Source organism: Bactrocera dorsalis, chromosome 3 (genome assembly GCF_023373825.1).
Source record: "Bactrocera dorsalis isolate Fly_Bdor chromosome 3, ASM2337382v1, whole genome shotgun sequence".
Classification (NCBI taxonomy): domain Eukaryota; kingdom Metazoa; phylum Arthropoda; class Insecta; order Diptera; family Tephritidae; genus Bactrocera; species Bactrocera dorsalis.
The window spans coordinates 44,336,755-44,408,843 of record NC_064305.1 but is presented as its reverse complement, the minus strand read 5'-3'; the positions used below and the strand labels follow the sequence as shown (position 1 = coordinate 44,408,843).

General features: G+C 39.3%; 3 protein-coding genes and 1 long non-coding RNA gene across 5 annotated transcripts; 2 read left to right on the top strand and 2 right to left on the bottom strand.

Annotated features, from left to right (window-relative positions):
- Positions 1-24,821: 24,821 nt before the first annotated feature.
- On the bottom strand, positions 24,822-66,229 carry LOC125777197 (uncharacterized). Its single transcript, XM_049451481.1, has 2 exons — positions 66,011-66,229; positions 24,822-25,586 (listed from the first exon to the last, which is right to left on the bottom strand). Exons 1-2 carry the CDS (start codon positions 66,125-66,127, stop codon positions 25,473-25,475), a joined length of 231 nt encoding a protein of 76 aa, XP_049307438.1. The 5' UTR covers positions 66,128-66,229; the 3' UTR covers positions 24,822-25,472.
- Positions 26,857-35,421, top strand: LOC125777166 (uncharacterized). Of its 2 annotated transcripts, none has more exons than XM_049451432.1 (2): positions 26,857-27,935; positions 34,777-35,421. In XM_049451432.1, exons 1-2 carry the CDS (start codon positions 27,894-27,896, stop codon positions 35,419-35,421), a joined length of 687 nt encoding a protein of 228 aa, XP_049307389.1. In that variant the 5' UTR covers positions 26,857-27,893. The 2 variants fall into 2 exon arrangements, with proteins under 2 accessions (XP_049307389.1, XP_049307390.1); XM_049451433.1 differs by having other exon boundaries at positions 26,866-26,997.
- LOC125777201 (uncharacterized) lies at positions 52,994-53,982 on the top strand. The gene is made up of 3 exons (XR_007422154.1): positions 52,994-53,299; positions 53,359-53,733; positions 53,792-53,982. It is a non-coding gene; the product is annotated as an uncharacterized LOC125777201 (long non-coding RNA).
- Positions 66,230-68,105: 1,876 nt separating the features above from the next.
- On the bottom strand, positions 68,106-71,080 carry LOC115065907 (piggyBac transposable element-derived protein 4-like). The gene is made up of 4 exons (XM_049452680.1): positions 71,063-71,080; positions 70,266-70,991; positions 68,230-68,351; positions 68,106-68,157 (listed from the first exon to the last, which is right to left on the bottom strand). Exons 1-4 carry the CDS (start codon positions 71,078-71,080, stop codon positions 68,106-68,108), a joined length of 918 nt encoding a protein of 305 aa, XP_049308637.1.
- Between the last annotated feature and the right edge of the window lie 1,009 nt (positions 71,081-72,089).

The following is a 72,089-nucleotide window of genomic DNA, read 5'->3' as shown; positions in this document are numbered from 1 at the left end:
AACAACAACAAAAACTAACAACGATTCATCCTCCACCAACAATCCATTGCATCATATAGAACTTTCAGAAACCTCAAAGAACTCCCCTCTTCTATACCCTCCATCCTTGGATTCTTCCCCCTCCCCATCTTTCTCTCCACTTTCCCACATCTCATCGCCCTCCTCACACTCCTTATCTCCCCTGGCATCTTTTGCCATCTCCCCTCTTGATCATAACACCCATCCAACTTCCTCCTCCCCTTCATCTCCGTCACCCTCGTTGATGGAACAATAAATTCCCATAACCTCACATTATTATTTTTTCTTTATTTTTCTATCCATGTTATCCATCCTTCAGTGGTATATGAACGGAAACTTAATAAATACATCGAACTCTAACTTTTATAAACTCATCATTATTTGTGCCTATTCCCCTCCTAATTAATCTTTCACTTTAAGTTATTTCAATAGTTCACTAGTTTAACCTCCTTTTTCGATTTCTCTCCTCAATTCTCCTCGTGGCAATCTACTATATCCGCAAGATATAGCCTTAGAATCTGCTCTTCAAAATCAGTACAATTTTATCCCTAATATCAGTCACCAAAACTATGCTGTTGATTTAGTATTATTTTCTAATTCCTCCGATTTGTCCGTTTATGTCTTCCTTTTCTAAAATCTTTTCCCTCTTATTCCTTTGGTTCGGTTCTTCGGGCACGTCAATTTCTTCCTCTAAATCTAAGTTATTACATATTTGTAAGAAACATCAATGTAATACACCCACACTTACCGTTAATAATATAAATTTAATCTGTACAGATAGTTTTAAGTTCCTAGGCTTAAAATTAGACTCTAAGTATTCATTTAAGCAACATTGTCAATATGTAACAAAAAGAATATTTGTTACCAACATCTCCGATAAAAACATATTGCCTTAATCTGGACTGCCTTTTAAAAAAAGACAATATGGAAGACAGCTTATATAATCTCTATCAACAATGATGATCCTGCTCAACTTTTAATGAACCCAACTATTATCCCACCAGTCAGCCGAAAGCCTATGATGCTAGTGCTGCGTACAATAGTTAATATAATAATTTATTTGTTATGTTAGCTTTAATAAAATAAAATAAAAAATAAAATAACTTTAAGAACTTTATTGAAATTATATATTGCGTCATCAGCAAACTGATATGGTAAATAAAAAGGGTATTTTCCTTAAAGTAAACAAGCTGTGAAGTAGAGTTGCCATTTGGATGATATCCAACACTGCAGAAAATCATGTAAAAATTAAAAATTTATTTTGGTACCTGAGTTGATAGAGCTTTTTAATCGATTGGCTCCATATGTACAAAAATGTTCAGTTTTTGGACTAGTTAAGACCTAAAAAAAATATTTATTATCGTTTTGTCCTTTTGATTGTCATCTGAAAGGCAATTTTACCTGGAAACTGAATACGTTTGAACTGAAATGGCAAATCGTTGGAACTCAAAGGAATTCGTAAAATAAAACATTCTGCCTCCTTGTATTCGATAGCTGCGTCACAATCAGTCGGGTTCCATTACACAGTTTCGGCGCATGAAGATTGCGAAACATAATAATGACAGATCCAACTTTGAGACTTAAAAGATGCGGCGGCATACCAAATCTCTCCAAAGAATTTAGAAATCAAGATCTTCATTGTCAAGAAATCGATGGATTTGTATGAGCGCAAACCTACCGTAATTTGATTTTGAATCATTCAGATTGAGTCATTACATCGGTATTTTCGGCAGCTAAAATTGCGCGCTCAAGCAGTCGTAGTTGCGATAATTTCGGATAAACATTCGTGGTAAGTTCATTTTTCGTTGAAGTGAATTGACAAAAGACAAGACCGCGATCCATAATTCCACGCGTATATCATCGCATCCTGGGAGTACTCGGTCATGTGCCTTGGGCTGCCAATGTATGTTGATTCCAAAACGAACGCCGACCGATATTAGCGCGACCACTCCTTGGTAACAAATTTCAATCTGTAATAGATGACTTTGTGTGAAACACACAAAAAGTTTTCACTGAATAATTTTCAATAATTCTTTTTTTGAATAGCCGGAATAAAAAAGTAAGCGACAAATCAAATAATTTACAAATCAAAATCTTGAAAAGCACAACAAAAAAAAATTAAAAAAAAAATGTGTATGCAAAAAATTATTTTTTGGAATTGTCCAATTTTCCTCAAGAACATTTTTTATTTCTAAACCTTCCCCGATCCACAACGAACAACCTCTGAAAATTTCATCAAGATTGGTGCAACCGTTCTCGAGCCGTAACGCCAAGACACACAAGCATTCAATAAAAGAGCTGTTTTTAGGGGTTTCCCAGCAATTATTCGAGTTTTTCTTGTCTCTGAACTTCAACGAACATTTAAGAAAAAGAATTGGCCAAATTGGAACAGGCGTTTTTGAGTCATGCGCTTAGCAAGGTTATGTAAGTCATTTGTTTAACTAAAATTTGATTAACTGACTAATCGTGCCAAATACACTTAACAATTTTATTATTATGAATAAAATAGTAATAATTAATATAACAATTTTATTATTATGAATAAAATAGTAATAATTAATAGCTAATGCGAAAGTTGCACTGAGATAACCATATGACAATTGTAAACTTATCGAAGTACAGTTAAAAACACTATAATTAATCAGTTATCGAGCGGGATGAAAAATGATTAAATCACTAAAATGGCTATAAAAAATGGGTTTTGGTGATAAAAAAGTAAAACTTTAGGGTTGTATGTATTTTTAATGCCACATTATAAAAAAATAAAAAAAAAAATTCGTCCAAAAATTAAAAAAAAATTTAAAGGTGATCTACCCTTATCGCTTAGGGGTATGGAAAATAGATAGTAGCATATAAACTTTGGTAACAGCGGGATATTATTGTTATACGTGAAGAATGTGGATTGGATGGGGAAAAAACTTAACCACAAATTATATTTAGCTGCTTTTCCAATTTCTTAATTATTGGAAAATGTTTTTGCGCATCATCGCCAAATCGTTGTCAAATATCTCCCTTCCACCTTTTTGTGTTTTGAATTTTGCGGCTATGTACTATATAAAGCGCTACAGAGCTCGTGTCTGGCAATACTATAGATTTTTGAAAGGTCTTGACATAACCTACATAACGACGCTAAACATGGAGTTCACTAATGCCGAAATTCGCGCTATTTGAAAGTTTTTCTTCGTTAAAGGCGAATCCGCTAGAGAAACGTTCCGTGACATTAATGGTGTTTTGGAGCAATCTACTCTGTCACTTCGAACTCCGGAGGAATGGTTTCGACGATTCAGAGCGGGTGAAAACGACACCATGGATAAGCCAATCGGCGGAAAACTTGTGACGACGAATACCGATCAAATCATGGAAAACATTGAGTTAGACCGGCATGTGGCATCTCGCCCAGAAAATGGGATTTAGTCACCATAGCATTTTAAACCATCTGCGGAAAGCTGGATACACAAAAAAGCTTGATGTTGGGGTGCCGCATGATTTAACGCAGAAAGCCGAATCAACACCTGCGATATGCTGCTGAAACGAACGAACTCGACCCATTTTTGAAGCGGATGTTGACTGGCGACGAAAAATGGATCACATACGACAATATGAAGCGAAAACGGCCTGGTCGAAAGCCGGTGAATCGTCCCAAACAGTGGCCAAGCCGGGATTGACAACCGGGAAGGTTTTGCCGTAGGTTTGGTGGGATTAAAAGGAAATCATCCATATAGCGCCAAGTGATTACCACCTGTTCCTGTCCATGGCGCGCGCCCTTGTTGGTGTAAAGTTGAACTCAAAAGGGCTTGTGAAAAGTGGCTGTCCGAAATAAGGAGGGGGGCTTCTACGAAACGGCGCATATTTGAACTAAATCCGATCACTGTAAAACTTTTTTTAAAGCATTGAATAAAGAACAAAAAAGCGATATTTGACAACCTAATATGTAAGTGTAAATACTGTGCTATGTATTAGAAAAAACTTTTTTTAATGAAAATTTCTTTGCGACATCTCAAGGGGAATTATTTGTGACCTCGATTTCATACAAACCGAAGCACTGTGCGCTACTGGCCAAAGTAAAAGCCGTTATCAATTTTCTAGCACCTTTGAACCAGGACTCCAACGACGGCGAAACGTTAACTCCACAACACTTACTCGTAGGATGCTCTGCCAACACACAAGTATCAACGACCTCGAGCGATGGCAGCTTGTTTGATGTCTCTAGAAAAAGTTTTGGCGACTGTGGTCCATTACGAGACTTTAGGGGCTACATGGGTTTTCTCGGGCAAAAAACAGCCTTTTTTTTAAATATTTTTTTTACATATAAAAAATGAAATATTTTAATGACATTTTTTTTATTTAAGTAGAAGACTCATATTTAATAAACATTTTGTAAAATTTTCAAAAAAAAATATCAAAATGGCAGTCATTACGACACCATTTCCGGCAATTCCTCGGAAAAGGTGCAGAACTTCTTTCAGGATCATCTGAAATAAAAATAAAAAGTACGTGTTTAGTAAAGACATTAAACTAGGTATTGGACGAAGGAAAAAAATTAAAATTGGATTTTTGACAGACGTTTTTAATTAAAAAAAAAATCCTTCGTTCAAGACCTTGTAAATGATATATCGAAGACCTGTGTAAAATTTCATCAAGATCGATTGAGTAGTTCGCGAGAAATCTTGACAACCGACTTTGAAAACATAGTATTGAGAAAAACGCGTTTAAAGACGGCACGGTTAGCGTAGCTAGCTGCAAGCGCACAAGTTCTCAAAGGCTGTATCTCCGAAACTACTATTCGGATCAAATTGAAAATTTAGGACAATATTCTAGAGATGTTATAGAATAAAAAAAAAACAAAAAACTCGATTTTTTGAAACTGTGAAACCCAAGTAACCCCTTTAAGAGCGCAACAAAATACCTGCACCCGGAACACAATATTCAGCTCGCTGCAATGGGTACAAGGATGAGAATGGCAGACATTGCCACGTGCAGAATTAGTGATCCATTCAGAAAATCGCCCTGATGCTTATTAAGTTGAAAGATCATGAATTAAATTATAGACGCTATTCTATGTAAAATACTTAATTAAGTATGTATACTATAAAATTCTCACATTATCTGTTATATTATAATACAATTTAATCCATTACAGTAAATTAACGAATTTATTGAAGAAAGATAAATTTAATTATCCCTTTTTTAAATATATAAGTACTTACATGTACCACTAGTTTAAGCAGTTAGGTTAATGTATAAATCCTCCTCTCTTTCAGGGTGCGACCGGATAGCCCCGTTGCAGGCTGCTTCCGTTGCATGGGATTCGATCACAGGGTGGCTGAGTGTAGGGCTAAAGTAGATGTCTGCCGGAGGTGCGGTCAAGAAGGCCACACAGCTGCCAGTTGCGTCAATGCACCACATTGCCGCAACTGTGAGTTCAAGGGTAAGCCAGCTGGGGATCTAATGATGTCAGCTGTCTGCCCTATATATTGTGGCATTGTTGAGCGCGCCCTCGCCAGGCACTGATGGGTGGGATCATCCAGCTTAACTGGTAGGGCTGTGATGGGTGAGTTGGGGGGTTGCATGGTTGAGGGTGGGTGCGGTATTGCTCTACTCCAGGAGCCCTACGCCACCAATGGTGTGGTTCGGGGTCTTCCTGGGGGTTTTAAGGTCTTCACTGATCTTAGAGCTAATAGTTGTGCATAATCCACGCTACGATTGCGTAGTTGTGGTTTCTTCTTCGCGCCCGATAGTCCAATTCTGATAGGCTGTCCCAGCTTAGGGACATTTAGTTGTGCGGATAGGGAGTATAAGGAGATGTTAATGAAAATTAAAGGGGAAGATTGGAGGAGTTTTGTCAAAGTGAATAGGAACGATCCCTGGGGTCAGGTCTACAGGATCTGCCGGGGTCGTAGGAGGGAGGATGTCAGTGCTTCTGGAGGGGATACTTTCTACGCGAGTGGAAAAGTGCTAAGGTTGTTCCTCTCCTGAACTCCCCTTATAAGGTCAGGAGCGATCCTTGATCTTATCGGGGCATCAGTCCCCTTCCAGTACTTGGAAAAGTGTTGGAAAGAGTCATGGTGGAACGGATTCAGGAGCTAACGCGGGGTATGTCGTCGGATAGGCAGTTTGGATTCAGGAAAGGACGCAGTATGGAGGATGCGAGGTTTTATGTTCAGAAGGTCGTTACGGAGAATGTCAACAAGTATGTCCTTGGCATATTTGTTGACTTCAAGGGGGCGTTATTACCTAAGTTGGGATCGAGTGGTGCAACGGCTGGAGAAACTTGGCTGTCCGGAAATTACTCTTTGGCGGAGTTTTTTTCCGGTCAGAAAGGCCTCTCTTGTCGGCATGAATGGGAGAGTGGAGATTGGAGTGGTTCGTGGCTGCCCGCAGGGTTCCATCAGTGGGCCATATATTTGGAACCTTATGGATTGTGGGTATGCGGACGACCTTTTTCTTATGGTCGAAGGTCGCTCGCGATTTGAGCTAGAGCGGGCGGGAGGAGATCTCTTAGAGATCGTAAAAACGTGGGATGTAGGTGTGGGGGTGGACATATCGAGGGAAAAAACGGTGAAAATGCTGCTTAAGGGCAGCGGTCCGTATGAATGGGGTCAGCATCAATTATGTGATATGTAAGTCAAATATCTGGGGTTGACCATGAGTGAAAGGATGTGTTTTACTCCACACTTGGCGAATGTGAAGAAGCGACTGCAGGCAACCGTAGGCAAAATACGACGCATTTTGAGGAGCGATTGAAGTCTCGGACATCGTGCTGTCCGTACCATATATTGTGGCTTGTTTGTGGCCTGTGCCACATATGGAGCCTCTGTATGGTGGGAGGCAGCCACCTGTCTTGATGTCTCAAAAACTCCTCTCAATTCAGCGTTGTATGATGCTTGCTTGTTTGCCTGTATGTCGCACCGTCTCAACGGATGCGATGCAGGTTTTGTTAGGTGCACCCCTCTTGACCTGATTGTCATACAGCGTGCTGTTGCATTCAGGTTAAGAAGTGGTTTGAGTGTGTCATTGCTGCGGAACGATTGGATTTCCGACGATGATGTGAGAGGGAGGGATATCTATGGAGCAAGAGGCTTCTAGATGATAGGGTTAGGTGTAGGTGACAAGAACGTTGGGACAATAGTCCTAACGTTCGAGTGACGTACGAGTACATTCGGGGCGTTGGGTTCGTTGAGAATAACCTACACTACAGATTTTGTCAGAGTCTGGGTTTTTTGCTTACGGGGCATGGGCCTCTGAATGCATTTTTGCATAGGCGCCTATCGGATACGTCGCGGTATTTTTGTGTGGCGAGGGTGGAAAATTGGTCGCATTTAATTGCAGAGGGCCTATTCTGTAACTCGATTCGAAAAAAAATTTACTCGAATTCGGATTTGGTATATTCTGTAACTCGATTTTCGGATTTTCAAGCCAATTTTCGGATAAAATATTCGATAGCTTTTGAGTTGTAGAAAGCAAAAACGAAAAATGTACGTATTTATTCTGGCACAGGGTGGTACAACTTTCGCATAATTATAAATTAGATCCGAATTTCGAACAGAATACATTTTCGAATCGAATTACAGAATATGGCCCCAGAATGCCGATGTACTCGGACATTAGGGATCTGGGTGGTATGGGGATTCGCTGGACTGATGGACGATTAGATGTTAGTGGAGCGATCTCCACTAGTCGGCATACCGAACAGTTAGGGTCGTTTGCGCGTGAATTATTTAAGCGGCGAAAGCGATTAGCTGGAAATTAGGGTTAGTTTTTGTATGATCGGTGTATGTACGTGATGTATGTATGGTGTCCAACCCCTGGCCACCAGTCCAGACGGCTACGAGGTCTGACCGGAGACTTAATTCTGGTACCACGGGGAGCAGTAGCCCTCCAGCATGCTCATGCGGACTGGTCCCTCGGGGAGTATAGTGGTGATTGTGGTTAAAACCCAAATGCGGGAGAACTGACTTTGTCAGTTGAATGTGGAGTTGCATTTCAACCGGGTACCGGACCCAAAGCACGGCAGAGGTTTAGATGGGCCTCGTACCCGACCAAGGTGGTTAGTGTGTCCATTCCACACTGCCAATTGGTACTGAAAATGCTTAGCATTCTCATGTCATTGATTTGATTCGCTGTGCTTTTGAGCGCCGTGGAGTAAGGCTGTCGTCAGCAGGTACCCACGTTAAAAACAACTGACGTTCTCACGGTAGATTGTTGATGCGAGATCGAATGTCTTTGTACACAGCGCCATTCATCATCATACCAGGTATTTCTACGAAGGGGGTGGGGTAGTAACCCACCACATCAAGCATTCTTCTTTGGGGAAAAAATACTGGTGAATTTGGTCTGTGCACCAGTAAAATCAACCAAGTCTCATCGAAAGTCAACCTAGTGAACTGCATATTACAAAACGGTCCTCAAGCCTGGAAAGGCAAAAAAATCGGCTGGCAATGTTATGGCATCAGTCTTTTGGAACGCACGTCGTATATTACTCATCGAATGACTACTGAGCCAGTTTTAATCCATATAAGTGATAGGTTCGTCCTAAAAAAAAAAACTACCTGATACCCATATAACCCATATACTAAGCACGTTTGGATATGAAATTTTTTACTTATTTCTTTCTATTTTCGAATTACTAAAATTTTCAAATGATTCTTACATAAATTTTGAACAAATGCTTATGATGATGATCCGTCTTCGGAGGTTGGTTTTCCCGATTTCTTGAAAAGCAAATGGTTATTTACCACTGTTTTACATTGTTCTAGTGGTATGTTCCATTTCTCTCAAAAGAACTGGCAACAATTTTTTGGAAGTGCTTTGAGCGCGAACCACTTTTGTTCTCTTCATCTGGAAACACCCATACGTATAAATCCACGATTCGTCCTCACATTGTTAAAAACATGTTTCGAAGAACCGCTATCTCTTTTTTTACTTTTGTCTCGACCAATAGACATGAAGCGATTGACAAATTGTGTGGGATCCAACGTGAACAAATTTTTTTTATCCCACGATAGTTGGCGCAAGTTGTGGGGTCTCTCTTCATGTGGATTGAGCAGAGCACTCTTAAATTCCATTCCTTGGGCATGCTTTCGTCCGACCATATCCTACAAAGAAGCTGAAGCATGCTCCTTATCTATTCTTCGCCGCCGTGTTTGAATAGCTTGGCTGGTAATACATCGCTCCCGCCGCTTTGTTGTTCTTCAGGCGATTAATTGCCATGCTCCATGGTCATCGCTTGGGAAATCGGGTTTGTCTTTTCCTGACGTTATACTTTCACTGTCATTCAGCAGGCTGGAGAAGTGTTCCCTCTATAATTTTAGTATGCTCTGGGCAGCAGTCACTAGATCACCTTTGGGAATTCTATAAGAGTTTGCTCCGGTCTTGAAACCTTCTGTTAGTTGCCGCATCTTTTCGTAGAATTGGTGAGCATTACCCTGCCGGCCATCTTGTCAAGCTCTTCATACTCAGCCATTTCGGCCTCTCTCTTTTTTTGTCTGCAAATGCGTTTCGCTTCCATTTCAACTCTCAACATCTATCCCATCCCATTGATATGGTCAATTGTAACGTTGCGAGGTAGGCAGTCTGTTTGTTCTCCGCTGCGACACGATATTTTTCATCGTACCAGCTGCTCGTTTGCCTTTTTTGAAAATCAATAGAACGTACTCATGTCAAAAATATTGGAGATTGTTCTTCTGTCTATCACAACACTGACTTTTCGATCCGGAGACAGCCAGGTAACTTTATGAATTTTTCTGTGCTGGAATATAGCACTATAGTCAACCCATTTGGAATCATAATGGAGGCTGAAATTACCGACTGTTATGCCAAAGATACCTTCTTCGCCCTATCGTTAAGTTGCAAAGCACGATTTTAGCATCGTCCTTTGGCTACCCAGAGGATACATGGTCTAGAACTGGAAGTCGTGAGCTACCATATGTGAAAGAATCGCTTCTGGCCACTGTCAAGTGAATGCCGCTCAGAGAACTGACCTCACTTGCGTGAACTTCTAAACATGACTCCATCTTTCAAGCCCCTAGGTACCGTATCGTAAATATCGGTCAATTTGTTAAATATACAATTGAAATGCAGATAGAATCCTGTCCTGATAATAGTACTTCTCTGTATCAAAAATTGGGTTGAATCGAGTCCATACTTCCCTGAGCCCCCATATAGCTGATTTAAAGTTTTTTGAACTTCCAGTAGTATATATCGGTCAATATTATCCGGTTGACTTTGCTCCATATGATTGGTGATCGTATGTGAGGTACCTTAATGAAACCCGACTACACTTTTTGAGTGTATAGCATGATAATAGTTAATAGCTAAAATCGGATCGATACTATTCCAACTCCCATAGACTACGTATAATGACTTTCGAATTTCTAACAAATCCTATGAAGAACTTGTCGGTAATTGTATGAATTATATCTTCTTCTTCTTTACTGGCGTAGACACCGCTTACGCGATTATAGCCGAGTCAACAACAGCGCGCCAATCGTTTCTTCTCTTCGCTACGTGGCGCCAATTGGATATTCCAAGCGAGGCCAGGTCCTTCTCCACTTGGTCCTTCCACCGGAGTGGAGGTCTTCCTCTTCCTCTGCTTCCCGCGGCGGGTACTGCGTCGAATACTTTCAGAGCTGGAGTGTTTTCATCCATCCGGACAACATGACCTAGCCAGCGTAGCCGCTGTCTTTTAATTCGCTGAACTATGTCGATGTCGTCGTATATCTCGTACAGCTCATCGTTCCATCGGATGCGGTATTCGCCGTGGCCAACGCGCAAAGGACCATAAATCTTCCGCAGAACTTTTCTCTCGAAAACTCGCAACGTCGACTCATCGGTTGTTGTCATCGTCCAAGCCTCTGCACCATATAGCAGGACGGGAATTATGAGCGACTTATAGAGTTTGGTTTTTGTTCGTCGAGAGAGGACTTTACTTTTCAATTGCCTACTCAGTCCGAAGTAGCACCTGTTGACAAGAGTAATCCTGCGTTGGATTTCTAGGCTGACATTGTTGGTGGTGTTAATGCTGGTTCCTAAATAGACGAAATTATCTACAACTTCAAAGTTATGACTGTCAACAGTGACGTGAGTGCCAAGTCGCGAGTGCGACGACTGTTTGTTTGATGACAGGAGATATTTCGTCTTGCCCTCGTTCACTGCCAGACCCATTTGCGTTGCTTCCTTGTTCAGTCTGGAGAAAGCAGAACTAACGGCGCGGGCGCGGGATGATATCAATATCATCGGCATACGCCAGCAGCTGTACACTCTTATAAAAGATTGTACCTGCTCGGTTCAGTTCTGCAGCTCTAATAATTTTCTCCAGCAGCAGATTGAAAAAGTCGCACGATAGGGAGTCGCCTTGTCTGAAACCTCGTTTGGTATCGAACGGCTCGGAGAGGTCCTTCCCGATCCTGACGGAGCTTTTGGTCCCGCTCAACGTCAGTTTACACAGCCGTATTAGTTTTGCGGGGATACCAAATTCAGACATTGCGGCATAAAGGCAGCTCCTTTTCGTGCTATCGAAAGCAGCTTTGAAATCGACGAATAGGTGGTGAGTGTCGATTCTCCTTTCACGGGTCTTTTCCAAGATTTGGCGCATGGTGAATATCTGGTCGGTTGTTGATTTTCCAGGTCTGAAGCCACACTGATAAGGTCCAATCAGTTTGTTGACGGTGGGCTTTAATCTTTCACACAATACGCTCGATAGAACCTTGTACGCGATGTTGAGGAGGCTAATCCCACGGTAGTTGGCGCAGATTGTGGGGTCTCCTTTTTTATGGATTGGGCATAGCACACTTAAATTCCAATCGTTGGGCATGCTCTCATCCGACCATATTTTGCAAAGAAGCTGATGCATGCTCCTTATCAGTTCTTCGCCGCCGTGTTTGAATAGCTCGGCCGGCAATCCGTCTGCCCCTGCCGCTTTGTTGTTCTTCAGGCGGGCAACTGCTATTCGAACTTCGTCATGGTCGGGCAATGGAACGTCTGCTCCATCGTCATCGATTGGGGTATCGGGTTCGCCTTCTCCTGGTGCTATGTGTTCACTGCCATTCAGCAGGCTGGAGAAGTGTTCCCTCCATAATCTAAGTATGCTCTGGGCATCGGTGGCTAGATCACCTTTGGGGGTTCTACAGGAGTATGCTCCGGTCTTGAAACCTTCTGTAAGTCGCCGCATTTTTTCATAGAATTTTCGAGCATTACCCCTGTCGGCCAGCTTATCAAGCTGTTCGTACTCACGCATTTCGGCCTCTTTCTTCTTCTGTCTGCAAATGCGTCTCGCTTCCCTCTTCAACTCTCGGTATCTATCCCATCCCGCACGTGTTGTGGTCGATCGTAACGTTGCGAGGTAGGCATCCTGTTTTCTCTCCGCTGCGACACGGCACTCCTCATCGTACCAGCTGTTCTTTTGCACTTTCCGAAAACCAATGGTTTCGGTTGCAGCTGTACGTAAGGAGTTTGAAATGCCGTCCCACAGTTCCCTTATACCGAGTTGTTGACGAGTGCTCTCAGAGAGCAGGAGTGCAAGCCGAGTAGAAAATCGTTCGGCTGTCTGTTGTGATTGCAGCTTCTCGACGTCGAACCTTCCTTGTGTTTGTTGGCGTGCGTTTTTTGCTGCACAGAGGCGGGTGCGAATCTTGGCTGCAACAAGATAGTGGCCGAGTCGATGTTAGGACCTCGGAGCGCACGCACATCTAAAAACATTGGAGACGTGTCTTCCGTCTATCACAACATGATCGATCTGGTTGGTGGTTTTTCGATCCGGAGACAGCCAGGTAGCTTGATGTATCTTCTTATGCTGGAATCTAGTACTACAGATAACCATATTTCGGGCCCCGGCGAAGTCGATCAGCCTCAACCCATTTGGGGATGTTTCCTCGTGGAGGCTGAATTTACCGACCGTAGTGCCAAAGATACCTTCTTTGCCCATCCTGGCGTTGAAGTCGCCAAGCACGATTTTGACATCGTGGCGGGGGCATCTCTCATAAGTGCGCTCCAAGCACTCATAAAAAGCATCTTTGGTCACATCGTCCTTCTCTTCCGTCGGGGCGTGGGCGCAAATCAGCGATATGTTGAAGAACCTCGCTTTGATGCGGATTGTGGCTAGACGTTCATTCTCCGGAGTGAATGATAGTACTCGGCGACGGAGTCTCTCTCCCACCACGAATCCAACACCAAACTTGCGCTCCTTTATATGGCCACTGTAGTAAATGTCACAAGGACCTACTCGTCTCTGTCCTTGTCCCGTCCATCGCATTTCTTGGACGGCGGTGATGTCAGCCTTTATCTTTACTAGGACATCTACCGGCACCTTCCCAATAAAGGGACCGGACATTCCAGGTGCATGCCCTCAAATCATAGTCCTTATTTCGTTTGCCATGGTCGTCATCAAAAGGGGGGTCTCTCATCCGAGGCTGTGTTTGCTTTTTCATTGGGGGTGTTTTTTTACGTGGCGGGTCCCAAACCCAGCGCACAACCCTATGCAGGGGATGTTTCGCCTTCTCACGTTAGCTCGCCTTCAAACGGATGTTCTTAGGCTACCCAGAGGATACTTGGTCAAAGACCGGAAGTCGTGAGCTGCTTGAGTCATATGTAAAAGAATCGTTTCTGGCCACTCCCAAGTGAATGGCGATCAGAGAACTTTCCTCACTTGCGTGAACTTCTACACATGACTCCATCCTCCGAGAACTTTCCTCACTTGCGTGAACTTCTACACATGACTCCATCCTCCTGAATGAATTATATAGAGTATATAAATTATTTTTAGGCACTTGTGTGCTTTATTCAGGCTCGATCAGAACTGACTTTAAAAACATTCTTATTCTTAATTCTAAGCCTAAGCCGTCCTCACTGCCGCTGCCGTCGTCGCTGTCGTTGCTATGTTTCGTCAAATGCAGTGTCAGCGAATCCCACGATTACGCCGACTTGCGTGTAGTGTGAGTCGTTGTTTGTTTGCGCTATATTTGTGCTGCGCCAGCGGATCCCACGGCTACGGTAGGTTGTGAGTATCGCATGTTGTTGCTTGTCGTAGGATCATAACTCGGGCCGTTGGTCATGGATTGGTGTAGTGTTAATGTTCAGCATTGCCTGAAACGGATGTTAGGCAGACAATGCTGACTTGGTATTTTTGTGGTTTGCGTTTCGAGTTAACTCCTCCCTTCCTAAGTGGGAATCGTCCACGATTCTCTCGGTGACCTCTCTTACTAAGACATTCATTGCCTTTTTCGCGGTGTGTTTTTTATATTTGCTTAGAGCAAGTCGCAAGATTACTAGGATAAAGACTGATGCTATCGTTACTATAAAAAGCAATGTTGTTGAGTTGACTTCTCCTCGAAGAGCGCCAATATGGTTAATATTTTCCGCATTCATTTCATGAAGATAGTTCAAACTCAGTGTCTCTATATGTCCTAAAAGATTGACTCTTTGAGCCGTTGGAGTGCCAGGAGTACGAGTAGGAGTATGATTTCGATTGTGATACTCGGTCCCATTTACCTTTACCGACTGATCGAAAGTCAAAAGGTAAGTACCGCTGACGGTTCTGCTATCTCCTTTTTCAATCTCTATCGTTGCTGTGGCATTGTTGATAATGACAATGCCGTCATCGATTTCTTTGATGCCCTTATCATGATTGGTAGTAGTTGAACAATTTGCTACAGCACCTGTGAATAGCTGCTGACAACAAGTAGGGGTTGTTTGCTTCTTGCAAAAAGTTGCAAAAGTTGATTTTTCACATTTAACAGCATATGCTTCGTTTCCGCACTCAGCGACGGTATTAGTATCCCCAAAGTGTAGGACTCGTCCTTCGTGAGGCACGGCGAATAAACTATATTTTTTACAAACAATTTGAGGAATTGGATACTTAACTACAAAGTACAAATTATTCTTATTTTGTAAAGCCTTAATGCTAGACATTCCTATTATTTCAATTATGGTTATGTTAGTCGAGTGCTCATTGATAATATTATTGATATCACTATTATCTAATATTATTGGGTTCACTAGGTTCAACTTAGCTAGGGCTATTGAGATTGTGATTGATTGCAGTTCGAGGATTATTACTCTATTTCTTGCAAGTATTGTTTCGTAAAGATGACCTGTGTCTATTGCTTCCTTTCTTGTTGAGTTTATAATTGTGTTTATTGTTTGCGTAATTTCCAAGATTTTTTGCTGAATATGCGTATTAATTTTGTACTGTCTGTTATTAGAGTCAATGAGCATATCCTGTCTTAGTTGTAGTCTTTGGAAATCGTCAAAGTCAGGGGTGCCGGCGACTACTTTTAGTGCAGTACCTAAAAAGTTTAAGCTTCGTGCCTGCCGATGGTGAATGTCAACGGTTCGAAGTAAAGTCTCGATGTATTTTATGTCTGCTTCTATTATTTTCTTCATGTGTGTCAATGGGAAAAGGTCCATAAATCCTGCCGTCTCGTCGTTCAATGTTGCATATAGTGTCAAGTTGGTAAAGTGCGTCAAATAACCGTAATGTTCCCATACTATTGCGTTTCCGTCCAAAATTGGGATGTAGTTGGAATTGGTGTAGTCAGTTAGCTTTTGTGTTAAAGTGGTCGTCAATAGGAATGCCGATATTATCCTGTAATTTAAAATACAAGACTTAAAGTAATAAAGTGATTAATTAAGGTGGACGAAGGTTGTCTTTGTGAACCCTCCTCCCCTTTATAAGAACGGTGGTGCCTAGGTCCTGTTCGACTACTTCTTCTGTAAATAGTGTTGAGAGTTTATTGCCTAGCCTTCGATTAACTTTCACTAGGACCTTGTCGCCAACGTTATACGTCACATTCTGACGACCCTTATTATGGTATTCGCGATCACTGGCCTGTGCTTTTTCGATACGATTTCGAACTAGTTCCGTAATGTTAGCTGAGCTGGGATGAAGGATGTCTATTGGTTTTTCGTGGGTTGTTGAATGAATTGTCTTATTATATTCTATGGTGGCAAGCAAAATCAAGTCAACAGTGTCATCGAGATTTCTTTCTAGTTTTAGACACCTAGCTATTTCAGTTAAGGTACTGTGGAAACGCTCCACTTGCCCGTTTGAGGTGCTATGCAGTGGAGGGGCGTTGGCGATTTTAACATTGTTGTAATTTAGCAAAGTTGATTTTATAGCATTTGAGTTAAGTGACTTTTCGTTGTCACAGTATATAGTTTTAACGTTTGGAAAAATGTTTATTAGCTGTAGTATAGGTGGTTTTACGTCTATGATGGTTCTAGACGCGATTTTCTGCACTATAGCAAATTTAGAAAACTTATCGACGCAAGTTAGAAAATATTTCTGGTCCGTGGAGAAAATATCGACGTGTAATATTTCACCAGGATTACATGGAACCGGTGTTGCCGCAATAACATGCTTTTTTGGATGTCTAATGTATTTAGACTTTGAACATATTCGGCAATTTGCTACTACTTCCCTTGCCTTTTTATTCATCTTCGGGAAAAAATAGTCAGCCAAGATCTGCTTAACATTTTCCTGCGCTGCCCTATGAGCTCTGTTGTGTTCAGCAAATATAATTTCTTGTTGATCACTTTCGCTGAAGATGTCCGTAACCATCTTTTCGGTATGACGGAATGTTACGTTGGGGTGAAGTTCTACCAGTCGGTGTTGAATTTTTGCCAACACTGGTAGGCTGCAATGTATTGCGTTAACTACGCCATCATTAATGACTTCCTGCAGCGTTTTTAGTAATGACTCTACGTCGCAAAATGAAATTACATGTCTGCTTTTTGAACCAAATATTATAAAGGTCTGTTTTGACTGGCTTTCGCTTTCTTGAAGAATTATCTGGTTTCTATAGCAATTTACGGGTTTATCCACCGTCTCTATAGTGTAGGTCAGTGACTCCTCACTGTGCATGGTGGCGCAGTCGGAGCTTCCCTCCATTTCAATTCCTACCATATTCATGTGCTGTCTTGACAGCGCGTCAGCGACATGGTTTTCCTTTCCTGGTTTATAGAAAATTTTTGCGTTGAAGCTTTCTATTAGAGACTTCCATCGTTTGATTTTTGCGTTCGGGTTTTTATCAGAAACTGCGAACGTCAAAGGCTGGTGGTCAGTGTAGATATTCAACTGGTTAACACCGTACAGGTAGTTCCTCAAAGTGTTAAGAGCCCATACGATCGCCAAGAGTTCTCTTTCATTTGTTGCCAAATGCTCTTCTCTATCTCTAAGTGTTCTTGAGATCATGGTAATGGGTTTTTTCTCTTGTGAAAGGACGGCCCCCAAGCCCCTTGAGGATGCATCGGTTGTTAAGTCAAAAGGTTTAGTGAAGTCGGGATATGCTAACGTGACATCTTCTGATGCCAGAATTTCTCTAAGTTTATTAAATGCATCTATACCTTCTGGTGCTAGCTGAATTTTAATTTTTTTGGACTGTGTGGCACTTACTTTGCCATTTTCTCCCTTTAGCATATCAGTCAGAGGTTTTGCAAGGCTGGCAAAATCTTTAATGAAACATCGATAGTAGCTAGCCAATCCAAGAAAGGAACGTAGTCCTCGAAGAGTGGTTGGCTGCTCATAACATTTAATTCCATTGACTTTATCGGGGCTTGTTTTCACACCTCCCCTTGAGACAACAAATCCTAGGTATTCTACCTCGGTCTTGAAGAATTTCGATTTTTCGGCGGATATTCTCATATTTGCTTCATAGAGACTCCGCAGCACCCATTCGATATCTTTCAAATGGTCTTCTGCCGTTTTTGAATAGACAATTACGTCGTCAACGTAAACGTGGCAGGTTTTGCCAATTTGCTCCCTGAGGACATCGTCGATTGCTCTCTGGAAGATGCTTGGGGCGTTTCTTAGCCCAAAAGGTAAACGACAGAATTCGTATTTACCGTTGTTAACGGAGAAAGCGGTTTTCTCCCTGTCTCTTTCCGCTAACTCGATCTGGTGAAACCCAGATTTAAGATCGAGGGTGGTAAAATATTGTGCACCTCTTAAGTTTGACAAGATTACCATTGCGTTTGGCATAGGGTATTTATCTTCGACTGTGACTTCATTCAGTTTCCTGAAATCAATCACAAGACGTTTCTTCTTATTTCCCGTTTGATCTACTCCCTTCTTATCAACGACCCAAATTGGGTTATTGTAAGGGGACCTTGAGGGTCGAATGATACCATTGACGAGAAGTTCAGCCACTTCTTTGTTTACAAAGTCGGCTACACCCATAGGATATGGGTAAAGTCTCGAGTAAACCGGTTCATCGGTTTTTGTTCTGATTGTACCAATTATATTAGTGTTGAAGGGTAGTGACTCGTTAGGGTCAGCAAACGCCTTATTTCTACTTTTGATAATTTCACAAAATTGCTCACGAACTGAAGATGGAATTTCTTCACTTTTTATGTCGATAAAGTTTACATTTTTACATTCATGGAACAAGAGCTTCTCAGTTCCAGAATCGTGCTTTATTGTACTCGTACTGAGGTCTATTTGGGCGTTTACCTGATTGAGCAAATCGAGCCCAATTATGCCGTCGAATGTTGTTATATTTGGTAGTATAAAGAAATCTGCAGTTACGCCAAACATCTTAATTCTACACTTTTGTGTTACAGGACTATTGCCGTGCAAAGACTTTACTATAAATGGTGTGGACGCTGGAATATTATTTTTTTTTAGCTCAGGTATTGGCTTGATATAATTTTTCGAAGCTCCTGTGTCCACTAATAATTTAATTTTTTTTCCTCGATAACCTACTCCTCGCTCAATCCACGGGAGTAGGGACTTCCCCCTAAAAAATTCAATTGCTCCTCCTCGAGATCTTCAGTTTCATCTTCGGCTTCCTGATTATAAGTTACCTCACTAACTTTTTCTTGATTTAAGGTATTGATGCGTTGCATCTTTGGTCCAGTAACCCTATCTGAATCTGCCTGTCGTTTTCCCTGCTGTTGATTTGAACTATAACCCTGTCTACTATTACTTTGATTCTGTTGTTGGTATTGGTTGGCTCTCTGTGATGGTTCCCTACGCCAATTTACATTTTGTCTTAGTCTTGAAACCGATGGGTCAACGTCCATGGGGGTCACTTGTTCTTGCTTGTTAGTCCTAGTATCATTTGTTCTGTGCTGTTTATTTGTAAAATGCGGATTTTTTTGTTGCTGTTGCATCTTTTTCTCCGAATTATTGTTTATTCCTAGTTTATATTGGTCTTCAATAGACGTTGCGAAGTTTGAGGCAAATAAGTACCTTTCCCTATTTGACTCCACCTCCTGGGCTAATGCCAGAGCGCTAGGTAGGTCTTTAGGGCGAGAGGCAAATAGTATGTCACATAAAGGTCTTTTAAGGCCTGATATAAAAACTCTTAAAGCGTCCGCTCTATATTTTTCGCAAATTGATTCTGATACTTGACCCTCATGGGTCATTATGGTTTTATTCGTGAGGAGAGTTAATATTTTCTCAACCTCGTCGAAATATCGAAGCACAGATAGGTTACCCTGACGTAAGGTGGATAATTGCTGTTCAATTAAATATATCGGTCGCTTGTCTGCGTACGTAAAGTCTAGTCTCGCGATTATTGCGTCGAAATTCAAAACAGTGTTGAAGGATGCCAAAATGGCATCAGCAGAAGCTTTTATTTTATTCCTAATTATACCAACTGCTTGGTAGTGTCTAGAGCTTCCCTGGTAACTTCTGAAAACTTCATAAGATGTATGGGCAGCTTGTCGCCAAGACACATATGTACTGATTTGTCCGTCAAATTCTGGTAATGATTTTACCAGATCAAGTGGTTCGTCACACCTTACGTTCGGTAATATTTTTACCGGTTGGTATACTTTTGGCGTTTGACCAGTGGTCAATGTAGTCAATTGCTCCGTTAATCGTTGGAGCTTAACCTCGAAAGTCTGTCTTTGTTGTTCAAGAGCGCTTGAGACGGCTGCTTGAACCACTGCGGTTACCTGATTTGAATCCATTTTACTGGTCACCTGTAGTTTTATAATTCTTTCTAAGAGGTTTTCTAATTCTGAGTCACTCATAAACTTGGAAATTAAAATTGAATAGAACTTGTAACCGTTCTTATAGTCGAATCAATCAATCACACTCTTTTGTTGATATGGCTAGATAATTTCAGTTATTTATTACAATTTTCTTCACAAATTCTGTTTCTAAACACAATGCTTTTTGAGAAAAGATTACACTGTTTCTTCAATCAATCACACTCTTTTGTTGATATGGCTAGATAGTTTCAGTTATTTATTACAATTTTCTTCACAAATTCTGTTTCCTTTTTATTAAACTCTGGAAAATTTGTTTCACAAAATTTTATGATTAGCTTCTTATATTTCTAAAATAAATTCCTTTCCGTCTATTTTGAAAACTTAGTTTTAATTCAAAGGAAATTATAATGTTTTTATTTTAATGAGCACTCTACTTACAATATTCGAAACATGATTTTATTATAGACTGCTTTCTGATGAATCCTCGGATCCTTGGAGTCCTTGTAGGATTGTAGCGATTCTCTGTGAGTCCTTGTAGGATACGTTTTTAAAGATTGTAGCGATTCTTTGTGAGTCCTTGGGTCCTTTGAAGTCATTAAAGGCACTCCACCGCAAAATACCTTGGTGATTTTTACTTTCTGGAGAATCCTTCGTATCTTCTTTACCCGGTTGGGCGCCAATTATTTTTAGGCACTTGTGTGCTTTATTCAGGCTCGATCAGAACTGACTTTAAAAACATTCTTATTCTTAATTCTAAGCCTAAGCCGTCCTCACTGCCGCTGCCGTCGTCGCTGTCGTTGCTATGTTTCGTCAAATGCAGTGTCAGCGAATCCCACGATTACGCCGACTTGCGTGTAGTGTGAGTCGTTGTTTGTTTGCGCTATATTTGTGCTGCGCCAGCGGATCCCACGGCTACGGTAGGTTGTGAGTATCGCTTGTTGTTGCTTGTCGTAGGATCATAACTTGGGCCGTTGGTCATGGATTGGTGTAGTGTTAATGTTCAGCATTGCCTGAAACGGATGTTAGGCAGACAATGCTGACTTGGTATTTTTGTGGTTTGCGTTTCGAGTTAACTTATATAAATACGAGGTGTGTTCATAAAGTATGGCGAATTTTGAATTTTCGCGGGTTACGTATATTCGAATTTTTTGTGGCGTTATGTTGGAGGATGGAGTCATGTGTAGAAGTTCACGCAAGTGAGGAAAGTTCTCTGACTGCCATTCACTTGGGAGTGGCCTGAAACGATTCTTTTACATGTGACTCAAGCAGCTCACGACTTCCGGTCTTTGACCAAGTATCCTCTGGGTAGCCTAAGAACATCCGTTTGAAGGTGAGCTAAAGCGAGAAGGCGAAACATCCCCTGCATAGGGTTGTGCGCTGGGTTTGGGACCCGCCACGTAAAAAACCACCCCCAGTGAATAGTTGTAACCAGCCTCGGATTAGAGACCCCCCTTTTGATGACGACCATGGCAAACTAAATAAGGACTACTGCACCTGGAATGTCCGGTCCCTTAATTGGGAAGGTGCCACTGCCCAGCTGGTTGATGTCCTCGTGAAAACAAAGGCTGACATCACCGCCGTCCAAGATATGCGATGGACGGGACAAGGACAGAGACGAGTAGGTCCTTGTGGCATTTACTACAGTGGCCATATAAAGGACCGCAGGTTTGGTGTGGGATTCGTAGTGGGAGAGAGACTCCGTCGCCGAGTACTATCATTCACTGCGGTGAATGAGCGTCTAGCCACAATCTGCATCAAAGTGAGGTTCTTCAACATATCGCTGATTTGCGCCCACGCCCCGACGGAAGAGAAGGACGATGTAACCAAAGATGACTTTTATGAGTGCTTGGAGCGCACTTATGAGAAATACCCCCGCCACGATTTCAAACTCGTGCTTGGCGACTTCAACGCCAGGGTGGGCAAAGAAGGTATCTTTGGCACTACGGTCGGTAAATTCAGCCTCCACGAGGAAACATCCCCAAATGGGTTGAGGCTGATCGACTTCGCCGGGGCCCGAAATATGGTTATCTGTAGTACTAGATTCCAGCATAAGAAGATACATCAAGCTACCTGGCTGTTTCCGGATCGAAAAACTACCAACCAGATCGATCTTGTTGTGATAGACGGAAGACACGTCTCCAGTGTTTTAGATGTGCGTGCGCTCCGTGGTCCTAACATCAACTCGGACCACTATATTGTTGCAGCTAAGATTCGCACCCGCCTCTGTGCAGCAAAAATCGCACGCCAACAAACACAAGGAAGGTTCGACGTCGAGAAGCTGCAATCACAACATACAGCCGAACGATTCTCTACTCGACTTGCACTCCTGCTCTCTGAGAGCACTCGTCAACAACTCGGTATAAGGGAACTGTGGGACGGCATTTCAAACTCCTTACGTACAGCTGCAACCGAAACCATTGGTTTTCGGAAAGTGCAAAAGAACAGCTGGTACGACGACGAATGCCGTGTCGCAGCGGAGAGAAAACAGGCTGCCTACCTCGCAACGTTACCATCGACCACAATACATGCGGGATGGGATAGATACCGAGAGTTGAAGAGAGAAGCAAGACGCATTTGCAGACAGAAGAAGAAAGAGGCCGAAATGCGTGAGTACGAACAGCTTGATAAGCTGGCCGACAGGGGTAATGCTCGAAAATTCTATGAAAAAATGCGGCGACTTACAGAAGGTTTCAAGACCGGAGCATACTCCTGTAGAACCCCCAAAGGTGATCTAGCCACCGATGCCCAGAGCATACTTAGATTATGGAGGGAACACTTCTCCAGCCTGCTGAATGGCAGTGAACACATAGCACCAGGAGAAGGCGAACCCGATACCCCAATCGATGACGATGGAGCAGACGTTCCATTGCCCGACCATGACGAAGTTCGAATAGCAGTTGCCCGCCTGAAGAACAACAAAGCGGCAGGGGCAGACGGATTGCCGGCCGAGCTATTCAAACACGGCGGCGAAGAACTGATAAGGAGCATGCATCAGCTTCTTTGCAAAATATGGTCGGATGAGAGCATGCCCAACGATTGGAATTTAAGTGTGCTATGCCCAATCCATAAAAAAGGAGACCCCACAATCTGCGCCAACTACCGTGGGATAAGCCTCCTCAACATCGCATATAAGGTTCTGTCGAGCGTATTGTGTGAAAGATTAAAGCCCACCGTCAACAAACTGATTGGACCTTATCAGTGTGGCTTCAGACCTGGTAAATCAACAACCGACCACATATTCACCATGCGCCAAATCTTGGAAAAGACCCGTGAAAGGAGAATCGACACTCACCACCTATTCGTCGATTTCAAAGCTGCTTTCGACAGCACGAAAAGGAGCTGCCTTTATGCCGCGATGTCTGAATTTGGTATCCCCGCAAAACTAATACGGCTGTGTAAACTGACGTTGAGCGGGACCAAAAGCTCCGTCAGGATCGGGAAGGACCTCTCCGAGCCGTTCGATACCAAACGAGGTTTCAGACAAGGCGACTCTCGTCGACGACATTGACATAGTTCAGCGAATTAAAAGACAGCGGCTACGCTGGCTAGGTCATGTTGTCCGGATGGATGAAAACACTCCAGCTCTGAAAGTATTCGACGCAGTACCCGCCGCGGGAAGCAGAGGAAGAGGAAGACCTCCACTCCGTTGGAAGGACCAAGTGGAGAAGGACCTGGCTTCGCTTGGAATATCCAACTGGCGCCACGTAGCGAAGAGAAGAAATGACTGGCGCGCTGTTGTTGACTCGGCTTTTGGCCAAAAACAACACACTAATGATGCCGCAGCCACCGTATTCCCCAGATCTAGCCCCCTGTGACTTTTTCTTTTTCCCTAAACTGAAGAGGCCCATGAAAGGACGACGTTACGCTTCTCTTGAAGAGATAAAGACAGCATCGAAGGAGGAGCTGAAGAAGATAAAAAAATGATATTTGAAGTGCTTCGAAGATTGGAAAAACCGTTGGCACAAGTGTATAATATCTTATGGGGATTACTTTGAAGGGGACAAAATAGACATTCATGAATAAATAAATAATTTTTGAAAAAACACAAAATTCGCGATACTTTTTGAACACACCTCGTATATATACCCATTCTTACCTGTTACGAATAGTTTAGTGCAAATGACGCACAACACTCAAATATTATTCCTTGTTGGTAAATTGGCCCGTCAGAAGGAATTCGGAGTGAACCACAACTCGATAATCGAAGAAAACTCTCAACATAACCTTGACTTCAGGTCGTCTGTTTCCGGGTCGTACGCATCACTCCAGGACTATGTAGAGATTTCGGAACCAATCGTGCTTTCTCCTTTCTTATGATCTTTAATTTTAATTTCACTGATCCTTCGGTTTTCGACCCACTTTGAATAATACCAATTAAAAACACTTGCTCTCCACAAATAATTATCACTGAAGGCCCTTTCCAACATTCTGAACGTTTCGGCAACACAAATTTTATTCCCCAAATCAAATATAATATACATAAATGTTCTAAAGGGTACCAATATTGCATTGAGACTAGCGTCATATACTACATATCCTTATCAATTAAAATATCGGCAACATTTCTATAAAAATATAGATATGTATACTGAGATCTGTTAATCACATACCAAAATATTACTTGTACTTAAGATCTTAATTTTCTTTTCCGCCAAATAACAAAAACGTAGAAGACAAGAACCTTTTCTTATTAATGCACTGAATGAAATAAAGAATATAAGAATAGTAGTAGTACAACCAAGTTTTATACTGAAAAAAAAATAGCGAACATACAAGTAATACAATTCCTTTAGAATTTGTTTTTAGAAAATTTTATTTCCCTTGGTAATCCCAAGGGCAGCCGGTCTCAGCGGAAGAGTTGAAATAACTAGTTACATAAGAGCGACGTTAGCGTCTAAATACCTACACTACTTTGCTCTAAGTTTAGTTGCTGCACGTTATTGGCCGCGTGACTTTTTAGTTGCTTACACTAGCAACTGTTTACCCAATTCTTTGCTGTCTTGCGTTTAATTTGTTGTTGTCACGCGCAACGCTAAAAGTGTTCGATCAGCATAATGGCCGGATGCATACTTAATGCGGTATTGAGTTCTTATTAACGTGTAAAGTTGCAGACGCGCGACAGCGAATTCGGTGCAAGTGATATTTTTGCCGGATGTTTGGTTACCTGTGCTAACTTACATATGTTTTACTTGTCCATGATGATTAAAATATTTTTTATTAAGTTATTAATTAAGTGAAATTTAGATAAATCAATAAGTACATATGCAGAATTAGATATAAAAATCAATAAAGTATACGAGTATATTTATATAATACATCCCTTGTGTTATTAGCGTAAATAACAAAACTACATACATATGTTCAAAGTATTCGAATCACATGTCAACCAATTTTTCATATAATACAAAAATTTAATACGACTTCGAAACTGCATTCTTTTATTTATTTATTAATAAAAATATGCAAACGCTTCTGTCTTCATGACAAATATATCAAGTTTTATATTTTTACGAAACACTTTAAATAACTCCACCGTTATTAATATATTCCATTTCAACATGGTCAATAGGTTTACGCGCATACCGATTTGGCAATTCCCAGTCTTCGATAGCTGTACTGTGAGTAGCACTCTCCTATAAAAAACGAAAATTATAAAATCAACGAAAGGGACGAATTATATTATATTCTTAACCCTATATTTTATAACAGAAAGCTCAACTGATTCTATTTACTTTGACATTTAACTAAAGCATAGCATCCCCTACGGATAAAGTTCTCCGGATTAATAATATATATTAGATGCACAATAACAAAAGTGTTCCGTGTTGACAGATAATAAGTGTTGCCATAAATACACATACATATATTAAACGAATAAAAATGAATAAAAATTAGGCTTATACCTCAAACACATAATTCATTATCCCTTTTCTTGCTATATCATGAGTTAAAAGCAAAAAAGGAGTTTCACTCGAAAAAAACCTGATACATCCCGGTGTTGGATTGGCCACAGTTATTTTTTTTTTTGAAGCGCGGCCGAAAGTCGCCGACGCAAAAAGGAATTTTACTCAAAAAAAAAAAAAACACCTAACACACCCCGGTGTTGGATCGGTCTGGTTTATTTTTTTCCTGCATTTGAGTTTTTTTTTTTATTTATTTTTATTGTTTTCTATCGTTTGGGATATGGTAACACTTATTATTTGACAATACGGAACACTTATGTTATTGTGCATGTAATGAAATTTGTGCAAAAAATAAAATGCTTATTTTAAGCAAATATCTAAGTAATAAATATGTATATATATTGCAGTGAAGTGTTGTGAAAGTGCATAATATGAAAGAAAAAGTTACCATAAATCGAGAAATTGCGGAATTAAATTTGCGAAATTTTCAACTTTAAATGCAAATATCTCGAAAACTATAAGTTTGCGGTGGCTATAATATATTATTAATATAATATATATTTTCTTAATCTGGAGCATCAGCCCTATCCAACCATACCACTTTTAACCCTGAAATCGTGTGATGGTATACTAAAGTTTCCCCGGAAATTTACTTTTATATTTTTCATTTTGGCTAAATGAGTAGCGACGTCGCATCACATCTACATCAATTTATTCACCTCATCACGCGAGAGAAAATCACACATTAACACACATACACGCACATGCACCCAAACGCGATGACTTACTGCAATCTAATTAGAACAAAAGGAATAGAGAAAGCAGGTCGCGCACCTTTCGTTGATACGACGTCGTCCAAGCAACATCGCTTTTCGCAGCCTCTCAGCATCCCGGTTCCCGTTCGCTACCCGCATTTATATAGTTAAAGTTTTCATTTTATATTTAAACCAATTTTCATAACTTGCATCATTATATACATATGTTATATGTATAAATAATATACATATATATTTAAAGGTTTAAACCACTGTTTAAAACTAAGTTTGTAACAACTCTAAAGTGAATTTTCAAATAAAAGGTTTATAACGATCTGTGAAATTAGTGCATTTCCTTTTAATTAAAAGTGTGAGTGGCCTACAAGGTGAGTTTTATACATGGTCCTTCGAGCCATAAAGAAAGGCACTGTGGCTAATAAAGTAAAATAAAATAAAAATAAAAAAAAAAAGATTTCGAAAAAAAAAAAAAGTTAATAAAAGTTTTAACCTGTGAGAAAGTGCAAACAACAAAGAACATACACAAAAACCGGTTTTGGATAGCAGCAAGTGCAGTGAAAGAAAAAAAAAAAAAAGCAAAAATATAGTACATACTTGTACACATATGCATGCATGTATATATAATATACTGCGCTAGAAAAAGTACATGTACATATATGAAAAAGATAAAAATATTAACCAAATTAATAAAAGTGCAGTGCAAAAAGCATAAAAATACGTATATATACATACATATATAATCAAAAAATAAAAATTTACAAACTTTAATTGCTGCGTCTAGGCCACCACAAAACAAATATAATAAAAATAGATTATTAATACGTTTTTGAAACAAAATTTTAGGAAAATAATAATAATTTACTAAAATTACAAATTTCATATAAAATTTTCAAGTGCTGTGACTATTATTAATAATAATAACAGATAACACACAAAGTGTCAAACATAAATCGGGCGCGGTCTAAAAATAAAAAAAGCAAAAATTATAAAACAAATCGGGCGCGGTCTAACAAAAAAAAAAGAAGCAAATTTATAACTTAAATCGGGCGCGATATAATTAAAAAAAAAAAAAAACCAACATAACAACGAACGCATACCTACATGCATACATACTCAACAAAGGAGGAAACGGGAGCAAGAGGACACTAAACAAAGGAGGAAACTAGGAAAGGAACATTAAACACAGGAGGAAATAGGAGAACACTAAACACAGGCGGAAACCGAAAGCGGATAACATTCCTAAAATTAAGAAATACATACATATATGTACTATATTCTCCCCAAAACCCCCTTGAGGCGAGACAAAGTAAGTCGTTCCATTTTTTATACCCATATGTAAATATGTATGATATCATACGGTTTTATCAAATATAAAACCTATGTATATAATCCGTTTGATCAATTTCTAAACGGAAACAAAATACAGTTGAAAAAATATATCATCCATATATTTTTATAAATACAAAGGAAATCATTTACTGCCTTCAGAGCTTACCCTTGTGTATACAAACACACCCACTACAACAAAACAAACATATTATATTCAAGCATTTACTTGCAAATCTTCCTAGCAATACCCCTTCTGTTTCTTCAAACAGTAAGCAGGATTGCATAAAATAGGTAAGCGAAAGGCATAAAAGCAAAATTTCCAATGCGAGAACAAATACAAACATACATATTTACATATGCACTTACCCAAAGCATACTTAAAATACATAAATGCAACAAACATAAATCTGTACTTACAAACTCATACAAACAAATTAATATTAATATTAATATATATTAACATTAATATATTGAAGCATATACCTGCTAATCCGCAATGGCAGAGGTTAATGACCTGCACATTGTTCATTTTCTTTTCGCGCTAAATTCTGATCGCGCAAATATAAGCACATATGTATATACTTATATGATATACGTACTGTATACATATAATTGGTATTCATTTTGCATACGCTACATACCCTGATTTAGGGGGTATATCCGAAAAAAAAAAAAAACTATAACAAATTTTAAATTATTAGAAGCTGCGATAATAGCTAATTACAAAAAATAAGCGGTGCGGAATTTTAACAAAAAAAAATAATAAATAATAAAGTCTTATTAACGACAAATAAATTAGTACATATGTACTTATATAGTACGTACTCTAAGCCCGTATAGGCAAATATAATTTAACAATATCTCCTTGTTCTTTGTATTACAAAAACAAGCGGGATTAAATATTTATTGAAATTTAGTACAGCATATGCACGTCAATACGCACATAGCGGGCACATATATGTACAAAGGTTATTGACCTCGTATACCGTCTGTACGAGTACTTATATACAAGGACATACGGATAAATCCGTAATATAAAATATATAAAAATAAATATAAAATCGCAACTATTTAAATACAATTTAAATACAATAGTGCGGTTAACAAAAACAATTTACGCGTATTTTAGTAAATTTACGGGAATAACAACTCTTATTTACTTAAAAGAGTTTTCGGTTTTCGGTATTTATCAGAAATATCTCATCAAATTTTAATTCTAAATTCTTATTTATTCTAAATGAGCACAGATTCAAAAGAATCTAAATCAGGTCAGTTTCTTACCATTCCAAAAATGGCTGACGACGATAAACAAAGCACACCTGCAGAAGCTACACGCTCTAAGCACGGTGCGAAGCAAAAGAGATCAAAAGATCATATAATATCGAAATTTATCACTGAAAGTGATAGCTTTATAAGATATTGCACAAGGTTTCAAGCTTCCCCTATTACTGACATTACGGAATCAGTTTTAAATATAAAATTAGAAAGTGTTAACAGTCTATGGGCACGCCTTCTGGCAGCGTACGATACAGTACTAGATACTGACGACGCAGAACTCCCAGAAAACACAAAAGCTTCGGCGACAGCCAAGTGTGATAACTGCCGAGATCAGTACGAGTTGACAAAGGGAATGATAACTGAACAAATAAGTTTAGTAAGGCCAAGTAGAGCCACTACTCTCCCTCCCAGAGTAGTTACAACACAAAAAGAAGACCTAGATAAAGGCATGTACCTAAAGGTACCAGCTTGTGATACTGAAGTTTTCAATGGATGTTATGACCAGTGGCCGTCCTTCCGGGACATGTTCACTGCTGTTTATATAAACCATCCTAAACTTTCACAAGCACAAAAGCTATACCATCTCAGGTATAAAACAAAAGGGGAAGCAGGCAGTATCGTCAAGCAATTCGCTTTAAATGACGAAAATTTTAAACTGGCTTGGGAAGCACTTGTTGAAAGGTACGAAAATGAAAGGGTTATGATAGAAAACCCAATAAAAACTTTATTGCATTTGCCAAAAATCCAACAAGAAACTAGCCAGGAATTTCAAAACTTACACTCCACAGTGACAAATTGTCTATCAGTGCTATAAACACAAAATGTCTCCACAGAATCGTGGGACCCTATTATAGTAACCATTTGCGCAGAAACACTGCCTGATGCTGCTCTACTACGATGGGAACAATCTCTAGTGGAAAGAAAAATAATGCCCACCTGGCAACAGATGAAAACATTCCTCACTGCTCAATACGAGATAGCTGAGCGAATAGACAAAAAAACTATAAAGCCAAAAAGTCATCAAATTGACTCAAGTAAAAACGTGTTCAAACCCCAAGCCAGTAATAACATACAATATAATAAACACGTCAATAAAAGTCACACATTCGTGTCAAATCAAAGTAGTCAATGGCAATCATTGTGTGAACTCTGTAAGGGAGGTCATAAATTAAGATCTTGCGAGAGATTCAAAAAACTATCCGTTTCAGATAGAAACAATCTGGTCCGTCAACACAAACTTTGCATAAACTGTCTGTCGAATTCTCATATGACAAAAGACTGTGAAAGCAAATTCAATTGTGTATACTGTCAACGAAGACATCACTCATTGCTTCATGTTACCAATTTTCAAAATGCGAAGAAAAATCCATTTCAAAAAACCACGGGGCTAGTCGCTACAACTACATCAAGTAATCACGAAACCTCAAATCCCGAAAAAAGGGAAGAACAACCATGTTGCTCTAAAGCAGCAAAAATTCAAGCGCTTCATTCAGAAAATGAAAGCAAAATATTTTTACCCACTGCGGTCATCACCATTGAACATAAAGGTGATTTATTCAAACTAAGAGCGTTAATAGATCAAGGCTCTCAAAGATCCTTCATATCATCAAAGGTTCAAAATCGGCTAAAATTGCCAATAAAACATTCCAATTTTCAAATTTCGGGAATGGGGAAGAATTGTTCAAAATTCTAATAAAATATGCCCAATCACCATAGTTTCTCCAAATGCGGATATACGAATAGATGCACAAGCCATCGTTCTACCGCAACTTACAAATTTGCTTCCAAGCTATGAAGTAAATAAAATACATTGGGAAAAATGCTCACATCTCAAGTTAGCATATCCCAACTGTCATACCCCATCACAAATCGACATCTTATTAGGCAGTGACTTAATACCTCAAATAATTCTTGAAGGTATAGAGAAAATCTCCAATAAATTGTTAGCCCAAAATGCAATCTTTGGGTGGATTATAAGTGGCCAAGTCACTGAGAAAATAAATTCTTTCACAACACAAGTGGAAGATATCACAAACGAATACTTAAATAATGAACTTAAAAAATTCTGGGAAGTGGAAGAAGTACCCCAGAGTACCAAACTTTCAGAAGAAGACCAGGCATGCGAAGTTATGTTGTGCGACTGCCATTCAAATCCACCTTTCCAGAAACTATAGCTCTAGGCCACTCTAGAATCTCAGCAGTCCAGCAATTCCTAAGCATGGAAAAAAGCCTGACGAAGAAAAATGAGCTAAAATCAGCATATGATAATGTGATGGAGGAATATCTTGACCTCAATCATATGGAAGAAACCGTACCATATGAAAAGATATCCAAAGGTAGATATTTATCTTTTTACCTTCCACATCATGGGGTAATATAACCGGAAAAAATCACAACAAAAGTTCGAGTGGTGTTCAATGCCTCAAAGTGTACGAGCTCAGGCAAATCACTCAATGATGTATTATACACAGGGCCAACATTACAACCTGATCTCATGTTGCTAATACTAAATTGGCGCATGTTTAAATACGTTTTTAACGGGGATGTTGAGAAAATGTATAGGCAAATTCTGGTGCATGAAGATGACCAGGATTTCCAACGCATAGTCTTCCGCAATTCAATTAATAGTCCAATTAGAGACTACAAACTTAAAACAGTTACCTTTGGCATCAACTGCGCACCCTATTTAGCCATTAGGACGTTACATGAAGTTGCAAAAACTTGTGAAACAAATTTACCTTTAGCAACTTCTGTGTTGCAAACTCAAACATATGTGGATGACATTTTATCAGGTAGCCACAGTATACCAATAGCGTGCGAATCATTATCTCAAGTGATCAAAGCACTAAATTCAGCAGGTTTTCCCCTAAAGAAAATAACCTCAAATCATCCCGAAATAATCAAAGATATAAGAAAGGAAGACTTATTAGATACTGACTTCCTCAAATTCGAAAAAGCTAGTACAACAAAAACACTAGGGATTCAATGGAATGCGATAACAGATCAATTCTCATATACAATTGAGTCAATATCTGCAATGTCCGCCATTACAAAACGACAAATCCTTTCCTCGGTGGCAAAACTGTTCGACCCCGCAGGATGGCTTTCGCCAATAATGATTCAAGCTAAAATTCTCATTCAAGAATTGTGGCAAGATGGCACTGAATGGGATGAACAGGTAAAACCTTTACGTTTAACAAAATGGGTTCAATTTGCTAATAATCTACATACTATATCAGAAATTCGAATCCCTCGATGGGTAAATTTCACCCCTAACATTAACACAGAATTACACGGTTTCTGTGATGCCTCTGAAAAGGCTTATTGCGCAACAGTCTACATACGCACTCAGTATGATAGCAAAATAACTTCACATCTTTTGGTAGCCAAAGCCAAAGTTGCACCTTTGAAGACACTAAGCCTGCCACGGCTTGAACTAAATGGTGCTCTTCTGTTAGCAAAATTAATTTCAATAGTTCAAACCCATCTAAAATTAAACGATCACAAAATGTATCTCTGGTCAGACTCAGAAATAGTTCTAGCATGGTTGGAAAAACCACCCTATACTTGGAAGACATATGTATCGAATCGCATATCACAAATCTTAGACTTAGTTGGCTCAGCAAAATGGCAACATGTTGCAAGTGCAGATAACCCGGCGGATCTGGGGACAAGAGGTTGCAAACCACTTCACCTCACCAGCACTACACTCTGGTGGAACGGTCCCACATGGCTAACAGAATCACAAGAATTCTGGCCAAAGTCTCCTGCTCGGAATATCATACCTCCGGAAAGTCGGAAAATAGAAAATTTTCATATCACTCCAGAAGAGGATGATATTCTCCAAAGATTTTCCTCATTTCCTCGAGCACTAAGGGTAGTCGCTTATATGCACAAATTCATCCATAAACTTAAACAAAAGGTGAAAAGGATATCAAACGATCCTGACATACAACTAACATATTCCGACTTGCAACATGCCAAGGTCAGTCTAATCTTGTATACACAAACTCGCTATTTCAGCAAAGAGAAATCAAAGTTGCTTGAAAAGCGACCTCTCGAAAAGGGAAGCTCACTTCTCGTGTTAAACCCATTCCTGGACGCTAAGGGATTACTACGGGCAAATGGAAGACTAGCCAACTCCAGCCTTAGTTACAATGAACGACATCCCATCATTATCCCAGAGAAATCCCGTTTTGCCTACTTATTTCTAATATATCTCCACCAGCTTACAATGCATGGTGAGCATCGCTTGATGCAACAAATGGTCCGGCAAGAGTTTTATGTACCGCGACTAAAGCCACAAATTAAAAGAACCATTTCATGTGTAAACAGTGTACTATGTACAAGCACAAGATGCGTACGCAGATCATGGCAGCCCTACCACCTGAACGCTGCAACTACGCTTTACCCTTTACCATCACTAGGGTTGATTTTGCTGGACCTTTCCAGATAAAGGCCTCAATGCTAAGGTCTTCCTCATTTAGAAAAGGGTATGTGGCTGTCTTTGTATGTTTTACAACAAAGGCAGTACACCTCGAGCTATGTTCGGATCTGACTACTGCGGCTTTTCTTGCAGCATTTGCCCGCTTTGTCGGACGGCGCGGATTTCCTTTAAAAATTATGAGCGACAATGGAAAAAACTTTGTCGGAGCTCAAAGAGCCACGAAAAGGAGTTTTTACAATTCATGAAAGAAGTATCCCCCGAAATTGTCAGAAAATATGCACCCCAAGGGATCAATTGGCAATTCATACCCCCATGTTCTCCACACATGGGCGGACTCTGGGAATCAGCAGTAAAGAGCTTTTAGTCCCATTTAAAGAAAACGGCTGGTAACCATAAATTCAATTATGAGGAGTTTACTACATTACTCACTCGTATCGAAGCCGTACTAAACTCTAGACCTATCTCACCACTCTCGCAAGATCCCTCCGACTTCACAGCCTTAACCCCAGGGCATTTTCCCAAAGGAGCACCCATTCTGGCCATACCTGAGCCAGGCGTGGAGTCGCTATCCTTATCGAACAGATGGGAGCGAATTAAAATCCTCCATCATGATTTCAGCCGCCGATGGAAGGAAGACTACATAAAGGACCTTTACAAGAGATACCGGTGGAAAACTCAAGAAAAGGCACCAAAGCTTGGAGACTGCGTCCTTATACAAGATGATTGTCTCCCTTCTACGGAATGGCGACTCGGCCGCATAAAACAACTTCATTACGGTTCCGACGGTCATGTTCGAGTAGTTGATCTCCGCACTCAAACCGGAACACTAACCAGACCGCTCGTAAAATTATGCTTTCTACCAACCGCCGAAGATAAAGAAACGTAAAACCGAAACCGCAATAATAAATCAATAAATCGTTAAAACATATAACCGCTTACCAAATCGAAACCTCGAATAACATTAATGACACAAAGACTTAACATAAATGTCTGATAAAAAAAGACATCCTATTCATGCCACATATCGTGGCACAAAAGTCCATATTATTGTAAATTTCACAATACATTTCTAATATCATAATTTCTCTCACAGAGTAATATGGACGTGGACATGGCATCATCGTCAACGCCAACCATGCGTTCGGCAATTTCCGCCCCTCGCGCTGAAGCTGCCCCAATAGCAGCACCCCGGACCAACACTGCACCGGCAGCGCCTCGAACAACAACAGGCTCCACCGCGACAACGGCTCCGCGTCAAAGCACGCCAGCATTACCAGCGAATTTGCAACTAATTCGTTGTCCATTATGCCGCCGCCCTCATCGGCTATCGCACTGCGGTATATTCAAAGGCATGCCGCCGATGCAACGCCAGCAGGTGGCACAGGCGCACGGGTATTGCCTGAATTGTCTGGCAACTTCCCACGCAACTCAGGAGTGCCCATCACCTAATCGTTGCCAAATCTGTGTGCGGGCTCATCATACGATGCTGCATCGCATTCCCAGACGCGACTCCCGGCGCCCACCGGCTCCTCGCACCAGTGGTAACGTCAGGCGTTCCCAAAGGACTCCTGTGACGGCATACCGCCGCCGCGGACCCTCTGCAGCAGAATCCCGTCCTTGGCGCCATAACCGGGCAACATCAACACGACGCCATCAGCTTAGGCCGCAATCCCGCCGGTCAACAGGTCTCAGCAGCGTGGTAGCAACGCTCCAGCAGCTACAGCGGCTTCTAGGCTAAATACTCGCCTAGGGGGGCCGGGATGGCTAAATGAGTAGCGACGTCGCATCACATCTACATCAATTTATTCACCTCATCACGCGAGAGAAAACCACACATTAACACACATACACGCACATGCACCCAAACGCGATGACTTACTGCAATCTAATTAGAACAAAAGGAATAGAGAAAGCAGGTCGCGCACCTTTCGTTGATACGACGTCGTCCAAGCAACATCGCTTTTCGCAGCCTCTCAGCATCCCGGTTCCCGTTCGCTACCCGCATTTATATAGTTAAAGTTTTCATTTTATATTTAAACCAATTTTCATAACATGCATCATTATATACATATGTTATATGTATAAATAATATACATATATATTTAAAGGTTTAAACCACTGTTTAAAACTAAGTTTGTAACAACTCTAAAGTGAATTTTCAAATAAAAGGTTTATAACGATCTGTGAAATTAGTGCATTTCCTTTTAATTAAAAGTGTGAGTGGCCTACAAGGTGAGTTTTATACACATTTCAATATCCACTAACACTTCAAAAATCTTTGCCAAAGACGACAAAAATAAAAAAAGATTATACCACATACACTGATGGACAAAAGTCACCGTCTTATGACCATTACAATGTTTAAAAGGCAAATAAAACCAGAAAATATATACACCACAAATTTTAGCATTCTTTTTACAAACTGCAATTAAATTGAATGTATTTGGTGCCAAAATAAAATGTTTTATGTTTTGCCTTATTTACAAAAACAACAATACTTTCCTTAAAGTACATACATATGTCTTACAGACAAAAGTCACCGTCAATGCACTCGCCGTTATATTTTAGTAAAAATAGAAAACAAATAAAAATAATTTGGGCACTCTAGCTTCTAGATGTCTCTAGGGTCAAGCACTGGTCGATTAAATCGTTTTATTTCAATTTGTGTCAACATTAACCCAACAAAATATTTGTAGAGATCTGTTTGCATCCCAAACTTATTCTCAACTGAAAATGTCACTTTTTGAGCCGAATTCTCGACATTTGCGAGAAATTTTGCTTTTCTTTTTTAATTCCAAGAAAAGTACGGCTGAGGACCCGTCCACGCTTCAGGTACAGCTATTAAAAGACGAAAAAAAACAAATCACCAAAATTTTAATTTTTTTATAAAAACGTCTGCCAAAATCACAATTTCCCTTTTTTGGATTTTCTTCGTTCAATTTATGTTTTATTTTTATTTTAAAGAATTAATATTTACTTTTGATGATCCTATAAGTTTTGCTGTCATCGCCGTAAGGGTAAGGTTTTATATATTCTCTTTTGAATAATTTACAAAACCTTTGTAAAATGTGTATTTTTCGAATCGCAAAAAATTATAATAAAATATTTTGTATTAAAAATTTAAAAATTTTTGCTCTAGGTTTTATGCAAACTGCTTCGACCCACTGTGCCGTTTTCGCTGCACAGCAGCATGACTCCCAGTCTCATCCGTTCCTGTCAACACTTTCTTTTTAATCTTTGTATGAGGATCATTAGGCATTATCTGCCTCTTCACAAATCCTGTTCCTTGTGTCAGAACGAAATATGTTGAAACATTACATCGGTAAGATGCATCTCCTGCTCAGGCTTGTGGTAATCCAACGTGTGGAATGGAGTTTTCGTACGTTGACCCTTACTGTAGAAGTCTGCTCCCGCAACTACTTACCGTTGCATTGCCTAACAAACAACACCATCGTGCGACAATCGCACATCGGGTACTGCAACTGCAACAACCTCTACCTGTATACGACTCTCTTACTCCCAGGGCAACTACTTTTTTACCGCGATCAAAGAATTGCAAGAGATTCAATTGCAACAGACTCCAGAGCAAGATCGATCAGATATTCGATTCTGTGAGAAAGGAAGGCATCATATCGATAACTGTCCAAGAAACCAAGCCAAACTGCTGCTGAGATGTTCTGAGCCCTGCCAATTCAAAACATTTCGTAACTTCAACGCACAACACGATCTTTGGCATTCCTACCTGTCAAATGATCAGAGAAGTATGAGGCTAGTTGGACATATAGACAATTCGAATGAGATAGCGCATAACCCTAACCGCCTCTTTGCATGCCTATGAATTCCACTCATTTAACATGACAACTAACTTCAGCCTTATCGTCGAAATTTGGATTAGATAACCGCTACAATCACAACAACAACTGAACTTAAGCAGTTCACCACTTCCGGTCTTAGACCAAGTATCCTGTGGGTAGCCAAAGATCATCCGTTTGAAAACGAGCTAAAGTGAGAATGCAAAACAAACAAAAGGACAATGTAATCAAAAATATCTTCTATGAGCGCTTGGAGAGCTGCGCTGCCACGATGTTGTATATAAGTTGCAAATACATACCAGGTTGTTCAATAAGTTTTATCGTTCGATAAGATAGGGATAGGATAGTCCATTCATTTGAACGTATGTGAAGTTCCAATTCAATCTGCCAATTCATTCTTTGTTTACAAGACATTTAGTGTCGCCATGTCACAGTAGTTTTTACAATGGAAAAAATATAATATCGTTCAGTAATAAAATTCTTATTTTTGGAAGGTGGAGAACTAAGAGAAAATCACGAACGAATTTTAATAGTGTATAATGATTGTACACCTACAATTAGAACAGTATAAAGATGAGTTGCTGAATTTAAACGTAGTCGAACAAGCCTTAAAGAGGATCTACGTAAAGGACGTCCAAAAAGCGTATCAACACTAGAAATAAAAGCCAAAATACATGATATATTTTGGAAGATCGTCGATTGACTGGAAGAGATTTACTCGTAGTAGAGGCTCTACGCATCTCATTAGGCAGTGTGAGCCATATCTTAAGTGAAATTTAGGGTTTTAGAAAGCTTCTATAAGCGGTTGGAGCACACCTATGAGAGCAAAAAAAAAACAAAATCGGTGGTCAAAGTAACCCATTTTGAGTCCATTACGGACATCCAGGCGGCCGTGACGAGGGTACTCGCAGACATCGCTGCCGAAGCGTTCCAGAAATGTTATGAAGCATGAAAAATGCGGGACTACTTTGAAGGGGATGGCAGAGTTGTAGAATAATTTTCAAATATACGGTTTTTATGGAATCAGTCTCATTACTTAATTAAAACCGGAAATAGGCCCAATTCCGATTTCTTTGGCGCCGCGATCTGAAGGTACCTCCTGATATGATTCGTGCAGTACTTCTTTCTGCACTAAAAAATGACCTCGGCCGAGCCAATACCGGAGGTGACTTAAGTACTTTCGCGGAGTCCTCGTTTCTGCGTAGGTACCGCAAGCACTTCATTATCGAGATATTCAACTTTAAAGTTCGAAAATTCCCAAAATTCAAACATTTCTACAAGCTATTTCTCTACATTTATTACACCTTATGCATAGGTTTCTCTTCATGTTAATATAATTATACTATAAGCATTTAAACAAATTCACAATTTACACTTTTTGCAGGTTTTATAAGTAAAAAGTTTCTATTTTAAATATCACTTTATACACTCGTAATGAGCTTCATTTATGTGCTAACAATTATGGGGAAATGGAGCGCTGCTATAATAATAAGCAAATATGAGCAATATGAATTTCTCTATTTTAATATAATTCCTCTGGCTTTATTTAGCAGTCTTAGTTCTAATAAAAACAAGTGTGTCTATAAATTATATTTCAAATTAAAATGAGTATAAACAATCTTTTCAAACATATGGATTTTTTCTTACTCAAATTTAATAAACAAGTAGGTAATATTATATAATAATATTACGTATTAAAAAATAAAATGTTTAGGTTACCCCGGGTATTGGCTCGATCAGGATTATCTTTTTAAAGGAGTACTACGCGAAAGTACTTCAGTCACCCCGATATGATATAAATTTTACAATATTATCATAGATTTTTACTTATTTGTCTTTATTGAACATAAATCGCATATTATACATATACATATCGCTCATTTGCTGGAAGACCGGCATAAGTCAAAAAAATCGATTCTCCAGAAAACGCGTTTAAAGTTTTCAACGGACTACAACCTTACACGGTGACTCCAACCTTACACCTCTTCTCAAGCGGAGCATATAAGAGGTATTCATATGAATTTTTCACTCAACATGAAGTATGATATAACGAACAATTCTGCAGCATTAACTCAAAAATCACGTTTTTTGATTTATGCCGGTCTTGCAGCAAATGAGCGATGTGTATATGGAAAAAGTTTTCACAACTCAATATTATAACTTGAAAAATATAAGTTATTTCAATATTATTTTTGGATATTCCTCCTCTGGAGAAGCTCCCCTATCCGCATATACCCCATTTATACTGAAATTCGGTTTTTTTACCACTCCGCAAAGTAATCGGAATCGTGCCTCCGCGCTTCAAAAAATAACCCTTGGTCGGATTTATCAAAATAATAAGAATTCTGGGTAAAGGTTCAGGAGAGCGGCTTTTCCGAAATCGTACACCAATTTTCACGGGAAATGTCTTAAAATTCGTGTTTTTAATTCCAATTTACGAATATACACTGCTCATCATCAGGTTAGCACACCCCCTATCAGCTTTATATAATTGCTCTTGTAGTTGTTTTTGTTAAGATGCAGCAAAATTATTTTACTCTATTTTTCTGATCTTCGTATACACCATCACTGGCAAAGAGAACATGTGAAAGAAAGATCCCGTTATTTGGTTTTTGCTATTTTATATTATTTTTGATGGAGAAGTGTGTTGTATTTTTGCGTCATCAGGTTAGCACATGCAAATTCTTTTCAGTTTATCTTCAACAGTTGAATGCGTATTGCAACCAATTTTTTTATACTGCTAAAGTAAACTATTAGCTTTATATGGGTAAAGGAAAAGGAAAATCGCTATCTGTTGAGGAGAGATCTAAAATTGAAGCTTACAAGGAAGCAAGGCTGTCAATAAGTTCAGTATCCAAAAAAATGGGCAGAAGTCGTAAAGTTATATCAGCATTCCTCAGCAATAAGTTGAATTATGACAAAAATAACAAAGGAGGGAATAACAGAGTGATTTCCGCTGCTGATAAGAGAGCAATTTTGAGAGAAGCCTCAAACTCTCACGCCTCGACCGCAAAGATTAGGGCAAATGTTAATTTTAAAGCGAGCTTATCTACAATTCAAAGAGTGATACGTAGTGCTCCACATTTAAAAAAACTGAAATTAAAGAAAAAACCCCCTTCTAACCGTTGCTAGAAAGGAAGTGCGCTTGAATTTTGCGAGGAAGCACATGACACGGAATTCTGATTGGCGCTACGTTGTCTTCTCGGATGAAAAAAAATTTAATTTGGAAGGTCCGGACGGATACAACTACTACTTCCATGATCTTCACAAAGAGGAACATCAGTTGGATCGCCTTCATACATAGTAGGGTGGGGGGTGTGATGGTGTGGGGCGCCATCTCCTATTACGGTACGTGCGAGTTACAGTTTTTAACTACAAATATGAATGCAAACACTTATAAAAGCATACTTGAAATAGCTTTTCCCCATTTCCAAAACGTGTTCGGAAATCTGCCGTGGACTTTCCAACACGACAATGCCCCGATCCACACTGCCCGGGTGGTTAAGTCATGGATTGACGACCAAAATGTCCGTCTAATGCAGTGGCCGCCTTATTCGCCCGACATCAATATAATAGAAAACGTATGGAGATGGCTGGCTTGTAAAGTTTACGAGTCTGGGAAACAATATTCCAACAAATAGGAGCTAATTGAAGGCATCAATGACGCTTGGTCCACCATTTCACTTAATTATATTGGAAAATTATATGAATCGCTTTCCAATCGAATCTATGAGGTAATTCTCAACAAGGGAGGATCGACACATTATTAATTTTTGTATAAAAATGTTTAAATTACTATATGTAACACTTTATAAAAATTTCATGGTTAAAAAACTTTTCAACAATGAAAAAAAAATGATGTGTGCCAACCTGATGACCAACTTGGAATTGTTAATTTTTGTTATTTTTCGAAAAAAAAACAAAAAAATATATAACAAAAATAAAAAACCAGTATTTTTTGTTTTATTTTACTCGGAATTGAATGAGCCATAAACAAAAATAATTTTTATTAAATTTAAAAACATTAGCGCTTTATGTTTCGAACCTAAAGCACTTGCACGAGAGTATATGGCGCGTTATCTATTTTTCTGTTTTTTTGCAATAAAAATAATAAAAAATATTGCGATTTTGCACGATATTTACGCCATAAATGGCATCACTGTTCAATATTCAATTGAACACTAGTGATACAAACAGTGATCGGGTTCGAAATATCGATACTCTCGTTATTCGAGACTAAACAAGAATTGATAAAAAATGAGAGATATATAATAGAAAAATATTATTAATTCGAAAAATAACAAGTAAGGAAGGGCTAAGTTCGGGTGTCACCGAAAATTTTATACTCTCGCATGATAAAGTGATAATCGAGATTTCATTATCCGTCATTTACATATTTTTTTATTTTGCTGTAAAATTAAATAAATTCTGAGAAATTACCGATATTTTCGGTGGAAAATTAGGTTAGGTTAGGCACTGAGTTCTTCGTGTTCGATATCAGGGACCTTGAAAAGTTATAGTCCGATCACGACAATTTGTAAAGTTTGTATTTGTGTAAAGTTTTATTCCGCTATCATCATTGGTTCCTAATATACATATATATTATACAGAGAAGGCATCAGATGGAATTCAAAATAATGTTATATTGGAAGAAGAGGTGGTAGCTTCCTTCTGCCATTTCTTCCGTAAAATTGAGTGAATCTGACGTTTTTTGTTAGTCGGTTAACGCACTTTTAGTGATTTTCAACATAACCTTTGTATGGGAGGTGGGCGTGGTTATTATCCGATTTCTTCAATTTTTGAACTGTATATGGAAATGCCTGAAGGAAACGACTCTACAGAGTTTGGTTGACGTAGCTATATATCTGAGAAAAGAAATCGCTCCACCACAGAAGTACCCGGAACTCAGCCCAAAAAACCGAGGAGGAGTGAAGGCGAACACAGCAGCTCAACAACGGCAAGGCATTTCTGCGATGTAGCCAGGGATAGCCTGCAGGTGGCCATTATAGATGGAAATTCCTCCTCTCCGAGCACTATATAGGAGAGATGGGTGGAGATCGACGTCAGTACATAGCTTAGCATCATACTCGACAATCCTGCGGGTCTTCACCCGAAGTTTGACTCCTCTGAGACCCTTAGGGGCTACAGGGTCATCAAGTGCGCGGACCAGGCCTCGCTGGATTTCTTGACGGGCAGTGTTGCTAAAATTAGCAACGTCTTTGAAGGCCTCCAATTGAGGCTTATACCCACCAGAGACATTCCCAAGAGACCTCGTGCTCGCATTTGGCTACCCCCACTAGAGGAGCCAGGCGAAAAACTCCTGAGGTGCATTAAGCTGCAGAACAAATATATACCTGGTATAGATGAGTGGCAGCTTATCAAGGAGGAAAACCAAAATAAAGCAAGCAAGCCAGTACTAGTGGCCATTTGCGATGAGTCCATTGAGGCTCTGAAGAAGACTGACCACAAAATCAGCTTCGGAATACGTAAGGCTAGACTAAAAATCTTCCAAGGCGACAAAGCAACTGACGCAGACGACACGGAAGAGGTCGACGACGCCAGCCGGTTGCTAAGAAATGTGGGCATTGAAGAACCCCGAGATGCCCAATAACAATAACATAAGATGCGTGCAGATTAACCTGCAGCACTCGAAGAGTGCTACAGCGAATCTGACAACCCTCGTGAACGAGAGGGGCATCGACATCAGCCTAATACAGGAGCCCTGGGTCAATGAAGATTCCATAAAAGGGCTAAACAGCAGCAACTATAACCTGTTTTACACACGGAACATAGGTAAACCTAGGGCATGCATTCTTATCAATAAACGTATAAATGCATTTCTTTGTCCTAATTACAGCACAGCAGATATCACAGTGGTAAAGGTGGAACAGAAGGAAAAACCCTTCTTCTTGGTCTCGGCCTACTTGGCCCATGACGAAGACATACCACCGGCCACGCTCACCATACTAGTAGCGGAGAACAGGAAGGAGGATGTCCTAATTGGGTGTGATGCAAACGCAAGGCACACCGTATGGGGTAGCTCCAGTATAAACACCAGAGGTGAGTCACTCTTGCAGTACATTTTGAATAGTAATCTAAGTATTTGCAACAAGGGCGATAAGCCAACTTTTATTTTCCCAAGCTCGGATAGGTTTCCGGGGTGGAAGGAAGTGCTTTACCTCACGCTATCAACAGACACAGACAGTCTCGTTGTGGATAACTGGAGGGTATCCGATGAGCCTTCCATGTCGGATCACTCCTGGATACTCTTCAGCATCCGCGAGAGGTACAGTGCGCCTCTCACATACCGGAACCCTAGAAGAACGGCATGGGGAAAATTTACCAGTATAGCAACAAAATGCCTCGAAAAGGGAGGCAATATGAGTATCATAAATCCTGAGGAACTAGATTTAGAAGTAGAGAAGTTGGAAAAAATCTTAACAACAATTTTTAATAAATCTACTCCGCTAACAGTTTTGAAAAAGAGAACGTCCCTTCCTTGGTGGAACAGTGAACTCAAGAATTTGAGAACACAACTAAGGAAAGCTTTCAATGAGAGTTTTAGAACCAAAATCTGGCAGCCATATAAAGACATTATGAAGGTATACAAAAAAGCAGTCAGGAAAGCTAAAAACGACTCATGGCGATCTTTCTGCACATCGATAGAAAGTTGCAGAGAAGCCGCTAGGCTGAGTAAAATGCTATCCAAAGATCACATTAATACTGCCTACATTAGGGCGGAAGGAAGTGATTGGACCTCCTCGGCAAAACAGTCTCTGGAGGTACTAATCACAACGCACTTCCCCGGGAGTCAGCAAACACCTTCATCGGCAGGTCCTGACGGGATTATGCCCATAATGCTGCAAAAACTGGTAGAACCAATGGTTCAAAGGCTTGAAAATGTATACAAAGCGAGCATTCAACTATCTTACATCCCAAGAAGTTGGAAAAGGAGTAAAGTTGTGTTCCTTTCGAAACCAAGCAGAAGAACACACGAAAATGCCAAGGATTTTAGACCTATAAGCCTTACCTCCTTTATGCTGAAGGTACTAGAAAGGTTAATAGATCTACACGTAAGAACAATAATGGCGCTTCTATGGGTTGTAGCGCTGAACGAAGTACTCCTCCAACGAAACGGTGGAGGAGTGAAAGCAGTAGCGTATGCAGACGATATAGTGTTGTTGGTATCAGGTATGTTTCCTTCAACAGTCAGCGAGATTATGGAAAGAGCACTTCGTAGGTTAAACCTATGGGCTAAAAACAATGGTCTAGGAGTTAACCCGAACAAAACAGAACTGATGCTATTCACAAGCAGAACCAAAATACCTCAGTTTCAACTTCCGGTACTAAATGGCACAACACTCACTCTATCCCCAACAGCTAAATACTTGGGGGTGGAGATTGACACCAAACTGTCCTGGCAAATAAATATAGAAAAAAGAATAAACAAAGCATACATTGCCTACTATACTTGTAAGAACCCCCTGCGGGGAGGGGGACAGAGAATATTCCCGCGGTAAGGCATGCCTGTCGTAAAAGGCGACTAAAATCCCATTGTTCCCTGCGTGGTTGGGAAAAGAATATCCACGCGGTAAGGCATGCCTGTCGTAAAAGGCGACTAAAATCCAAATGCACTATGTCCGACATTCACGTGTCTGGTTTAATTGAATGTCGGCATGGTCATGAGGTGTCAGAAAAGTGCTATATTGAAATGATTATCATATTCTTTAAATGGGTTTGCGATTGTATAACAAACACAAAAACGAAATGACGAACAACACATCATACAGCCGGGTCCTTAGGAATTCCTAGGAGTTCTTAGGGTCCCCGACTGGCAGTGGATCACAGGTAACACTGTGGTCTACAGGTCATACCAAAGACTAAAACATGGTACCACGGGGAGCAGTAATGCCCTTGGAGTTCGCTCCAATCTGCTCATTGGGTTCGGCCCTTTGGGGAGATTCGTGGTGGCTGTGGTTTAGACCTAAATGCAGGAAGGGCTTTTGTCCAATGTGGAGTCGCACTGCGGCCGGGTGCCGGACCCAAAGTACGGCAGAGGTTTAGGTAGGCCTCGTACCCGACCAAGGTGGCTAGGGTGTTTTTCCTTTGGTTTTCACCCGAACCGATTGGAACCAAAGTATAAGTGTGTGGCGTCACTTTGCTCTGGTTTCCCAAGGTATAGTGTTGTGCATGCACTTATGCTTTGGGGCGTTGATCAACGCTTTGATTTTGATCCGTTGTACTTTTTGAGTGCCGTGGATTTAAGTCTACTAGTGGCAGGTATTCACTTTAAAACACATTGACAGTTATACTTGTAAGAAAATCGTCAACAAGAATTGGGGCCTCAAACCAAGTATAATCATGTGGATGTACACGGCGGTCATAAGACCTATACTTACATATGGAGCTCTGGTATGGTGGCCAGCGCTAAACAAACAATACAACATTAGAAAATTAAATGGAATACAAAGAGCAGCATGTGCGGGTGTTACGGGCGCAATTAGGTCATGTCCTACTGATGCGCTCAATGTGATCCTGCATCAACTACCAATGGACATTTTTATTCACAAAGCAAATAGCTGCTGTATTGCGGCGATAAGAATAAAAGAATTGGGAGGTTGGAATCAGCAGAACCACGGACATAGTGTAATCCTAAACAAGCTCACTATTAATAAATCATACTATATTCTCCCAAAGCTGGATTTCAATAGACACTTCCAGGCGTCAATGCGTCATAACTAAACAATTATGGCCAACATATGACAGGAAAAGAACCATCGACTTATTAAATAGGTCAAGAAAAAGTATTTACAAAATAACAGCCATTTGGGGAACATGCATCCAAAATGAGTATGCCCTAGAACGACATCTGCCGTGGCTGCGGAGTAGCAGGGAACAAGGAAACAATCTTCCACTTTCTCTGCGAATGCCCAGCTCTAGCACAGATCCGACACAAAACACTCGGAATCCACCAAGCACCAACCCTTGAATGGATTTCCACCAAAAGCATATCGGACATAAGTAGTTTCATCGAAACCTCAAAATGGTTTGAGAGAGAAGGTGAAACGTAATAGCAGATACAGAAGGTTCTACGAATTAGTGTATCAAAATGGCACATCAGTGCTATAGTAGTTTCCGAAATATGTACAAAAAACTTAGTATGGGATGGGGCCACGCCCATTTTTCCAAAAAAATTACGTCCAAATATGCCCCTTCCCAATACGATCCTTTGTGCCTATTTTCACTTTAATATCTTTATTTATGGCTTAGTTATGGCACTTTATAGGTTTTCGGTTTCCGCCATTTTATGGGCGTGGCAGTGGGCCGATTTTGCCCACGTATGGAGCCAAGAAATACGTGTACCAAGTTTCATCATGATATCTTAATTTTTACTCAAGTTACAGCTTGCACGGACGGACGGACAGACGGACGGACGGACAGACAGACATCCGGATTTCAACTCTACTCGTCACCCTGATCACTTTGGTATATATAACCCCATATCTGACTCTTTTAGTTTTAGGACTTACAAACAGCCGTTATGTGAAAAAAAAGAATGTACAAAAAGAAATTAAAATATCGATATTCTCAATATTCGAGTCTGAAAGAAAATTGGTAAAAATGAGAAATACATAATAGAAAAATAATAATAATTGGAAAAATAAAAATAAATTAAAATATCGATACTCTCGATATTCGAGACTGATCGAGCGCCCGAAAAATAACATCCTTGGTCGGTCCAAAACCCCGGTGTTCAAAATTCTTCTGTGTCCAAATTCTACTTCTTTCTGCAATAATAATGAATTATAAATTTTCCTATTATGTATTTCTCATTTTTGCCAATTCCCGAATATCGAGAGTATCGATAATTCGAAAACGATCAGGGCATGAATCAATAGTGGCCATTCGAATTTACAACATAATTTCGAACATAACCTTGACATTTTTCGTTGAAGTGAAGTGATTGTGAAGTTTTTCATATTTTTATAAAAATAACATAAAAATCAATTTCTCTCATTGACTAACTAAACAACATCACTAATTACGTGTATATAACTTATAGAAAGTATAATTTTAACATCTAAAGACGTGTAAAGTGTAAAAGTGAATTTATCATTTCGGGAAATACGATGTTCTTAATAAAATCAAAGAAAATATTTATATTTAAGGCACGTGCCATACATATTCGTAAAGTAGAATTAAAAACGAGTATTTTAAGACCTTTCCCGTGAAAATTGGTGCACTTTTTCGGAAAAGCCGCTCTCCTGAACCTTTACCGAATTCTGAATGATTTTACATTACTCATCACACAATCATGAATTTAGTTATGACGTCAAAATCTTTCTTTTTTCTTTTTTTTATATATATGGAGACAGAAATTTTTTGCTTGTTTACAACCACTCTTATTTTACCACTCTATTTTTATTTTAACTAAAGTTTGATAAGGAATTAAAGTTATTTTTGCACTATTCAATATAAAAACAAGTAAAGGCCTAACTATAATATGCATATGCAGCCGTATGTTACTGTCAAAAAATTAACGAAAAGTCTGTCAAATGCATAAGGAACGGAGAGTAGACTTTTGAATGACTATAATGTACTTACATGCAGAAGAGAAAATGGTCAATAAACAATTCGTGCTTTGATTTTATTTTTCGTCTGGATTTTGCAAAAATGACTAGAAAATTAAAATATTTAAAAACAATTAAAATGCTTACTTCTCTGTTAGACGGAATATGCATATTAACAAAAATTAGTGAAATTAAAAAGAAGAGTTCGGTCATGTTCAGTGAGGGAAATAAACAGGAAGAGGAGGTAGGATGGTTTTGTTGTACGATTCCTAGAAATGAAAGGGATTGACCAGATATTTTTTTTTATATACACGCGATTGAAATAAGAGGCATATTTTTTGACGTAAAAGCATTTCATTTTTCAGTATTTTCGACTAAACTTTGTATAAAACATTCGTCGTCCTACAACTTCAAATTCAAAATGATTTATCTGTTGACAAAAAGCGAAAACAGCTGATTCCGTACGGAAGATGCGACCAGTTTCGCATTTTCCTTAAGCAAATGACGTTTGAAAAAACTTGACGAAACTTGATGTAAAGTACATTATAGTTGCAACATACAATTTGTGTGTATTCGGACAGTTGCTTACGCTGGCTTAAGCTAGCTTATGCACATTATAGTTAGGCCTTAAGGTTCGGGTGTCACCGAACATTTTATACTCTCGCATGATAAAAGTGATAATCGAGATTTCATTATCCGTCATTTACATCTTTTTTTTATTTTTTTTTGCTGTAAAATTAATTAGATTAGTAGTTCTTGAGATATGGTTTTTGGTCCATAAGTGGGCAACGCCACGCCCATTTTCAATTTAAAAAAAAAAGCCTGGGTGCAGCTTCCTTCTGCCCTTTCTTCCGTAAAATTTAGTGTTTCTGGCGTTTTTTGTTAGTCGCTTAACGCACTTTTAGTGACTTTTGTATGGGAGATGGGCGTGGTTATTATTCGATGGTTATTATTCGATCCGTCGGGGGTATGTAGACTTTATTGTGTGACTGTACATTGTAAAATAGCCCACATCAAACATAAATAAATTAATGTGCACGCCTAAAATTAAATGGAGCTAAAATGATACGCGTTAGTTACCGATAGTATACAAATATCGGTAACTTGCAATGTGCAATGATTAATGTACATACATATCTCCTAAACCACTAAAGCTTCAACTACCAAATTTACCAAGCTCAAATATTATACGAACTTCTATTGAGAGTGCGAAAATTGATTAAATCGGAAAATAATCCCACTCACTCCCCTTGTAACGGTACTGTTAAAAAGTACTAAAGCCGCAATAAATCAGTAACTAATTACGCCAGAGAGATGGAAGTTTACACCCGAGATGGTATGATAGGGCTTTGATCTTGCCAGTGTGAAAATTGGACAATGGGCGAAATCGGATTACAGCCACGCCTACTGCCCATATAATAAAATTTTTAACCTCACGTGATTCTTTCACTTTCTAGTATACAAATCAAGACGTAATTAACTTAACGGAATACAATTTTGCACTAATAATGTCCTTAAAGTATGTCACCTTATGACTAAAAATTGTTCAAATCCAACCAAATTGAAATTCAGACAGAATTCTTTCCTGATGATAGTAATTCTGTTATCCAAAAATGGGTTGAATCGAATCAATACTTTCAAGTGGATACATCGGCCAACAGTTAAGTTATCTCAATAAAAATTGCAGAACATGTGTTACTCAAAAAGTAATAACAAAAACTCTCAATCGTATAGCTTTGTGTTGAAGTGATATAAAAACATAATACTATAAAAATTCATAAAATAAATATTTGGTCCAATATATAGCTGTTTTGTTTATTTATTTTTTTTTTTTGGGCTGGTATTAACTTATTTATTTACAATTTTAATCTAATTCTAATTAAGGTTTTATTTACAATATATACAAAACTTAATCCCTAAAAAGTAAATCTGAACCTGATTTCTCTTAAATCTGCGGGCTGTAGCATTGTTATCTAGTAAGGTTATTGCGAGAACATTTGTATGATAATGTAGTCTCTAAACATACAGGTAAACCTCCTACAACGCGGTTTTTTCTTACAACGCTACTCTTACAACGCGATTTTTACGGACATTTTTTCAAATATTTACTATTTTAGTTTGAAAAAGGTTTTCTTGCCCAAATAAAATTCTATGCATTTGGCCCATACTTTGATTCCGTTCAAATTGTTGATGCGTCACTTAAAGAAATTCGTCCTTCAACACTAAAAGCTTGATGGAAAGCACTAATACCAGAAATAGAATTTCAGAGCAGTTTCTACACCAATTGAAGATGAATATAGGAACATAGTGAGATTGGCGCATGCAATAGAAGGTGATGGATGTGATAAAATAACAATGGCTGATATTCAAGATTTAATTGCGGACGACGAAATAAACGAAGTAAGTTTAGTGACAATGGCAAATGAAGAATCAGTTAGAGGTATGTAGCTCTGGCCATCTTTCCGATGTTGAAAATGAAAACCTTTCACTAAAAAATATCGAGAAAGTTTTAAATAAATCATAGCTGTTAAATTATGATTACGATTAGTAATCGGTTAGATTATTTTCTAAAAAGAATCGTAATGATTATTTAATTGTGGGTTTGAAATATTGGGATTACGTAATGATTACGATTATAAAGAATCAAAAAATAATAAGGATTATTATAAATTAATGAAAATAATCAAAAATAATCAAAATAAATAATTGATTCTTTTCAGCGATTCTTTTTGATTATTTTTGATTACTTTCAATTCAAAATACCAAACAACTTTTCTCTTTAAATTTTAAGACATTTTTTTATTAAAATTTTTTAAATTGTTTTTTGTATAATCTGAGCCTCAGATTCTGAGATATATGCATTTATATGTATAATATGTATATATGTATATTATATTATTATAAATATTATATTATAAATGATGATATTTTTGCTATTATTAATAGCAATTCAGCCATTCAATTTAATCAGCCCCATCGCGAAATTTCCCAGTTCTGATCATCAGAATAAGCTTCAATGAGCGTAGCTGTTATTTACACCTGTATGAAAAACAACAATGCTGAAGGGAGTAGTGTTAGAATCCAAGAACGGTTGTTAACTTGTTGGTACGCTTACGTTAACAAGTCAAACAAGAGCTAATAAAGTGTCAGTCAGTTGTTATTAATTGTGTTTTGTGTGCAAAAACGCTCCATTTGAAGATAACATGTCACAAACTGATCAATTGGTTTTTGGAGAAAGCGACTTCTCAAATGATGATGAAATTTTGGACAAGAATTACGTGCCAAGCCCCGGCAAGAGGAGAAGGGTCTTCAAAAAAAATTCCGGAAGCTCTATAAAAAACCAGTCTTTTGAGGTGTCTGGAAAACCTATTTTCAACGCGAGATTTTAGACGGATATTGTAAAAGTTAGTTTTTATGTGCATATGGTTCAAATTAGGGTTGTTTTAGTATTGTTTGTTTTAAAATTTAAATTGTTGTGTTTGGTGTTGTTGTAAGTGTTTAATGAATTGAACTTTGAATTCACAGATTTCTGATCAGAATAAAATGTCGACAATTGCAAAATGTGTCGGATGTGATCGGAAGATAAGAGCTACTGGTGACGTGACCTCCAATTTTGTGAAGCATTTACGGGTCAAACATGTGCGAATTGTATGCGGAATACAAAAGTTTGAAGTCGGGCAGCCCTTTTGGCAATTCTGCGCAAGCTGCCTTCGATAGAAAGCTTTTGCATGCTATTGTTGATGGAGCACTGCCTGTCTCAATTTTAGAAAGAAGGTCTTTCATAGACCTCTTGCAGATCAGTGGCATGAAGATAATGAGCAGGCAAGCAGCTGTAAAAAAATTTAAGGAGCATTATGGTGAAGTGGTACACAAAATCAAGTCGGAAATGGCCTTCGTAAAACACTTCTGTACAACCGGGGATATTTGGTCTGGGAACCACCGGAGCTTTTTGGGGTATACTTGCCATTGGCTTACAGAGAACCTGGAACGCAAGTCGGCTGCTCTTGCTTGCAGGAGAATATTCGGCGTGCACTCAGCTGAAAAAATTGTGCAAATCATTGCCGAAATTAATGCCGGCTTTGGTCTGAGCTCGTCCAATGTTATTATGACGGTGACAGACAATGTATCCAATTTTGTTAAGGCTTTCAAGGAGTACGGGTGTACGGAAACTTCTCATGAAGATGATAGCGAAAACGATTTGCCAGTTTTCCAAAACGAGCTGTTTCTGCCAAAGCATCTTCGATGTTGCAGCCACACGCTGAATTTACTTGCTTCCGCCGATTACGTGAAGATTTTGAGAAGTGAGCAGGCTTTGTATATCCAACATTCGATGGTAACTGAAAATTGTTAACGATTTTGTTGAACTATAATGTACTAAAGAGAATATTTTCTTCTTCTTCTTCTTTACTGGCGTAGACACCGCTTACGCGATTATAGCCGACTCAACAACAGCGCGCCAGTCGTTTCTTCTCTTCGCTACGTGGCGCCAATTGGATATTCCAAGCGAGGCCAGGTCCTTCTCCTCTTGGTCCTTCCAACAGAGTGGAGGTCTTCCTCTGCTTCTCGCGGCGGGAACTGCGTCGAATACTTTCAGAGCTGGAGTGTTTTCATCCATACGGACAACATGACCTAGCTAGCGTAGCCGCTGTCTTTTAATTCGCTGAACTATGTCAATGTCGTCATGTATCTCGTACAGCTCATCGTTCCATCGAATGCGATATTCGCCGTGGCCAACGCGCAAAGGACCATAAATCTTTTGCAGAACTTTTCTCTCGAAAACTCGCAACGTCGACTCATCGGTTGTTGTCATCGTCCAAGCCTCTGCACCATATAGCAGGACGGGAATTATGAGCGACTTATAGAGTTTGGCTTTTGTTCGTCGAGAGAGGACTTTACTTTTCAATTGCCTACTCAGTCCGAAGTAGCACCTGTTGGCAAGAGTAATCCTGCGTTGGATTTCCAGGCTGAATATTTTCCAGACATTCGTGGGAAATTATTGTGGAATGCTTGGGATCGACATTGCTTGTGCCCGTTGTAACTCGGTAGAATTCACTGTTCGACGCAGTAACGAAGTTACTTTGGGCCAAGGACAAGTTGAATCCTTTGTGCGAAAGACTCAGCTTGTCACAATTTTCTCCGAGCGATTTGCAGGATCTGGAGATGTACCAGTTGTTAATGGGGCCTATTGCTCGTGCCTTGGACTACCTTCAAGGAGAAAATAACGTGCATTACGGTAAAATGTATTAGTATTTTTTATCGGTTTCACATTAAGTAAGTGTATATTCTATGCAGGCTGCTTAATTCCGACTCTGATGACCCTCAGCAATAGATTAAATAAGCTGCAAAACAAGCCAGAAATGCAGCAAGTTTCCTCTGTGGTTGCTAAATTGGAGCAGCGTTTGAGAGATCGATTTGACGCATTTTTTACTTTAAAACCGGAGGCCAATATAGCACTAGCGGCAACTGTACTAACTCCAGATATTAAAATGAGCTGGATCAAGGTGTTGTAAAGGATAAAACCGGAGGTGACAGCAGCGGACATAAGTATCTGGGTTTTAAACACAATTTGCGATTTCTATGCAAAAGATAATCGTGCTTTCAATGCACAAATATTGAAAAGTAATGAATTATTTGCAAATAATAGGCATTTTGATTTTGACCTCAACGGTAGGATTGCTTGAATATTCTTAGATTATTTGTATTAAATTCATTTATCTTTATACAGACACAGATAACGAAGAAGGAACAAATGCTACTCCTGAGCCAAGTGCTAGTGATCGTCGGGCTTTTTTGACCCATCACTTTTTCTGTTACTTAAATGACAATTCAAGAACAGACGACACTTGGGTACAACATTGCAGTCTAAAAGAAGCTTTGGTTGCCTTTAATACTCCCCTGACATCCTCAGCACCAGTAGAGAGGCTATTTGATAGTGAACAGTCCAAGGCTCCAGTCAATGTCGGACTTATCATTTGAGAAATTGGTGTTATTGAAAGCAAATTCTAAATGGAGTTATTGTTATTTTGTTATAAATGAATTTTGTTATTTTTTTGGTGTTACATTTAGTTATTATGTCTTGATTCAAGACTCTTGAATATCTTTATTTGTTGTACAAAATTGAATAAAAAAATTTATTAAGAATTAAAAAAAGCAAAAAGACCAAAGTTGTTTGGGATTTTGGATTGAAAAGAATCAAAAAGAATTGCTGAAAAGAATCAATTATTTATTTTGATTATTTTTGATTCTTTTCAATAATCCTGAGTAATCTTGATTATTTTTTGATTACTTGTAGTCTTAATCATTACGTAATCTACTTGGGACCAAGATAATCGTAATGTAATCAATTATTTCACTCTCAAATACAAATTAATCAGATTACTAATAATTACGATTAGTAATCAAAACTTAACAGGTATGAATTTAATAAATAAAACAGCTTTCAATTACGTGTTATACTGTTCCTTGAAATGTAAACAAAATGACTGAATATGAACTGTCAAACGACGAAGAAAATAAGCACAAAAGGAGGACAGTAATAACCCAACTAATGAAAATGGTAGGTCTTATATACATTTGGGTTACTTTACATAGAACTCGTTTCGGATCGATGGTTGAAAGTATTAACAAATGTGAAAAGGGGTGGGGTGGGGTGGATCCTTAGGGCCACGCTCAATTAAGGTTACACTCTATATTTTAATAATGGAGTAATACGTTAGTATTATAGAAAAAATGTTGGTTGGGTTACTTCTGTATTAACGGTATATTGAATTCAATGAATCCAACAGCAGTGGAATATAGTGCAAATGGACAAATACTTGGGCTCACATGAATTGTGTGTATCATTTTCCGAGGTATACGGTCTGTTGCCAAAAAGCCGGCTTTGTGCCGTTCAAAAAACCCAAATGGCATTGCGCAAACGCCACCCAGTAGGGTACTTTAAATGCTCTAGGGGCAATTGTAAGACAAAGTCCCTTATTTCAAGGCCAGCGGGCATGTGGTTTGAAGGCGTTAAATTAAGCTTTCCCCACGTGTTTTACCTCATGTATTGCTTTGCCCACCGCTTTACGCGGGAAGGTATTTATAGGGAGGATTATGCGAGCGTTGGAAAAAAATTGTCATCTGGCACTATATCCGACTGGTACAGCTACTGCAGGGGAGCGGTAGTTATATTTCAGTTAGACCACCAAGAAGTCAAAGGAAAGATTGGTGGTCCAGGTAAGGTAGTGCAGATTGACGAAAGTAAATTCGGGAAAAGCAAATACAACAAAGGTAATAATAATAATTTATATATATCATACATATGTAGGAGCTCGATACGAACGGACGTGTGTAGACGGCAATTTGCGCGATACAATTTTCTTTTCAACTCAAATGTATATTAACCAAAATTAAAATTGATGAAAAGCCAACAACGTTTAAAGAGTTAAAAAATACTACCTACCGCAAAAGTTTTGTTTTATTTAAACATTTAATAAAGCGTGCATAAGCAAACAAGTTGCTGCTAATTTGTAAGAACTCATGAGCATCGGCCCGCTCAGTTGTAAAAGTGTTTCATAAAAAGTATTATGCGTTTCAACCAATTGGATTAGTTAAAAATACTAAATTAAAGCATAATATAATTTGGAAGTGCAATATATTGAAAATAATGGAAAATAGTTCTAAACAGAGTTTTTGTCACTTCAAACGGTATTTCTCATTGAGCACGACAACAACGAGTGCATGTGATGCAAACAACAACTAAATGTAAGGAAAAGAACATAAAAGCATAAAACTTGAAGAAAACCAATAACAAAATATACGGCAACGCTGCATTGCTGATGTGCGGTCCGTTTGCAGTGCGTCGCAAATAAAGGAGGGCTACAGTAATTGCTTAGTTACATATAAATTGTGCTATCCATCGATAAATAATGCCACCCAAGAAAATAAACACAACATCACAATTTTGTGGTTATTGCTCTGAGCTGATACGAGATGGTGTACAGTCCAGCATCCAATGTGTTGCTTGCCAACTCTGGTTTCACTCTAGGTGTACAGGCCTTTCATCTGTGGAATTTAAGGCCACAGCGATCAGTATCAAGAAAAAGGAGTCGGTTTGGAACTGTTCATCCTGCAGCAATGATATCAGTGTTAGGACATGTGACAGCCACTTATCTGATGATGAAGTTTTAACACACATCTCGCCACAAGCTAATGAAATGGAAAGTCTCTTCCAGAAGTACTTTGATCGCTTCACCTCTGACTATGACCGCAAATTTGAAGATCTCAAAAAGTCACTCGTAAGTAGCGTAAATAACCTTAAGGATGAGGTAAGCAATCTGTCTAAACAATATACAACACTCACTAATAAATGTACTGCCCTTAACGATAGGCTTTCATCAGTAGAGAATAAAATTAATAATAAACTCAATGCCAAGCCTGACTTACCAGTGAGTAAGGAAGATATCTTCACTGAAATGTTGGAACGTGAGCGCCGTAAAGTCAATGTAATTGCTCTAAACATCCCGGAATCAGTCAAACCAGTGGGTAAAGATCGTTTGGATGACGACAGGACAAATCTAGTAGCCGCTTTGCCTTCTTGTCTCTCGAACATTGCCACTAAATTTAAGCTACGCAGACTAGGCCGACATACACCGGGTCGTACACGTGCGCTACATATTACAACTCGCTCAGCTGATGATGCGCTCTCAATTATCAAATACAGACCACCTAATAGTAATACTGCAGTCATTTTCAAAGCTGATCTTACCCCTTCTCAACAACAGCACCTAAAAGATTTACGACTGGAACTTGACTCTCTAGTAAAAAGCGGCAACGACAGTATGACTATAAAGTATATCCATGGTATGCCTAAGATTGTAAAGAAGAATTTTCGCTCGCACAACGAACAAGAAGAAAGTATCTCTCATCCAGTTATATTACCAGAACGTTCGAGGTCTGCGCACAAAACTCTGCGCATTTCTGACCAACACGTCGTCTAACCAGTCTGATATCATATGCATCACTGAGTCCTGGCTCCATCCATCTATACGTGATGGAGAAGTCATTGACTCTTCTTATAATATCTACCGTAAAGATCGTACATCTCATGCTAATCATAAAGTACGTGGTGGTGGAGTCTTTATCGCATGCAAACGTTATCTACACACTGAGCCAATCTCTACTGAAAATAATAACCTAGAGCAAATATTCATCAGGGTGAAGGGTGCATCCCGTGACCTAATCATCGGCTGTGTATACATACCTCCTCAGTCACCTTATGAGATCTTTGTTGACCACCTGGCCACTATTTCTTTCATTAGAGAAAAACACCAAGCATCTGACTTACTGATAGTTGGTGATTTCAACCTCCCTAGCAGCCCTCCTCGTGCGGACTGTGAAAAACTACTTTACGACTGTTATTCGCTCCTGAATTGCACACAACGCAACCACATTCTCAATGCTCACAACTCAGCCCTTGACTTATGTTTCAGCGACATCGACATTTCTCCTGAACACTCGCTTGCCTTGGTTCCTGAAGACACATATCATCCCGCTCTAGATATCACGCTCAACTTTCAGCCTGGACTAGTTCCTATCTACTCCTCTACGTACTCTTTCAAAAAGGCCAACTATGCTGAGCTCAACACTTTCTACCTGAGAACAAATTGGATCGATTTATATAAACTCAGCACAATTGATAGTAAGCTTGATTATCTCTACGCTAAAATCTTTGAAGGGATTAACCAGTTCGTTCCAGCATATACTTATAAACACAGCAGTTATCCATCCTGGTTTTCAAAAGATCTCATTCGCAAAATTAAATTGAAGAAGTCGGCGCATGCGTTGTAAAGGGTGATTTTTTAAGAGCTTGATAACTTTTTTAAAAAAAAAACGCATAAAATTTGCAAAATCTCATCGGTTCTTTATTTGAAACGTTAGATTGGTTCATGACATTTACTTTTTGAAGATAATTTCATTTAAATGTTGACCGCGGCTGCGTCTTAGGTGGTCCATTCGGAAAGTCCAATTTTGGGCAACTTTTTCGAGCATTTCGGCCGGAATAGCCCGAATTTCTTCGGAAATGTTGTCTTCCAAAGCTGGAATAGTTGCTGGCTTATTTCTGTAGACTTTAGACTTGACGTAGCCCCACAAAAAATAGTTTAAAGGCGTTAAATCGCATGATCTTGGTGGCCAACTTACGGGTCCATTTCTTGAGATGAATTGTTGTCCGAAGTTTTCCCTCAAAATGGCCATAGAATCGCGAGCTGTGTGGCATGTAGCGCCATCTTGTTGAAACCACATGTCAACCAAGTTCAGTTCTTCCATTTTTGGCAACAAAAAGTTTGTTAGCATCGAACGATAGCGATCGCCATTCACCGTAACGTTGCGTCCAACAGCATCTTTGAAAAAATACGGTCCAATGATTCCACCAGCGTACAAACCACACCAAACAGTGCATTTTTCGGGATGCATGGGCAGTTCTTGAACGGCTTCTGGTTGCTCTTCACCCCAAATGCGGCAATTTTGCTTATTTACGTAGCCATTCAACCAGAAATGAGCCTCATCGCTGAACAAAATTTGTCGATAAAAAACATTTCGAACCGAACACTGATTTTGGTAATAAAATTCAATGATTTGCAAGCGTTGCTCGTTAGTAAGTCTATTCATGATGAAATGTCAAAGCATACTGAGCATCTTTCTCTTTGACACCATGTCTGAAATCCCACGTGATCTGTCAAATACTAATGCATGAAAATCCTAACCTCAAAAAAATCACCCGTTACAAGACAAGACGTACCAACTACAATTACTCTTGCTTCAGTAAACTGAGACTTGAGTGCAAATCACTGAGCTCTGAGTGCTATAAAAATTACGTGAGTAATGTTGAAGCCAAACTCAAATCGAACATCAAAGCCTTCTGGAACTATGTCAAAGACAAAAACCGTTCTAGCAGTGACATACCTTCCTCCATGGTATGGGATGATCTATCAGCTAATTCCGGGCCTGACATTTGTGATCTCTTTGCCTCCTTTTTTCATAGTGTTTACGCACCTAACAATCGCCATGGCGCTGCTGCAGCTACCTACAACCCGGGACCTCAGAACATACTCCTGAACGATCTGACAGTATCATATGACGAAGTACTTAAATTACTCCTTTCACTTGACCCTAGAAAAGGTGCTGGACCTGATGGTCTACCTAACTTATTCCTAAAGAACTGCGCGATCAGTCTATGCGAACCGTTGACGCATATATTTGGTGAATCACTTAGTGGTGGTATCTTCCCCTCGTCATGGAAATTATCATATATCACTCCAATACATAAGGATGGATCTAAAGCTATGGTCACCAATTATCGTCCTATTTGTATTCAGTCTGCCCTTGCTAAGTTGTTTGAGAAATTGGTGCTATCACAACTACTGCAGTCTTTCGAACACGTTATAATCACTCGACAACATGGATTTACGGGGGGCAGATCTACAACTACTAATTTGTTCATATACATTAACAAGGTGTTAAATGCTATGGATTCCGGAAACTGTGTTCACAGCATCTACACAGACTTTAGCAAGGCGTTTGATCGTGTTGACCATGATATACTCATGCACAAGTTGAGCAACTATGGTGTTGGAGGTAGTGCTTTGTCTTGGATCCATTCATATCTTACGGGTAGACGCCTACAAGTTAGAGTCGATGGCCATCTTTCATTCGAATATATCGTAACATCTGGGGTACCACAAGGATCTCAATTTGGGCCAGGTACTCTTCAATATATTCATAAACGACATTGGCAACAATATCATATCAGATCACCTATTGTATGCAGATGATCTCAAAATTTTCAGGCCCATAGCTAGTATGTCAGATATCCTAATTCTACAGCATGATATTGACTCTCTTGGTAACTGGTGCCTTGTGAACAATCTTGATCTTAATATCAACAAATGCGCCGCTATAACTTTCACTCGCTCACACTCACCAATTCCTGCAAAATACAAACTCAAGGATCAGGAAATCATAGAGATTGATGAGATAAAAGACCTGGGGATCATTGTTGACAACAAGCTCTCCTTCTCTAAACACATTGATAGAATCACATCTAAGGGATTTAAAACCCTCGGATTTATCCTAAGAAACAGCAAAGACTTCAACAACCCCTACTCTGTAACCAGACTTTTTCAATCGCTAGTCCTACCTATCCTTGAATATGGTTCAGTCATCTGGTCTCCATATACTAATGCATCTATAGACAAAGTGGAAAAGGTTCAACGTAAACTCTGCAAGTCGTTAGCCTATAAATTATCATCGTCTACACATACTTACTCCACTGATGAAATTTACCAGAGCTTTCGTATCAATAAACTATCAGCACGTCGACAGGTTGCCGATCTTAGTTTCTATTACAAGGTTGTCAATAATATTATTGATGCTCCAGACATTCTTGGCTGCTTTGAATTTGCCCCAGTAGGCACTTTACTTAGACGTAATAGTCTACTAAAAACTTCTAACTCCAAGAAAAATTATGTGATCAACGGTCCTCTGAATAGACTGGCCAAATCTGTCAATTCTTTTCAAGGTGTGATTGACTTCTACGGAGGTACATACTCTGCCTTCATAGACAATACTAAGAAACATCTGCTTGTTTAACCAAGGACTCCATTTGCTGCCCGCCACAACCAGAAACCATCACCATAGTACTCTGCATATACACATTTACTTTCTACCTACATTTTTCATTTTTTATTTGTTTCTCTTAATGTATATTGCCGATTGGCGTTATTGTAATAATAAATAATAAATAATAATAATGCAATTATGTTTATTCAAATACTTTTCTTTTTTTCAGGAAGACGCGTAGAACGGCATTGGGTGCTGGGAATGATAGAGGATGGCAGTGAGGACCTCGGACTGGAGGTATGCCCTGACAATGTACGATGGTTACATCCTTGAAAAGGTTAACCATAGTGACCCTGGCAATCCATTCATCGCCGAGGATGGCACACACTCCCAAAGAATCGAATCTCATTGGCGTGTAGTGAAGAAATTTTTTTATAAGGATAATTATAATATAAAGACCATGGCAAACGAAATAAGGACTACGAATTGAGGGCATGCACCTGGAATGTCCGGTCCCTTAATTGGGAAGGTGCCGCCGCCCAGCTGGTTGATGTCCTCGTGAAAATAAAGGCTGTCCAAGAAATGCGATGGACGGGACAAGGACAGAGACAAGTAGGTCCTTGTGACATTTACTACAGTGGCCATATAAAGGAGCGCAAGTTTGGTGTGGGATTCGTGGTGGGAGAGAGACTGTCGCCGAGTACTATCATTCACTGCGGTGAATGAACGTCTAGCCGCAATCCGTATCAAAGCGAGGTTCTTCAACATATCGCTGATTTGCGCCCACGCCCCGACGGAAGAGAAGGACGATGTGACCAAATATGCCTTTTATGAGTGCTTGGAGCGCACTTATGAGAGATGCCCCCGCCACGATGTCAAAATCGTGCTTGGCGACTTCAACGCCAGGGTGGGCAAAGAAGGTATCTTTGGCACTACGGTCGGTAAATTCAGCCTCCACGAGGCTCTCCAAATGGGTTGAGGCTGATCGACTTCGCCGGGGCCCGAAATATGGTTATCTGTAGTACTAGATTCCAGTATAAGAAGATACATCAAGCTACCTGGCTGTCTCCGGATCGAAAAACCACCAACCAGATCGATCTTGTTGTGATAGACGGAAGACACGCCTCCAGTGTTTTAGATGTGCGTGCGCTCCGAGGTCCTAACATCGACTCGGACCATTATATTGTTGCAGCCAAGATTCGCACCCGCCTCTGTGCAGCAAAAATCGCACGCCAACAAACACAAGGAAGGTTCGACGTCGAGAAGCTGCAATCACAACAGACAGCCGAACGATTTTCTACTCGGCTTGCACTCCTGCTCTCGGAGCGCACTCGTCAACAACTCGGTATAAGGGAACTGTGGGACGGCATTTCAAACTCCTTACGTACAGCTCAACCGAAACCATTGGTTTTCGGAGAGTTCAAAAGAACAGCTGGTACGACGAGGAGTGCCGTGTCGCAGCGGAGAGAAAACAGGCTGCCTACCTCGCAACGTTACGATCGTCCACAACACGTGCGGGATGGGATAGATACCGAGAATTGAAGAGGGAAGCGAGACGCATTTGCAGACAGAAAAAGAAAGAGGCCGAAATGCGTGAGTACGAAGAGCTTGATAAGCTGGCCGACAGGGGTAATGCTCGAAAATTCTACGAAAAAATGCGGCGGCTTACAGAAGGTTTCAAGACCGGAGCATACTCTTGTAGAACCCCCAAAGGTGATCTAGTTACCGATGCCCAGAGCATACCTAAATTATGGAGGGAACACTTCTCCAGCCTGCTGAATGGCAGTGAAAGCACAACACCGGGAGAAGGCGAACACGATACCCCAATCGATGACGATGGAGCAGACATTCCATTACCCGACCATGAAGAAGTTCGAAAAGCAATTACCCGCCTGAAGAACAACAAAGCGGCAGGAGGATAAAGAGCATGCATCAGCTTCTTTGTAAAATATGGTCGGATGAAAGCATGCCCAACGACTGGAATTTAAGTGTGATATGCCCAATCCATAAAAAAGGAGACCCCACAAGCTGCGCCAACTACCGTGGGATAAGCCTCCTCAATATCGCATATAAGGTTCTGTCGAGCGTATTGTGTGAAAGATTAAAGCCCACCGTCAACAAACTGATTGGACCTAATCAGTGTGGCTTCAGACCTGGTAAATCAACAACCGACCAGATATTCACCATGCGCCAAATCTTGGAAAAGACCCGTGAAAGGAGAATCGACACTCACCACCTATTCGTCGATTTCAAAGCTGCTTTCGACAGCACGAAAAGGAGCTGCCTTTATGCCGCGATGTCTGAATTTGGTATCCCCGCAAAATTAATACGGCTGTGTAAACTGACGTTGAGCAGCATAAAAAGCTCCGTCAGGATCGGGAAGGACCTCTCCGAGCCGTTCGATACCAAACGAGGTTTCAGACAAGGCGACTCCCTATCGTGCGACTTCTTCAATCTGCTGCTGGAGAAAATTATTCGAGCTGCAGAACTTAATCGAGCAGGTACAATCTTTTATAAGAGTGTACAGCTGCTGGCGTATGCCGATGATATTGATATCATCGGTCTCAACACCCGCGCCGTTAGTTCTGCTTTCTCCAGACTGAACAAGGAAGCAACGCAAATGGGTCTGGCAGTGAACGAGGGCAAGACGAAATATGTATCTCCTGTTATCAAACAAACAGGCGTCGCACTCGCGACTTGGCACTCACGTCACTGTTGACAGTCATAACTTTGAAGTTGTAGATAATTTCGTCTATCTTGGAACCAGCGTAAACACCACCAACAATATCAGCCTAGAAATCCAACGCAGGATAACTCTTGCCAACAGGTGCTGCTTCGGAATGAGTAGGCAATTGGGAAGCAAAGTCCTCTCTCGACGAACAAGAACCAAACTCTATAAGTCGCTCATAATTCCCGTCCTGCTATATGGTGCAGAGGCTTGGACGATGACAACAACCGATGAGTCGACGTTGCGAGTTTGCGAGAGGAAAGTTCTGCGAAACATTTAAGGTCCTTTGCGCGTTGGCCACGGCGAATATCGCATTCGATGGAAGGATGAGCTGTACGAGATATACGACGACATTGACATAGTTCAGCGAATTAAAAGACAGCGGCTATGCTGGCTAGGTCATGTTGTCCGGATGGATGAAAACACTCCAGCTCTGAAAGTATTCGACGCAGTACCCGCCGCGGGAAGCAGAGGAAGACCTCCACTCCGGTGGAAGGACCAAGTGGAGAAGGACCTGGCTTCGCTTGGAATATCCAATTGGCGCCACGTAGCGAAAAGAAGAAACGACTGGCGCGCGGTTGTTAACTCGGCTATAACCGCGTAAGCGGTGTCTACGCCAATTAAGAAGAAAAAGAATTATAATAATAACACAGACCCATTTATTTTGTGGGTTGGTTTATCGCGCCGGTTAATTTTGGCCACTGTACCTAAACGAGAGAACCAAATTGAAAATTTTAAACACGCATGTATGCTTAAATTATCGAACTTTATTTTAAAACATATTTTATAAGAATCGGTTCACAAATTTTTCCAAAAATTCACTTTAAAAAATGCCGTTTTTTGCAAATTTCTCAATATATGCTAGTGTATTTTCATCTGTTGTGCATTGTACCAAACCAATTTTGTATACATTTTCACGCACATATATTACTTATGAATTATAAAAACCACTAGTAATGTTTTTATTTACTTTTGATTGTTAATTTCTTTGTAAATTTTTAAATAAAATACACCTTTTACTGCATTGAGTTCCATAATGCGAAAAACCAAAATGACTGCCTAATTTGAACTGTCAAATTGCCGAGAAAGCACGAACAAAAGGGAATAAATTAAACCCAGTTAGCAATAAATGTATGAAGTGAACGCGAAAAGGTGTTCAATGCTAAAATACTATGGATGGCGTAGTCGGTGTTGGACCGGCCAGGGTTATTTTTTTGAAGCGCGGCCGAAGGCCGCCCACGCAAAAAGGAGTTCTACGCGAAAAAAATTGATACACCCCGGTATTGGACCGACCAGAATTATTTATTTAAAGCGCGGCCGAAGGCCGCCAATGTAAAAAGGAGTTCTATGCGAAAAAAATCTGATACACCCCGGTGTTGGACCGACCAGGGTTATTATTTTTGATGCGCGACCGAAGGCCGCCCATGCAAAAAGGAGTTCTATGCGAAAAGAAATTGATACACCCCGGTGTTGGAACGACCAGAATTATTTATTTAAAGCGCGGCCGAAGGCCGCCAATGCAAAAAGGAGTTATATGCGAAAAAAATCTGATACACCCCGGTGTTGGACCGACCAGGGTTATTGTTTTGAAGCCAATGCAAAAGACGAGTTCTATGCGAAAAAAATCTGATACACCCCGGTGTTGGACCGACCAGGGTTATTTTTTTTGATGCGCGACCGAAGGCCGCCCATGCAAAAAGGAGTTCTATACGAAAAGAATCTGATACGCCCCGGTGTTGAACCGACCAGGCCGCCAACGCAGAAAGGAGTACTACACGAAAGTACATCGGTGACCCCGAGTATTCGCTCGACCAGGGTTATTTTTTTAGAGCGCGGCCGAAGGCCCCCACCGCAGAAAAGAGTACTACACGAAAGTACTTCGGTCACCCCGGATCCCTTTGTATCATTAATAGATGCAATTAAATATGTATATACATTGCACTGAAACATTTTGGTCTATAGGGGCTCTAGGGGGTCGAGGGGGGATTTATTAAAAAGTTCGATCCTTCCTCTTTCCAATAAGGATGCGTGAGTGGGTAGCCCCCCCTGTTTTTCTCCATAAACGATACTAAACCGGCGCGATACTAAACATTTCCCTATTTTGTTACTGGGTGTTATTAAATACGTGTATAACACGAAATAAAAAAACTCCATACAAATGAAAATTTAATTTTATTATTTAGGGGGTCTTGTATAAATAGTTGGTTGGGTTATCTTGGTACTTCAACTACTTATATGCATTATTACCGATCCATATACAACTTTTAATTTTCAGCGTTTTTTATTATTTAAATAAAGTGGATTTCCACTTTAATTCATTGAAATAATAAAAATAATAAACACGCAGTCACTCTAGGCGTAAAAATACATAAATTTTATAATAATTAGTGAAAATTGTATGGAAAAACTACGATTTTACACCATTTTCAGGAGGTAGCCGTAGAGCCAACATTGGTCCCAGGGGGGAAGGGTGCTATTATTCAAAAGCTCCATTCATTACCTTTCAAATGTGCGGGGTAGAAAGCCCCCAGCCCCTATCCCTTTGCACAAAACCTCCACAAAAATTGATACTGGAACGAACATTCCCCATTACGCAACCAAACTCATTCTGCAACTTACTGTAGAAACTGCCGACAGACGTTCTCTATGGTCAATAGGAGCAAGTCCACCTTTTCGAAACTTAATGAGTGAAACGCGAGGCTTCACAGCAAATGCAATTATGCTTAAACGTACCATTCCGTCAGACAAGTAGAAAATCAAATTGAAAAACAAACCTCACAAGCGTAATGAAATATTACAATAGTGATAACCGATATTCATCGATGGTCGAAACATCGATGTAAATTTAATGGGAACAAGTCGTGCACCGATGTTTTTATTGGATGGATAAATAGAGGAGCGGGATACTCTTGCTTTTTTTTGCAAGATTGCATATTGCAAATATAGCATACCGAAATATACAAGAGCACGAGAGCACCATTGCAGAACCTAGTGATGCATGAACGGCTGATTTGGTCAATTTATTGTAAATCACTATTGTGCATGGCTATTGTGAATTGGCACACCTTCTGCATTTATTCTTAACAAAAACACTGTAACTAATCTTAATAATTTAAATACAAATTATAATATCTATTCAAAATTCCTTTATTTAACAATTTACCGTCAAAATATGTACTTAAGTAAAATGGCATCTAGCACAAAATAAATATTCTAGTAAATATTTTTCTGCGTGTGTTTGTTGTTGTGCCGTTGTATAAGGTGGAAAAAATTGCAACTCGTGCACCGTACAGGGGTTTTGCAAGAGCTGGAAAATCCCCATAGGAAATTCTGTAAAACCTTTGCTTGTATTGCGCGTCTTGTACGAATTTTAGAATTTTCCAATTGGTGCAGCCACATAACAAAAAAAAACACATGCAGGAGCGGGAACATGTCCTATGTTTCTGTCCCTGGTGTTGGATAAATTACAGTTTAATAAAATGACTTTAAAATTAGAAGTTACCCTTCAAGACGGGTAACTGTTAGCAAACGTGTAAGCGACTTGTTATTGTTCCCTTTTGCATTCGTTATAATATAAAGTTGTCAAAAAAAGTCTTGCGGTATTTTCGCTAGTTGGCGCTGAAAGCGCATAGTTCTAGTCGCATCGGGTCATGCTATACCTTTTTGGAAAGGTCATTTCGCGCGATTCGATTGATTGTCGTTTCGTTTAAGTCGTTCGTGAGTTATAGCGTTGCAAACATGGAGCAAAATAAAGATAAAATACGGCATATTTTACAGTACAACTACGATAAAGGCAAAAATGCATCTTCAATAAAATTTGTGCAGTTTATGGGCCCGATACAGTTTCCATTTCCCCCGCACAACGATGGTTTCAACGTTTTCGTTCTGGTGTAGAGGTGGTCGAAGATGCGCCACGCTCCGGAAGGCCTGTCGCCGAAAATTGCGATAAAATCGCTGAGTTGGTCTGGGTATGAGTCATCAAAAATTCATTTCAATTTCAATAAAAAAAAAATCAATAAAAATACCGCAAGACTTTTTTGACAACCTAATATTTGTTACTTTTGTTGAGAGAGTGGGAAAAAAGTAGCACATAGCTATTTGATGTTCAATGGTTATCTCGCTCTAACCTATGGCAAATATCGCATGCTGCCTTCTTCTAACAGAATACACACATTTGTTAGCAAATCTCTTCACAGTATGTTACGGGTAACAAATTATTTTGTTAGCGCATAGCTTACCTCTGTGTTATGGATAACAAAAAGTATTTGTTACCCGAATATCTGTTAGTGTTATTATTTTGGTTATCAGTTTGTTACCTTTAACATAAGAGCATGTTAGCAAGAACAAGCAGTAACAACCCTATCTGTTACCCATTTGTTACTTCTAGCAAATTTAATTCTTTTAAATAAAATTCAGTTTTTTTATTATTTCGTTTTATTTAATAATTAACATTTACTTAAGCATAAGATTAAGGTTATTTCAGTATAAAAATTTAAATTATAATAATTCATATTTTTAAAAGTGATATTAGAAACATCAACTTAAAACTAATATGTACAACTTAGAACTAATGTTCAACTTAAAACTAATATTTACAACTTAAAGCTAATATATACATATGTATATGTAATTAATAATAAGAAAACGTATATTAATTTAGCCTTAAGTTTATGTTTTTTTGTTAAAAATGATTGTGGCTTAAGGTCACCAATCTTCAGAGCTCCCCACAGATAGTGTCTTTGTCGTTGTCAGGAAATATTTCTAAACTGAAAAGTTATAAGTTAAGGAATTCAAATATATATCAGTAAAAAGACCTACCAAAAAATAACCCTACGCACTTTAGCTTTAGTAGGGATTCTTTCTCCTTGCGCCCCTCTAAATTGTAGTGGTATATTAGATCTTCAGAAAACATACTGTCCACACTGCCTTTTGCGCCCTTTGATTTCAATATTAGCCGCATCTATAAAAAAACAAATTACATTTAATTAAAATACAATCGCATAATATTTAAAAACGAAATATTTACCATAGCGTCCGTGCTTTCCTTTCGTGAAAGATTGTCTTCCACGAAGCGCACGTGCGTTCCGGCGATGGTGACGGTACCACAATTTGTGATGATTCAATTCAATGCTTATCTTTTTCTCCAAGCTTTTTCGTTTTCTCTATATAAAAGTATAGGTATTGCAGATTTTTCCACTGCGTGCAACAGCACAACAACAAACATACACAGAAAATGATTTGCGATTGCTGTAAAATATGTCAGATCAAAACCCATGTTTATTTCCGTGCAATTTCACGTAGAAATATAATTGCAACCCTGTATTGCACCGTTTAATTGTTAAGGAAGATAAGTTTTAAATAGATTTTATAATTTCTATATAAATTATAAAGATTTGCTACAGCTTTTTGTTAAGTATGTCATTCCCAATAAATTGACCAATCTTGAAAGAGCAAGAGAATCTTTCTATAGAAAGTTTCCTGCTGTTTACCAACAGTCACATTTTATGCAATCTTCAATTGAATGGGAGAGAGCGTAAGTAAAAAAGGGAAAAACTATCGACTTTCGATCTTGTCCAAAAGTTAATATGTTAAAAGAGAAAAGGCGATACACAATTTTTCAAGAAGAAGAATTATTAACAGAAGCTGGAAAATGCGCAACAGTTTGGTTAATTTTAGCTTTTCAACAAGTACGCTTTTATGGGATTGTGGATATGGATCCCCCTTCCAGAAAAAAGAAAAACTCAATAAAAAAGACTTAAACTTAAACAACCCAACACTTTTTCCTGGCCTAACCTCAATTACGGAAAATCTCTATAATAATAAAAACATTGACTCCCAAAAATTTGTAACCATCAAAAGTGGAAATTATGAAAAGCCGCTAAACACATACAATATTTTTCTCTTAACGAAAGCGCTTAACGGTATCATTAGTGAGAACAGAAGAAAACTGACAAAATTTACACGTAATGACAATAATACAAAATTCGCAGACTTTTTAATAAAAACAAATAATCTCTCTAATATATGCGAAATTTCTTGTGAATTTCATACAAAACTTAACCCTTCTGCACAAATTGAGATTGTACCCCTCATAAACAATTTGTGGGTCAATATGACCCAATAGCAAAAACACGTCAGTTAGGTAAAATTATAATGGCAAACTCATTTTTTTTATTATTCAAACATTAAATTAACAAATTCAAAATTGTTTTCAATAGGAGTCAGTAAAAAATACATCAATTCTGACAATTTATACACATAACTGCCTTTACACTATGTTGTTTGCATATAAATTTCAAGCATTTATCGCAACGAACTGAATGCTTGTTGGAGTTTTTAGTATGTGGATAATAAAAATACCTTTGTCTCTTACCCAAGAAGCATAAAGGAGAATCTTGAGGCTGCACGACCGTGGATAAACTGGGAGTGTCTGCTGCGACTGCTTCCTGGATGTTTTCCACAACTCTTTTTGTAGAAGGACCATAGGGCATTCGCTTTCGGCGTGCAATGTGCGGGGTTACCAAAGATGTGGTCTAGTCTACTAAAAATAATCGCCGCTTAAAGTTTTTAGTTCTGTTCCATTCGGGATTAAGTTCGATCCATATAACATATGCGTTATATCCCGAAACATCGTTGCGTGTACTACATTTTTACCTAAAGAAAATATTTTTGTATTGTTTGTTTCACTGTTATTTTTCTCATGTTGATAGCTTTTACCTTGGTTCTTTTCTGGCTGAGTATTTCTGGCCCTTCCTAGATAGACATCCATATTCCATGCGAAGTTGGAATCGCAAAGAGCCCATATTTCTATGCCATATTTGGCATGTTTGGAAGGTATGTACTGTCTAAAACAGCATCTTCCACGAAAAGGTACCAGCTGCTCATCGACGGTCACATTTTCATTTGGATTATACATCAGTTTAAGATTTTTGCTCCATTCGTCCCAAATATTTCTTATTGGAGCTAGCTTATCACGTAACCGTCTGGTTTCCCTATCTTCATGGCTATCAAAACGGAGGCATAGTGAAATTTGCATAAATCGTTCAATATGCATAACAGCGCGGAATATGGGTCTTCCATTTGTTTCATCCCATAAACATCTCAAGCTTTCCCCGTTAGACTTGGAAACACCAGTCATGATCTGCAGCCCAAAGTATGCTTCCAGTTCGATTATATCAATGATCTCCCACTTACTTTCATATAACTGCACGCCCTTGACGTTGGTCATTTCAACAATAATTTGTTTCAGTTCTAGTGAAATGAATAAATCGAAAGCACCTTTTATGCTAGCAACCAAGGAACGTGCGTGTTGGGAAGGGCCTGGTTTATTTGAAAGAATCCATTCTTGTCGCTTTTTGCTGCATTGCATTTGTTGAGGGTCTTTATACCAAACAATCGTACCATCTTTTGCAGGAAAACATTCATTATTTCCTTGTGTTTCTCTGCTTAAACTTTCAATGCTATCAAAAGAATCTGTAGATATATCAGACTCATTTATTTCAGATTCATCACATTGAAAATCTTGATCTTCATCAGACGCTTCATCAAGTGACTCGTCATCATCATTGACAATTTCTTCAATTCTTTGACGTGATAGAATCTATACAAATATGAATACATACCTACATATAATAAAGGAATCGCAATATTATAAAAAAATTAAATTATTACCTGGTTTCTTTGCTGCATTTTAATTGCGCAGATTTTTACATTCGCATATCACTGAGCAAAAAAATTGTCTACCCGAGCGTTTGCACAGTTGAAATAAATCACACAACTGACAACATTTTCATAAGCTCGGACGTATGTTTACTGTATGTAGTAGAATACAGTTATCCCAGAGCAAAACAAAATTCACCAACTACATACATATGTACATACATAGCATCAAAAAAAAATCAGAAAATAAAGTTCAATACCGTTATCACTAGGCACCGCAATATTCACAAATGAGCACTAGCACGCCTTTTCTGTTTAGTCACATTTGAGCATAAATTTTTTTGGTGGTCAAAATGAGCCACAAATTGTATACGCGTACGAAAAGTTTTTAAAAAATTATGTAAAAAAACTGGCTCGTCCTGGAAAAAAAATTTGTACGTACAACTCATCATAAGACTCAGACTGAGGATATCAAAATGGTTTTATAAGCAATTAGCCATCCTAAGGCAGGTAATACGCGTTTGTTTCTTAAATTTGACCCAATTTGTGCAGAAGGGTTAATACGATGAAAGGCGTGATATTTTTCCAGCATTAACAAACCTTTCAAAAAAGAAATAACAACTGGCTTTAAGAATCAAAATGTAATCGAAGTTAATAAAATAAAAAAAATAACAAATAATGGATATGTAAACATTCCTTTGCATATCCTATCAAAAAATTGACCTCGAAACTATTCTTATCAAACCTTATATTCCTAAGCCTATGCAATGCAGAATATGAATGAGCCTGAGAGATAGAGAGATGAAGAGAGTTTTCGCGGAACTCACCTTGTAATCGAAGAAATAAAAAATGCGCAACGAAAGTTGAAATTAAAAAGGACCGGAGGAACACAAGTGATTTGATGTGGGCGAGTTCGTATCGAAATCACACAAAATGAAGGTGTTTCGTCCGTCAGTCCCTTTTGTTACTTTTTTTACGTGGTGTCCTCATGTTTGTTCCATTTTTGTGCGCGTGATGTGGAATGTAATGATGAAGTGAT

What these genes read in the sequence shown, in the direction of transcription:
- LOC125777166 (XM_049451432.1), top strand. Translation starts at nt 27,894, where the DNA reads ATGTACTATATTCTCCCCAAAACCCCCTTGAGGCGAGACAAA. An exon ending in CCCCCTTGAGGCGAGACAAA is followed by an intron (nt 27,936 to 34,776) that starts GTAAGTCGTTCC and finishes TTTCTCTCACAG; the next exon opens with AGTAATATGGACGTGGACAT.
- LOC125777197 (XM_049451481.1), bottom strand. Translation starts at nt 66,127, where the DNA reads ATGGTACGTTTAAGCATAATTGCATTTGCTGTGAAGCCTCGCGTTTCA. An exon ending in GTCTGTCGGCAGTTTCTACA is followed by an intron (nt 25,587 to 66,010) that starts GTAAGTTGCAGA and finishes CGTTTTTTATAG; the next exon opens with GAGAGTGCTACTCACAGTAC.
- LOC115065907 (XM_049452680.1), bottom strand. An exon ending in TGACCGTCGATGAGCAGCTG is followed by an intron (nt 68,352 to 70,265) that starts GTACCTTTTCGT and finishes GTTTTTTTATAG; the next exon opens with ATGCGGCTAATATTGAAATC. An exon ending in GAATCCCTACTAAAGCTAAA is followed by an intron (nt 68,158 to 68,229) that starts GTGCGTAGGGTT and finishes ATAACTTTTCAG; the next exon opens with TTTAGAAATATTTCCTGACA.